Source organism: Diabrotica undecimpunctata, chromosome 1 (genome assembly GCF_040954645.1).
Source record: "Diabrotica undecimpunctata isolate CICGRU chromosome 1, icDiaUnde3, whole genome shotgun sequence".
NCBI lineage: Eukaryota > Metazoa > Arthropoda > Insecta > Coleoptera > Chrysomelidae > Diabrotica > Diabrotica undecimpunctata.
The window spans coordinates 185,304,927-185,366,420 of NC_092803.1; the positions used below are offsets into that span (position 1 = coordinate 185,304,927).

Below are 61,494 nucleotides of genomic sequence, written 5' to 3' on the forward strand. Positions count from 1 at the left end.
TACTCGTTACCGCGTTACTCTATGTAAAAAAAAAGCTTCAAAAATCCTTTATTTTTTAAACTCCATTCAGAAAGCAGTAACTTTTATGCGATTCTGTATGTTATAATATTGCGTTGTAAAAACCTTGCTCTAATAGTTGCTAGGATCAGATTCGTCTCAATTAACAATACTAAGATCAAATAAATGAACATCAAATAAATAAGAATTTGTAAGAAGTCATCGTCAACCTCAACTGAAAAGATGGCACCTAAGGAAAAAGGAATGAAGATAATAAATATACAATAAAAAACTGTTAAATATGATACATAACGCTTTCACTTCAGCGAACTGGGGTCTCATCGTAGACAAGATTGTCTAACTTAAAACACAGAGGAAACCATTGATCAGGGTACGCAGCGCGTACAGGACCGTATCAACCATCAAGTAGTGGACGGTGCATATTCTGGCTAATGAGAGGGTTCGGATACACTAAAGGGACAATGGAGCTTTATGTATGAGTGTAAACACAGACATATCAACTACTACTTTACCCAATTTATGACGGGGCATCGATCTTTCTGGTCTTATACATATAGAATAAAGAAGACTGAGGACGATCTGTGTCCGAGTGTGGAGTGGTGGATGACGCGCATCATGTGGTATTCCTATGCCTTGCATACCATGTGGGGCGAACCTTGCTGCAGCTGGGCCTGGGGTCACCTCTAGGCGAACCACATGAACTAATGAATACAGCAATTAGAAACAAAAGAATTTTGACTTGATCATCGGTTTTGTGACAGAAACCATAAAACACAAGGAAGAGAAAGAGAGGAGACTGCAACAAAGGTGAACTGTTTATTTTAATGTGTAATAGTGGGGTGAACCACTATTCAGCTTTCACTACTGACGCTGAAATCTTAAATGAATTCTCAAAGAACTTGACTACATTACAGAAATCAATTTTTTAATGGACTGGTGTAAATGAAGTGACAAATGGACCACCCCCCGGGGGTGGAATATGAATGTCTGAAGCTGCTTGTACCTGTTGTCTGATATTTCTCGTTAAGTTCAAGATAATTGAAATAATGGCACGGTCGCTCCTTCCTGCCTATCGCTCTGCACAAAGATGGTTACCTTACAAACCAAGTCCAGTGCAGACGTGGATGGGGTGGCACGACTGGGATGCTATGGCAATCACGGAGTCGACAGATTAGAGTTACGATCAAAGCTGACAGGTCAGATGGTAATGCTCGCTAAGAACGGTCCCAGGCCTGTTGGTTGGAGAAAGAGGGGGTGTTTTAGTTGGTAGGCGGTCAGCTACAGGGAGGTGTAGTCATCCAAATCTAACACACCTGGGACACCTTCCCATAGGTCTTTTTTAAAGATTCTCACCACCTAAAAAAAATATATGATACATAAATTCTAAACTGCAATACTCCTCTGAAACTGTTTATTTCCAGTTCTATCATTAGTAAAGAAATATTTTTATCTTTTTAGGTATTTATTTATATTAACATAATCTATACAAAAATTTCAATAGTCTATTTAGGTGCAAAATGTCCTCCATATTTTCTGCTTCGTTTTACTCTCTCAATGTCCACATCTGGGTATTGTTCTTTAAGGGCTTCCATGTCCAAATCTGGATATCTATTAAGTAGTCCTAAGACATGATTGAAATCTCTCCTAAAAAAGAAAAAAAATTAAATTCATTTGTTCATTCATGTTAAACAAGCTTTTTACATATTAAGCAAAGAGTTATTAAGATATCCAAGAAAATATAAGTAGTTAAAGAAAGTTTTCATCATCTTTTCATTTGTTTATGCCTTTTATTTTTCTTGAAAAAGATGTCTTAGTGTCTCAAAACTTCTAATAAGTTTGACCTGATCTAAGAAAGAAACGTATTGCACTTAAGGGTCCATAGATTTTTCTCTGTTTCTTGTGTTCTATCCATTTTTTTACAGAAAAGCCTTTGAGCTTTTGTCTTTGAGAGTGTTTAAACTTAATGGATAGACTGCCTTTGGCATCTCCCTTTAACAGACCTTCTGCTCATATTATTATGTTATTCATCTCTTCATCATCTAGACTAGACTATTAAAAAAGTAATACATATGTTCATATTGGTACAAACTGGGGTCAACTTGGGACAAACAGATCTTCTTTTTCTTCACTTATACCATTCCCTTCTATTTAAATAAATATCCTAGAGTCTTAAAACTTGGTACATAAAGTCATGATATAAGAAAGAACCCTGTTAAATTTGGAGTATAAGATATTTTTTCTTTTCCTCATATTTGTAGGCTTTTTCTTTTTTCCAAGTCCCACAGTTTTCACAGTATAAGAAAAAGTCTTGAAACTTAATACATGGGTTCCCCTTTTTTCTTGAAAGCCATTTGTTATAACTGGTCATACTGCAGCCAATTCACCTGTTGTACATCTTTCATTTCCGTAACCTTCTAGTTCAGGTTTTAGTATTAACTACTACTTACATAGCCTGGACCAATGATTTTACATACCCCTCAACACACAGTTGCCCTGTTTAATTTGGAATGTGAAAATATGATACAAACACAAGGTGGGAAACACTATGAGGAAATATGGTCAATCAAAATATACTTAATCTAGGATACCAAATAATGATTTTAAAACTTACGCAGCCTTCTTTCGTTTGTTAAGATACAATTTTTCCCTATATTTAAGAAGAAAGTCTTCAACATCTTTATCATATTTATATTTATAGAATTTATGGGATTCTTTCCACTTTGTGTTCATGTGTTTGGGCATGACATGCTCAGTCATTTTGTAATAATATTTAAGTCCAAATACTCCAGTTACAAGTTTACCCGGCCTTTCACCTGTCTCACCAGTCTCTAGCTGATGATATGCTTTGTTTCTTTCTCTAACTACACTCTCAAGGTTTTCCATAGAATCAGCTACTTTATCAATTCTTTCTGGAGTAGGAAATAGCTTGGAGTTGTCATTACATTCTTGTTCCATTGTTATTAACATGTTTCTTTCCTTCAGTAGTACATACCTAAAACACAATAAACATTATATCCTACACCTTGGATTATTTGGGTTAAGAATATTTTGGCTTACATAAATTTAAGGAAAAGGAATAAATTTATTAAGCATAATGTTCAATAAATTTTATATATTATTTAACCAATTTACCAGAGTTTGTGTAAATCTTCATTTGATTTCAGCCTCAACTCGTCTTTTGTCCAAGATCTACCACATTTTACCTCATCAGCTCCCCAATTTTTCTTGTCATCAAAAAATTCCATTAGGTCTCTTTTAACTGTAGTTACAGTGAAATTCCTAAAAGGTGAAATTTGACATATTAAAAATATCAAATAAGATTTATTAAATCATGAATAACACAGTGTGAAAACTTCTCTGTCCCATTGATAAAGTTGAATATTATTAACTAACTAATTAATGAATTTCTCTTTTTAATAAATTTATAATTTGTTTTTAATTAATGCCGAAATAAATATGTATTTGAACAATAACAATACCTTAAACTTATGCTTTAAAAATAAAATTTTCTTACCTTGTACATGGCGTATTTACAAAGTGTGATGTATGATTTAACTTAAGTTTATTAAGTAGACCAGCCAATCTCGCTATTTTATTTAAATTATCCATTTTCTAAGTATTTATTTCATTAAAAAAGGAACAATTATTAATATTTCTAATTTACTTTTTGCTTTAATCTTATAGAAATTGACACATATTGTAGGTTATGTAGCGTATGTAGTCTTCTTGTTTGTTTTTAACATATCTCTGGTTTTAACCATCCAGTAATAAAAAAGAGGTTTTACCTTTATCTGACTTTATTCAGATACAACTATTATTTTATTATTTTTACTTGTCCACTTTATTCAGATAACAATATTCCTATGAATAAAAAAATATTTTATATTTTTATCAAAATTTAAACACAAGTAATTTATTTTTTAAACTAAAATGTAAATAAAAGTGTTTAAAAGAAGTACAAAAATTCCAGCCATACATTTAAAATTATTTGTATTTTGTTTTGTATGTTTATATGAAGAGTCAACAAATTGTCTTTTTGAATAAATATATACAATTTAATATCATAAGTTTTGTCACTGACGCGATATTGTCAAGTAAAAAATATATCTTTACATAATCTTAAGGAACCGTTAAGAAAAGGATGAATATCAATAATAATTGTTCCTGTATATATCCCACACCATCTTCGACTTTACTAAATAAAATAATATGTCTGCTAGAATACCAAGTGACCCAAAACGATATACCAAGAGTTTGTGCAATGATATCCTGTTATCTGGAAAATTCTAAACAAGGATTTGTATCCTTCATTATTTTTATATTTTCGGATCTTACTCTACAATTGTTGTATATATTTTCAAAAATTGAGATTAGGAAATCCTTACTTAGCATTTCCTATACTCCTTTTCATATTTCTACGTCAAATATTTGCATATCAAATCATAAAAAATCAGTTACAGGTTTTTTCAAACAATTCTATATTTAATATATTTTATTTTTATTTGCGTCTTTGCACTGGACTTACATACCGTGTTAAGAATACATTCAAGTACCTATACCTCTTTTTTTCCAGAGAAAAAATCCGTCTTTATCAAATTTTGTAGATTAAATAAACTAAGAACAAATCAACCTGCTAAGACTAGACATAGGGGACAAGGTTAACAGAATTTGGAGAAATAAAAGGGAAAAATGTTCCGTATTACCATGTACTAAACACTCGGTTAGTAAAGAAAAAATTAATAATGTCTGCTATACACGATAAAATTACATTGTTCTGTATGAATTACAGTGTATATTTATTAGGTAAAATCCTTCAATCTTTGTATCGTTTATCATTCTTGACAAATATCTATAGCTTGTTGTGGATTTACCAAACATAATGACTTTACTGGAAATCTTAAGTGACGGATTTGATACAGAACCACTATTCAGAAAAATCTTAGCGGATGTTTTACAAATTTGTAAAATTCCTATACTACTTACTCGAAGTTCTGATATACTAAGATATTCCATAGATTTACAAGAGTACTTTTCAGTTTTAGGTAAGTTGTCCCTTTACTGATGTTTATTGGTTATAGGGGAAAATCGGGTAAAATGGTTCCCTTGGGTAAAATGGTCCCCCAACATATTTCTCATAAGTTTCATAAAACCGCCGTTTAGCTTTCTTTATTATATTCAGTACTACTAGTGCCACTTATTACGAAGCTGTGAAGATGTGCGAAGCATTATAGGCTAGTTTTAATACAGCCTATAAAAATAAATCTAATATTGCTAATTTTATGCTTACAAAAGTTGTGTTTTTAGGCGTTTTAATTAAAATAGGTAGATTCTTTTTAATGTAGTTTAAAAACGCAATTTTTGTTTATTTCATATATGTTGGAATTTCTCTAATTATCAGAGGTTACTCATGTAAATTAGTTTTTATATTTAATCAGATTTTGAGGTGAAATGGTCCCTCCATGTTGAGGCAAAATGACTCCGGGGGCCATTTTACCTTTGCTTAGCCTACCAAATAGGGATGGGAAAAACCTACCGGTTTTAACCGAAAACCGGTTTTTTTACTTCGCAATAAGCGGTTTTATCGGTTGTTTTTTTGTCCCGGTTATAACCGGTTTTTTATTTTTAAAGTTAAAACCGGTTATTAGGTTTTTACGGTGATTAGGATTAGGTTAGGTATTATTTTGGATCCCAATTATAATTATTATTCTTAAGTAATTATTCCAAACAAAACTATAATTCAAATTTTATTTTATTTTATAAATACAGAAGCAAACTGAAAGTGCAAACTTGTAACCTATTGGATTAAAAGAACCAAAAACCGGTTTTTGGAAAAACTGGTTTTTTTGGCCGGTTAATAACCGCCAGGTTAAACCGTAAGCATAAAAAAACCGGTATAACCGAAAACCGGTGTTTTGTCAAAAACCGCCATCCCTACTACCAAATAAAGTTTTGAGTTAGACAAGAATATTTTTTAGAATAAACACATGTAGGTATATCATCTTTACAGAAATAATGGTTGCTGCTCTTAAGTAGTTAAAAAAAGGGCCGAAAATCATAATGAGTTGGTAAGTGAACCAAGTGTAGACTACTTTATTCTTAAGGAAGATGTCAGAACATTATCGGTACTATCTTTTAGGTAAACGATTATTCGAAAAGCTTTGGTCGATTCACTACGACATTGCCCAAAAAATTGGAGACTTACTTAAAGGAATATGTTTTAGAGATGGAAGACCGACTATTCGGCATGGCGAAGAAAAACATTTGTGAAATAGCCTACGAGCTTGCGCAGAGGAATGGTAATAAACACAGGTTTTCTGGAAACAAAAAGTCAGCTGGAACTGCTTGGTTTAAAGATTTTCTAAAGATACATTCAGAGATTTCTTTTGGAACTCCTGAGGCTACCTCCGCCACCAGAGCGAGAGGCTTTAATGTTTTTCCCTTTTAGATGAAATACAAAATAAAAATAACATCAATCCTATGAGAATATATAATATGGATGAGTCTGGTATCCAGACGGTCCCTAGCAGGTTGCCCAAAATTTTAGCACATAATGGGCAGAAACAGGTTTGCTTCTTAACAAGCGCTGAAAGGTAATACAATGTCACTATTGTTCTCTGTGTAAATTCTGCGGGTCAATTCATTTCTCCAGCAATAATATTCCCTCGCAAACAAAGGAATGAATCAAGACGTCGCATATGGAACACTTTCTCTTTACAACTAATCTGGATACATAAGATCTGACATCTCCATTCTGTTCTTAAATCATTTTCAACAACATACACAGTGCTCAGTTGATGATATGGTTCTAATGGCGTAATTTAATGAGGAAGTTATTTTATCGCTTAAAACAAACCCTGTAAAAGTCGTAACTTTGTACAATAGAGCTAGCTTGTTTGTAAAATCGGATCGAACAGCTGTCACACTTAACAACGGACTCCATCTGTCCTTTTAATCAGAAGATATTCCCAGATTATAAATTTAAACTATTGTGTACCACTGATCGACCTTGGAAAATGAAATCGTTATTCCTATTCATGAACCAATAACTACTTCCCCACAAAGAGATACTTCTTCGCTTCCAAGTTCTTTACTTACAAGGAAAAGAAAAAATCGTAATACATATTGTTACGTAAAAATATGAGTCATATTAAAAACCTGTAAACATGTTGTTTATTCACTAATATGTTCTGGATTCTACGACCCTTCGACTAGGTGGCAGAAATTCCAAGTAATAAAAACCGGTCCATTCGAAGGTTCCGGAAATAGGTTGAATGAAAAACCAGCCCGTGTATTCGAGGCAAAACAGGTCAACATCCAAGGGGTTCGAGAAACAGCTGTTTTCGTATAAATATGACGGAGCTTTCATTGTGGAAACAGTTAATATCTGAGGATTCGCACCCCGTTTTAAATTGTAACGCACGAATTATAATAAATTATAAAATAAATTAGTACAAATAAAGACTTTAATAAATTTGTAAGTGTTATAACTAGAACCTTTAATAAATAAATAATAAATAAATTAGAATTAATAAAAACATTACAATATTCATGAAACGAGTGTGAGGAATGGGAAGTAAATGGTCGATCTTCGGATGATGTCACCTTTTTAGGAACGGTCGGGGGGGATTATCAGAAAATAAAACATTATCCACTGCATCTTCAAATCCGGAAGCCATTGTTTCAAACGATAAAGTTGACATTACAAGCTCGGAATGAAATTCCATCATCTTGTGTAGAAAGATACTTGTGTAACTCCATATGATATATATCTACTACCTCAGACACCTCCTTTGACAAGGAGTTCAAGACCTTCGCAAGGATCAACTTGATCAAAGGAATACGGTTTTCATCTCTACACCAATTTATCTTTAAATAAAAGAAAAACAAAAAAACACAAAAGTCAACTTCAAACGTCAAGAAAAATAGAGAAAATAAAAGATTTAATGATGATAACGACGACGCAGCTGCATATTTTGCTCGGAATTATTCAGTACATCGCAGGCGAAGGAGGTTTGGATTAATGGTGCCATCTATTATATGCGGGTGTAACTGGAAAGCAGAAATTGTATGTACATTTGCAATTTTTGTAAATAGCAATGTTTTTTACTTTTTCTGTACAAAAGAACTGTCATTTTACCTCATGGACAAGGTCATTTTACCCTAACCATGGTGGAAAACGTTCCGTTTAGAGCTTTTCAAAAATAATGTTATTTTTCTTTTAATGGCATATTTAAATATAATTTTTTCACAGAAATATGTTCTGCTATAACCCTCTTATTGTTTGATTCAATTTTACTTAATTATTTCATTTTTTATTATTTTATCCTAAAAAATATTACAGAGACCATTTTACCTCACTCTTCCCTACAATTTTAAAGTTAAAGGTTCGTCTCTATTTTTCTATATCTAAAAAAATCAACTTAAATAACATCCTCTGAGGCAAAACCATGTTTTTCTGTAGTATTTAGATATTATAGTACCTATTAAGTTAAAGTAAATTATTAGAGTTGGTTCTGTGTTTAAATTAATATCCTAATATTATTTATCAATTTAGGGTACGTTTTACTTAGAGTCCAGTGTGCCGAATACCAAAAACTTGTCTTAAATATTCTAATATCTTTATTACAAGAACAAACTGAAGAATGGAAAAATCAAGTGACTCTTGAGAAGCGACAAGAAGCGGCGATGTCTGGCAGATTTCCACAAATTTTAGCTCAACTGCTTTTTATTGCCGATGATGATCTATTTCCTAAACTTTTGGAGCTGACGTTTAAATTGTTGGTCGAAAACTTAGAATCATGTAAGTTATACATTTTAATGTTTTTGTATATTAAGCTATTTATTAAATTTGGAATGTTTTTGTGAAGGAAATTTGGAAGCAAAGTGCCACAGCTTAGGTTATGAATGATTTCAATATAAGTATATTTTATACTAGGAAAATAATGTCATGGTAAACTATAAGTATATACTATACTAACTATCTTGTTCTATATCTATCTAAAACTGCAGTTTAATACTAAAAGAATCTAAAGCTACCATTTATGAATGGTGGTCGTCGGTGTGTTTTGAACACCGCTGATTACTATGTTGCTTCCATTTGTTCCGGTCTACCCCGGGACGTGAACCAGCCCCGGTCTCCCCTAACGAATTTATTTTTCCTCTCTCATATATTTATCGAAAATTTTAGTTATGGATATCGTGACGGATATGGATAAGAATATACAATTATCATCCTGTGTTATATCCAGACCAGTTGTTTTATTTGTTATGTGTTCCAGTTCTTCACAATTAAGCTCCTTTCCCTATCTTAAGGGTTTATTTTTCTATTTTTCTTTGCTATCTATCCATCCTGTGGCTCCACAGCCCTGGCATCTCTAAGCAAACCTATCCTTTTGTTACAGTCTGTAGCTTTTCTCCTTCACGATCGACTACCTAGGAGATTTCTGGCGTCATCATCCACATCATCCTCCCATCGCTTTCTCGGTCTTCCAATAGGTATCTTCCCATGCATTCTAGCATTCAATTGCAATTTTTTTGGAAGCCTGTTGTCTTCCATCCTAAATACATGGCAAATATATATCATATATTTCATAATTTTATCTGATTCGCTACCTGTATCTCATTTATAGGGCCTATCTTCTTTGCTTCTTTTATTTTACTTAGAAATAATCTACGAGTTAGTTTATATTTTGTAAAACTCTTCTTTTTGTAGATAATATGTTCTTTTTCCAATCCAATAGCTACCAAATTTTTCTCCAAGTTTCTCAAAAAAAACTTCTAGTTGTCTTAATTTTACTAGCCCTTTATTTCAAATGATTGATTATAGTTTATTTATTAGGCAAGTTAATGCTACCAGAAGATGTTATAAATTCTCTTCTAATCAGAATTGAAGACAACTGGAGAAACCGCTATCCAGATGCTCCAGTTTCAGAGCCCCACTCGGATCTTTTCCTCGGATTTTCGGAACCTCCTTCATTTTCAAATCTTACTTTAATCACTTCTATCGTCAATCTGATAGGAATATATTTAAACTCAAATAAAGACATGTTGCAGAATGTCCCTGTTATCTCCAGACTTGCGTTATGGTAAGTTTAATATTTATTTAATCGTTTTTTTTTAACCACCACCACCATTTCTCTACCATATATTTATGGATGTGTTACATATATTAAAAGTAGTATAGAAGATGTCCACTTAGTGAATACCAGTTCTGAAAAAATGACATACACAGCATAACCACATAAGTTGAAGAGCTATCAGTAAAAAATCTGTATAAACCCCCTCAAGTAAAATGGACTGAAGAAGTACTATCGTTATTTAAAGATCCATGTAGGTAAATATTTGTTCTGAAATCTACGTAGGCGACTTAAGGGATTACAGATCTTACATTTTCAAAAAATCGATTTATGTTTTTTTTATTCCATATGAAAGTGTAGTACATCAAGAGTATTCACACCAAATTTGAAGTAAATTCGAGCAATATTACCGGAGTTATAGAGATTTGAATACCGCGATGTCGGTACGTGCGCTCTCAGTATAAAAAGTTCAAACGCCTTTTTCTCGAAACTTAATTTTTTCGTGCGGTAGACATGATTTCTCGAGAACGAATCGACCGATTTTGTTGAAACTTTGCACTGTTTATCTTTATAGTATTGTTTGGTGATTGAACGAAGAAATTGAAAAAAAAATGGTTTAAAATTTTGAAATAAGTTTGAAAGAATTTTCTTCTCATATTTTTTAGCATTTTTCCGGTTCTCATCGTTTTTAAAACATTTTTTCCGTATAAAACAAGAACGAATCGACCGATTGAAAATCCCTTTGAAGGAATTTTCGGTTGAAAGAAGCAGCGTTTGGAGTTTTTAAACTGAGAGCGCACGTACCGACCGCGCGTTATTCATATCTCTATAACTTCGGTAATATTGCTCGAATTGACTTCAAATTTTGGCGTAAACACTCTTGAAGTACTATACTTTCAAAAATCAAGATGCTGCTTCAGGGCAGATCTTCCTTTGAACTTAGTCATTCATTCGTCGATAGACTGAAGGAAACTCTCAGTCCTCGCCTTCATAAAAGTTTGTTTCAAACAAGAAACTACTTCATCGATGTAGTATGTTTTTGATGTATTACCATTTCTTTCAGCATTAATATAGTAGAACTTAAATAGCAGAAATAAACAGAGATCTCTTGAATTAGCATTTTTATGAGGGAATACTGTGACCAGTAGTGTGAGATTAATGGTACTTTATTGTAACACATAACTATAGTACAACCAATCACTGTCATCATTTTGTACATATCTGTTTTTCGTGTTTAATTTTATATTTCTGTTTTTTGGAAGTGCTGCTATTCTTTGGTTTGCACAGGGAGCAATATGCATAGATAAACTACGTTGAAATAATTTTAGAAAAATATCAACAGGACGAGAACCTTTATTAATATTTAATATTATTATCCCATTTCTCTGGGTAGTAATTTATTTTTTCGGACAAAAGTTTGTATTTGGTATATTTCATTGTGCAGTCAATTCATTCCTTTCAGACTCATCTTCAGATATTTCTGCGTTATCAGAACTTTCTTCGTCGGAAGCAATGATGTTTACATCCACACGGTCAGAAGTATTCTGAGGTACTTCATCAGTCACCAGGTACATAATCAGACTCTGAGGCAGCATAAGGTTCTTCCTCGGATTCATTTTCAGAAATATTTGAGATGTTTTCAATTTCTTCTTGAAGCTTCTTTTGTGTTAGAAAACGTCTAAGTGCCATAGTAAGTATGCAACCAAACAATAGGAATGGGATAAATACGACGCGGTATAAACTACTACTGGGACATTAGAGTCCCGTTAAAATCGATGAAAACAATATCAAAAATAAATAATATCTATTATAATATCAATATCACACTATCCTGTGTTTGTATTATTAAAAATTGCATTATTTACGAGTTGTTGATGCACGTGTTTAGTTAACATCAATTTATAGGTTATAGTTACAGACGTGATATGTAGGTTGCATACTACTACGTACTGAGTAAGGAATGTCTAAAAATACGGATGCGTTTAAATAACATGGGCTTTGGGGACAAACAGATGCTAGCAGATTTTTCGAAATCTACTTTGACATATATGTCCCCACAGTAATGAAAGGGTTAAAGTTAAATTGTGGCTTATTCTCAATAAAAATATTAACATGTATTAGGATTCCACAAGAAAATAGCTTCAGAACAATATTAAGAATATTGAATATTTAGTGGTTCTAACAATATAATGTTTATATTCTTTGGTGTTGATAAAAGCCTCAACCTCAACCAGAGTGCCACAGAGTTATGACATGACAAGTCAGTTTATTGTCATCATCGCGACCATAAATTTTTCTGCCTGAGGCTTTTATGTGAATACCAAATTGTACCACTTTTCTAAATAAAATATGAAGATCGGAAACATACGCAAAAAATGTATTTATCCCTATCATTCAAACTCCTCGAAGATATATGCGTAGGAACAAGATCCATAGACCAGGTAATGGCCTATAAATACCTAGGTCATGAGATTCGCATAGGAAAAGATAACCAAACCGTTGAGCTTCTCCGTCGTATAAGACTGACTTGGGCAGCCTTCGGCAAACTGAACCATATTTTCAAATCGTCTGATATACCAATATGCCTTAAAAGAAAAACGTTTAATCGGTGTGTTTTGCCAGTGTTAACTAATGGTTCGGAAATTTTGACCATGACAAGGAGAACAGTTCAAAAGATTCGCGTGTGTCAAAGGGCGATGGAGCGTGCTATGTTGGGCGTTTCACTACGAGACAAGATTCCAAATCGCCAGCTACGACAAAGAACAGGAGTGGCTGATGCAGTAGAGAGAGAGAGTAGCAACACTGAAATGGAACTGGGCAGGTCACGTGGCTCGAATGACAGATAATAGATGGACAAAGCAGATACTGGAATGGAAACCAAGAGATGATGCCTACCGAAGCAGAGGTCGTCCACCAACACGTTGGACTGACGATTTAAAACGTTGTCATAGGAATTGGATGCAAGAGGCACAAGATCGAAATAGATGGAAAATTATGAGGGAGATCTATGTCCAGCAGTGGATAAGCGAAGATTGAATGATGATGATGATGATTCAAACTCCTTATCTTATCATGTTGTTTACTTCGATGAAATCCATTACTTCTTCTTCTATTTTTGTTTCTATTACGTTATTTTGATATAGGTAATGGATTTTGACAAGAGCTATGACCTTGTAAATAACAGGTAAACCTGTGTCTCCGATTGTGTTTAGTTTTCCTTTTAAACTAACAAAAACAACTTCGTTTTATGTACTATTTTTAATAATTTATCTGATATTTAATTCTTAATACCTTTACTGGTATGAAGAAGAATACTTAATGTGTTTGTATATATTTTAGGAATGTAAGATACGTTTATGTCTATGTCACAATAAAACAGAAAAATCCTTCTGCCAGAAATTTCCTTTTGACTGCTGTAATTTGGATACTGGAACTTTTTCCAAATATAGATTTCGTTCCCAGTGGCTTAGCGCAAGGTAAGATACAAATATTGTACTATTAATACCATTTATAATTATTTAAAAAATAAACAAAGATCTTAAAAAGTTCGTCCACAATATTATAGTAACTAACTTATGCAGTAGAATGGAGAGTCGGCTATTGGTGCGCACCTAAGGCCAAGTCAGGTTATTGCAATTCAGTTTCCAACTTTTTTGAAGACTTACTTCAAGAACTTAGGTATATTGGCAGCGACTGCATTCAATAAATGGTTAAACAGTAGAACAGTGAAAGACAAAATTTCCAATTAATTCAAAGCTCATAATTGCCCGACCTATTGGGCTAAGGGTGTGCATATATCTTTCTGGACTATTTTCTTTTCTACACATGACATTAGCCCATTGACAACATATCGAACACTTGTACCATACCTGGTCTTTTTTGCTACCATCACCATATAATACACATAAGTCATTTTCATCTGATACGAGATCGTCCAACTCATGATTATCGCATAGTTCACTTTCTGAAACATCTTCGGAGCTGCTGTCTTCATAAATCTTCCTTTTTGCTCCTTTTTCTCATTTGGTGGTTTTCTCTTTGCAACTTTGTCCATTGTGTCGCATGTTTAAACAGTATTGCCTTTTCTTTTTTCAATTTCCATCTCAAGTTTTTCTCTGCTAGGCATTTCTGTTAATATTTTTTTTGTTTTTCCGGCAAGTCTTTTTTATTTTGGGTGATTTTGGAAGTGGAGACTTTCCAAAATGCTGCTGCTGGATGTACTTGGAACTGCAGAATCATTATCTTTTGTACTAGAGACTTGAGTTTGGTTGTCGCTGGAAGAGGTGGACAGAAGCGGTTCATCATTAAAAACAACAGGTGAATGGCCCAACGCGCACGATTAGCCGACTCTCCTCTACCCGCTGATAATGTCGATGATGCGATAAAGTAATTTAGTAACTTCAGGTAGCTAGTAGAAAAGGTCGGCTTAAGGAATTTTATATAACGTATTTTTATGTTTATTTGATAATATTAATTTTAAATGAATAGATTATTAAGTGAAAAAATTAATAAAGAAACTGATGGGGTGGTAGAATTAATTCATTATTATAGCTCTTTGAGCGACTCGTTATTCAATTTGTCAAAATTTTAAAAGTAGATATATAAATTTTTGTAATATTTTAATTATTATTTAATTCTTAAATAATAATTTTTGTTATGTTAAATTAATTAAATATCTATACTGTAATTGTAAGGTAAGATTTATTAAGAAAAATTATTTAAAGCTTTATGTTAGAAGTAAAGGAGTTATACCGTTTCTGTCCCATTTTATTAATTTCAAACTCATTTTTTAAACGTTTTTGGTGGGGGTAGAATAGTTTATCGGATCGTGGCGTATGATATATCATTGGAAAGCTGAGGGGTAGCAAATAAGTTGAGATAGAAAAATACATATGATGGCATTGCCAAAAGGGCATTACATCATGTCTCCGTTGTTATTGGTCCGATTGGAGCGTGTGATACGTTAAATAAAAGGGGAGAATATAACGATTATATTAAGATAGAACAACTAACAAAGTGACTACCAAAAGGATACTACACAGTATCTTCATTATGAATGAATATATAGTTACATACGAGATATCATAGGACGATATGCATGGAAATATAGCATAATTTTGTTACAGATTTGCTGAATACTACTTTTCAAGAAGTGTCAACGCTCGCCAACAATCTGCTAGTTTTGAAATGTACTCTTTCTGAAGATGATTTCGTCTATTTACAGTTGTTTATATATCTCGTTCCACTATACCTGAAATACAGAGGGGGAAAACTGGTAAATATGTTTTCTTATTGTTATATATTTATATATTTTCTTCGGTTAATTCGAAAGAGATAACAAAAATTACAGCGACAAGCTGCAAAAATGTAATGGGTATTATGAATAGTATTATTCAAGATATTTTTTTCGTAAATTGATATGTTTCTTCTTTACATATTTATGTTTCTACAGAATATGAGTGACTATAGAAAAAAACATGACATACATTTATTTTAAAACTATGGACACAAATCGTTTTTCTCTTAAATGATCTGTCGATGCAGTTACTTTTGAATATTTTTTAGATTTTAGAAAGAAGCAGGATTATTTATAGGTTGTTAAAAATCATCAGCTCTCCTACAGAAAAAATACCTAATCCTAGGGAACATGCTTGCGTTATCAAAGTCATCAGTTATAAAATGTTAAACGCTTTAGTGCCCCATTTAGAAGACGAATTTATCGAAAATTGTGGCCCTCCTATGTAAGTCAAATTGTATTAGTAGGATATACTTTGATTGTAATAAAATTTTAAGACGAGCCCTTTTTACGTGTGCGAAGGAGTACCTATCTAGGCTTTTTATAAAGCAATTTTTTCTGTAGACTGAGGATAGGCTCGTTGTCTTAATTCTTAACCTAGAATCAAAATTTACTTCCGTCTTTTTTAACGTTTGTACATCGATAGTAAGATCTTTTTTAAGTTTTCTGTACAAAAAATTAGAAAACATTTGAAAATTAAAATAACAAATTATGGTCAGTTTTGACATTTTGTATAACGGAAACTCCTTCGTTTGATATATAAATGGAGTCTTTCGCTGTGAGTGTATTGCTGTGAGTATAAAAATGTGAAAATTTTTAAAATGTTTTACTAATAACACTATTTATCGCACTTTAATATAATAGTCGAAGTGATAATTCCAAAAATCCAACATTGTATTTATATGAAATTATATTTATATGAAATTATGAAAATAACAATAAATATCATTTAATAGTTAATTTAATTATTATATAAACTAAATAAGATGTTTAAAAATAACAAGTTATATTATGTTTGCTCCTAACGCCACCTGGTAACGTATTAACAAAGGATACGTTGTGTACTTCTGACAGAGCTGCAAAATTCAGACGAATTATTAAATTAACAATAAAATAGAAATAGATATCATTTTAACGTAAATTTAATTATTATATAAACTAAATAAGATATTTCAAAATACTAATTGTATTTATATGAAATTTATGCAGATGGATTAAATATTATTTCCGTCAACCGTCCATTTATGATCAATTTTAACACCCTCAAAATCATTGATTAATGACCCCTATTAATGAATGATTTTCTATTAATGAACGATTTTATTATAGGCAACACAACATACATTGCTTGCATAAATTAATTAAACGCTCTGTGATTGGCAGTGACCTGTGGTGTAGGCAACCAAACATATACCTATTTATATTACCACTAAAAAATTAATTTAAAATGAAGTAGCCGCTGTTAGTACTATCTGTCATTGTATGTCATTATTTACTTTATTGTTTAAAATTCTGTGTATTTGAAAAATCAAAGGATGGATATTGATGAAGAGTTTAATTTAACTCCACCAGAATTTAACTTCTTCTATCACATAATTTACAGAGGTCCAAGAAGACTTAAATATAAATTTGTCAAAATGCTATACAGCAGATAATCATTTATCAATACCCTCCTTTAATTTCAGTAATTGTACTATTTCGAATATTAATGTTTACTACTTATAATAAAACTACCACTAAGGAAACTTTGACTAAAGTCAATTAAAGTTAAAAAAATTGTTGTTTATCGTTAAGTAAATAAATATTTAAACTAAGATATCTTTATTTCTAAAAAGTACGGTCGACGGAAAAGTTTTGTAACGAACTCGTGAATTAAAATGGCGATTAACAATCTCAAACATTAACGCGCTCGCTTCGCTCACGCGTTAAAATATCTCAATTGTTAATCGCCCTTATTAATACACTTGTTGGTTAAATAAATATTAATAATTTGATGAGATTTATGACTTTTAAATTTTGACAATCGTTGATAATCGAATCTTTTATTGACTGCTTAGCATAAATATATGATGACTAGAAACGAATTGATCGAGAGTAGTGAATCGATGTAAAGAACTGTTATTTTGTGACGCTACTCGATCTGAAATGTCAGCATATTCTAGTCTAAGTAACAGATCTAATTAGATTTTATACTACTGCGTTAGCTTTTTTGTTTTCTGGCCAGGATATAAACCATGGATCCATTAGATCAGTGGTTCCCAAACTTTTTTGAAACTACGGAACCCCTTTTTAACAAAAAAAAAACAATAGTTGGTGACCCACTGGTTTTATTATAACCAGTTCGTTCGCTATATAATAACGTTGACAGATCAATGGGAAGATCTAGTAAGTCGTCTAAGATTTCGTTCAGTTGTTTAATAGAGAAAAATGTTTTTAGTTGCGCCATCTATGATCCAATTACACAATTTCTGTCTTCTTACATTTTTCTTCTGAATTGAACCAAAAGAAGGCGCTACATTATTGCCTATTTTTTTTTGGAATTGTTAATTTGATTTTATATAAGCAGCGAAACGTGATTAAACAACAAACGTTGCGTTCTCCCGCTGTAATAAAGTGATGCATCAGTTATTTGTAATACGTTTGTTTTTTCATCTTTACCTCCTTATAAAAGTTTCTTTTTTTTTTTGGAAATCATTTCACAACCCCTCAGCTTTTTAACGCGATATAATAATGTGACGACCCAGGGGATCGTCACCCACATTTTGGGTAGGAATAAAAATACCACAAAAGTAGGACGGTTCAAAATATTTAATCTTTATTTTTAGCTTATTAAAAAACATTAGAGATAAAGTGAATACAGAAAGTGGACTGATTCTGCTTTCCAAATGTCTGGATACGTTAAGACAAATATTGCAATATGATCCCAGAAAATTTGTTCGACATTCCGTGTTATTCAATCATGGCGATGATATTATAATAGGTAAGTTTACTAAGTATACAGACATTATCTTGTTAATTGTGTGGTGTGTATGTGTGTGCGTGAGAGAGAGAGTTCTTGTTTTTGAATTGGATGCGAGAGGATCTGTTCCATTGTAATTATAAAAATTTGTAAAATGTGGTTACTTTTAAGGCAACGTAGATATATGTTTATGGACGCGGAACAGATTATTAGTCCATGCTGTGAATAAAAAATTCTTTGGTTTAAATTTGTATATGTGTCGCTGATTACATTTTGTGTACCTTTATGAACAAGGTTTGCTTATTTTATTTTTAATTGAGCGTTTATTGATTGTTTTTTTCTTTTAAACAACCGTGGCGACCTGATATTTGAGACTCGTGTAATACACTTAAACTAGGTCGAGTTTTCATTCTTTGTTTAATGTGAAATGTATACATTAACTATGTCGAATTATTAGTACTTTATTCAATTTGGAATATATAATAATTATTAAAATAATTATTACTCTTTTCTAGGCTAACTACCCCTTATTTTTTCTTCTTTATTTCCTTGCTATGTTTACATTACAATTAATTTACTTTATTATTATATGTCTTAAGATATTTTTCACATTTGTATTACGTTTATAACACGTCATAATAGGAAGAAGAAGCACAGACCGTCCGCGAATTAGTTGGTTAGATGGAGTTGAGACCGACTTAGGGATACTAGAGATCAGAAGATGGCAAGTTCTTCTTAACGTGCCCCATCCCTAAGGACATTGGCGATCATCATGGCAAATTTGACTCTATCTGCAGCCGTTCTGAAAAGTTCTATTGACGTTTTCCCACTCCATTGTCTCCGATTCTTCAGCCAGGACGTGCGTCTTCTCCCTGGTCCTCGTTTGCCTTCCACCTTCGCTTGTATGACCAGCCGCATCAATTCGTATTTCTCGTTTCTTAGTATGTGACCAAAGTAGCTCATTTTTCTTTTCTTAATAGTGTTGAGTATTTCTTTATCTTTTTTCATTCTTCGTAGCGTTTCTGCATTTGTTATGTGTTGTGTCCAAGATATTTTCCACATTATTCGATAACACCATATTTCAAAGTTAATGAGTTTTTTCTCTATCGCCTCTGTAATTGTCCAGGCCTCAACTCCATACAACAGGACAGAGAACACGTAGCATCTCAATACTCTAGTTCTAATTTCGATGTTGAGTTTTCCATTGTATAATATTGCTTTCATCTTATTAAAAGCACTTCTAGCTATCTCAATACGCCGTTTTATTTCCGTACTTCTATCCTATTCTTCAATTATTTCGCAACCTAAGTACTGATATCTGTGCACCCTGCCGTTTTTTCGTGATTCTTTACTATATTTTTTTTTTCATGGTGTAAAACTTTTCGCTTTTCCGTAAATGGATTGTCTTTTCACGCATTAGTGTCTGCAGTGTTGTTGTCAATGATGCTTTGTTTTCTTCATCAGTGCAGTTAGCAATTTTATCCGTCGTAATTGCAATGTTAGCTTTGAAAGTGTCGCAAGAGCTACATGTATCTTTACGTGGGTAGCCGAATGATATGTTGAAATTACTCACAAATATCTCATGAAATGTAGTGTAGCCTATTTTATTATTATTGTGTGATTCATTAAACATTCGATGAAATTTGGCTGTATTAAGTTCTGCATGTAAATATATTTTACTAGTACCATGCAAAGAATAATGAGATTTCCTACCTTTCAGGGACTGTATAAAGCTCATTACCATTGTTCTTGTTTTATCGCTCAACTTATTATGTCTGTTTTTATGACCGCCCCGTCCATCTTCTTTAGCATCGCCAAATTCAAGTAAATTTTTCTTTATGGTTTGAACACGGCGATTAGTGATGCCGTGTAAAGACAAAAATGCTTTATAGTAAACAACAGTATCTTGTAACGAGCCACTCACATTTACCCGAACTCTATAGCTATAAGAAGATTGATTAAAACTTGCTTCAGCTTCAGGGTTTTGGCTTCTCCGTCTACCAACAGGTATAACCGTGACAAGACCTGTTAAATATTTGTTTTGAGCATTGTAGTCCCCTAACTCATTGTACAAACGAAACCATGCATGGGTTCTTTCCAAGAAAAGCTAAAATATGGCGCCAATATCTACATTCCGACCAAAAATGGAGTCTGATCGTTCTTTCCCGTGGCCCTTCAATTGTAAGGATAATTTATTCACGGCCTGTGACGGTGATTATTCCTTTTTGTATTATCGTATTGATGATAGTATATTCCGTTGGATAATATAATTGTTGCTTTATATAATCACCTTTGTAATTATTTTCAACTTTAAATAAATATTTTTTGTAGTACGAGTCACATCGTATATTTTAATTTTGTAGAAATTTTTTCATATTTTTTTCTTTAATTTCAAATATATTCTACTTGCTTATTTTCTTCATATTACGTAATATACATACTTAAGTTGAAGGGGAGAAACCGGTTTATTCTAGACTGATCGTATATACCCAGACCTCCTTTCTGATATCCTCATATGTTTTATAGAGGTCATCGCATGTACAGAAAGCAACACAATGATATGTTTCTATAAATTAGTCTGAAATATTTTTAATATTGTTACAGAACTAAGTCAAACATTATTGGAATGGGAAATATTTACCGAGAGAGCCCAAGTTTGTTTACAGGAAATCTTTCCAATATTATCAATACTCTTCAGGAACAATGAAGCGATTACTAGGGTGCATAGTTTAACATTAGTAGAAATCTCCATTCGGTATTTACAAAGAATATTCAAACCAAAGCCGAATGAACCAGTCTATGACAATAAAATCATGATATCACTGATAGATTTTATATGGGAAGTGATAGTAAAAAACGAACAATTGAGTGATATGTTTTACAAACGAGATGGGGTCTATCTTATGCTGGATGTGCTCCAGGTATTTTCTTTATTTAACTATTCTAACCTTATTTTTGCTGCTAATCTCTTAATATGTTGTTTAAAAAAGTGTCTTAAACTAATTTTGATTCATAATAAACTCTTTCATACGTTCAGATATTTTACATTTTTGTGTAGGGGAAAACCAGGATCATTCGGCACATTTTGACTTTGGTGATCACAATCTAAAATATAGCTAATGATGATTTGTTCCACTTTTATGTGGAATTCATAGTGGAATGAAAGAAAAATTCACTAATTTTATAAAAGAAATCAATTTTTAGATTTTCTTATATAATTGCCAAATGACAACCGCCGGTGGGGAACATTCCTCTACGATGTGGAAATGATTCGACCCTTGTCTGGTTTGTTAAAAGTTGCTTATTTGATACAAAAAAAACACACTAAAACAAGTAAAAGAGGTTTTTTATTACCATTACGTTAAACACCAAACACCACCTCCAGTCAAGACCTAAAAAAAAAGTTTTGATATAGAACAATTATAATAATAATCATATACCACAAACCTGCGATATTGTTACGATTCCCATATGTTGGCACCTTACATGGCAGTATGAAATTGCATAATCAAAGACAAGACTTCGCATTTGCTTGTAGTTTAGCTCATAATTTAAGTTAGAGCATTTTTTTATCTATGATACAAGTTGTTCTTTTTAAACTGTTGTAAATATTTGTCTTGATGTATATTTGCTTGAAAACGACACATCTTCTTCACTTACCAGGTCAGAATCATCCCAGGCAGCCAGGATTTCTTCTTTAGAAGAACTTTTATACGTGATTATAATGTTTGTTGTGTAGTTTCACACAGTATTCTGGAGCAGCTTTATACTCACTAGGGCTTTTAAATAAAACTGCTTTAATAGCCAGGTTTATTCTCTCTTCACTTATGTCACAAAACAAACAAAATTAATATTTTTACATGGGAAACACTCGGCTAGTAGCCGAATGTTGCCCGTACAAACCAGCTGAATGTTCATCACCTGCACTTTAGATTCATTCTGTGCTGTAAAATTTACGAGAAAACTATTTGAGGTTATGTTTTACTATAATAATACAGATAAAATACTAGCCTAAAACTTATTACACAAATCAAAGATCTATAACAAAAACAGTGCTTACGAAATAAATCTATATAAAAACTTACCTTGAAGGCAGTATTTTACACTTTACTCGGAAAAAAAAACAATAAAAATCGTGGGAACGCCACAAGGACAACTAGTTCGCTAAACTAATGATTAACGATGTACTTCCAACCGTTTATACCAAAACTGGCGCCCATAGATTTTCCAATAGAGCGCCCAATAGAATTCAGAATTATAAATTCAGAATATCACTTTCCACTAAGAATGTTTACTAAATAATCTATTTTTGATACAAGTCTTATACTGATTTGAAATTATATTGCAGCACAAGATGACGTGTAAAATACTAACTTCTGTTTATCGCTACTTAATTTTTTTTTATAGGAATTCCCGGCTCCGATCAAGATAATCACTTTAGGAGCGCTGGTAGATTTATGCGATTTTGGTAAAGGTAAATGTATTCCCTATTTAATAACGTGGAGAGGATCGAATGGAATGACACTCCTTCCCTTGTTAATGGAAATATTTAGACTGGGAAATAAGTATTTGGACGTAAAAACGGGACGTCGTGGAGAAATAGCAGGTAAAAATGTATTGAATGGTAAAAAGGTTCATTTTAAAACTTGCTTTAGTTTTCATTTATCAGTGATATCGTTTTTCATACCTGAATGTTTCTATTTTGTATTGGCTGTCTCAAATACTGACAAAAATTTATACGGTTGGGTAAAAGCATTGGGAATTGTTGTCAGTTTATCTGTAACAATTTCTTTTTTTCTTCTTCTCCCTCTGCAGTTCATTTGTTAAAATGGCATCAACTTTTAAATTTGCTCCAACTTAACTTCAAAAAATCACGTATTCTCTGAGGAAAATTTGTTCGATTCTTTTCGATTTTTTCGTTCTGCGATTTTCGATTTTTAATTTACAATTTTCGTTTTTTGATTTTCGATTTTTGGTTTTCGATTTTCGAAACGAAACGGAACAGAGCAAATGGAGCTTCTTCTTCTTTGAGTGCCTCTCCTATCGGAGATTGGATATCATTAGGGCGATTCTAATTTTATTTACTGCTGTTTTGAATAATTCGTTAGTGGTACAGCCAAACCACTCTCTTAAATTTCTCATCCAGGACATTCTTCTACGGCCTAGATTTCTGCGTCCTTGGATTTTTCCTTTTATTATATTTTGTAGGAATGTGTACTTTTGTCCTCTCATCAGGTGGCCAAAGTATTCAAGTTTTCTCTTTTTTATATTCAGTATAACTTCTGGATCGTTATTTATTCTGCGTATTACCCCTTCATTTGTAATTTTATCCACCCAACTTATTTTTAGTATACGGCGGTAGCACCACATCTCAACGCTTTCAAGATTTTTAACATTCTTCTGTTTAAGAGTCCATGCCTCAACACCGTAAAGCAAAGTACTGAATACATAGCATTTAACCATTCTAGTTCGTAGCTGAATTCTAATATCATGATTACAAAATATTTTTTTCATTTTTATAAAGGTAGACCTGGCAATTTCAATACGTCTTTTTATCTCGTGATTTTGGTCAACTTTTGATTGATGAGGGTTCATTGATGAGGGTTCCCAAGTAGTTGTATTCGTTTACTTTTTCGAGTTGGGTACCGTTTATTGCGATACTAGTGTCATGTATTGGATTCTTACTGAAAGTCATATATTTGGTTTTTTTGACGTTCATCCTTATGCCGTAGTTATTACATATCTCATTCACACTTTCAACTAGATGTTGTAGATCTTCCGCTGTTCTTGCCATTATCACAGTATCGTCAGCATATCGAATGTTATTGATAACTTCCCCATTGACTATTATACCTTCGTTTGCATGTGAGAGAGCTTCTTGGCATATTTGTTCGCTGTAGATATTAAACAAGAGCGGTGACAAATGGAGCTAAACGGAGCGACAGGGAACTAAACGGAGAGGATCGGAACCACATCGAACTGAAAAAAATCGAACTGAACGAAACGGAATCGAATCTAGGTACACGGAATCAAATTCAACCGGACAGAACCGAACTAAAACTAAACAAAGCGGTACAGAGTGAAATCTAACCGAGAGGAACAAAGACGAACGGAATGATACGTAGCGAAACAGAACTAGATCCAATCGTCTAGAGATGTTCGTCTTCACTGCCTCTTGCAAAAATTCCTTTACGGGGTAGAACGTTTTATCCAACAAATATTTTTTAAGTCGTTTTAGAAATTATTGTTGACTATAAAATTTTTTAATGACGACGGTAAGTTATTGTAAAGAGGGAACAGCATAGTAAATCTAATGTATTAAATTTCGTTAAATTGAATTCTTTAAATGTAGGTATCTATCTTGGGTTATACCAACCTATTTTAGTCCAGTTACAGTGGCATTTTCCCTTTAAATTTTTTATAACTGCACCGATTTATCTGAAATTTTTACAGTGGGTATCAAATTACTCAAAAAATATAAGTTATATGGTTCCGATATGTGCTTCTACCCCTGGGGTGGTTGGCACCCCATCTAGGGGGTTGAACTTTTTACACTCAAAATAACCCCGCGAATTGATAGAGAATCAAATTTTAAACAAAAAATGTCATATAAATTTTTTTCGCTAAATCAATACTTTTTGAGTTATACGCACTTGAAAAAGTAAACTTTCGCAAAAAAAAAACATGTTATCCAATGATTTTGTACGAATAACTCAAAAACAAAGCGTTTTATTGAAAAATCTATAATGAACAAAAATAAAGCTTATAAAAAAACAAAGAGATTGTTTTTTTATTAAGTTTTATAAGTAGAATACTAAGCGATTTATAATTGTTTGAAGATGACTTTTTATTTTTGGGATACTATACTCGATGCATTTAACATCAGATATTGGAAAATGGACATCTTTTTTGATAAAAACTCATACAACACTTTTTAAAGAGCTAGAAAAAACCTTTAAAATGAGCTATGTTAAAAGCCATTTCGATTAAAACAAAGCGAAATACGAAGGAAAGAATTTGAATTACTCTAGCGTTTAAAAAAAAAACGAGCAGTATAAGTAACACTATTTCGATCAGAATTGAAATTAAACGTATATCTTCTACGTGAAAAGATACGTGAAAAATGGTTCTATATCAAAATGTAGTTTTTTTCTTAACGCAAATTTTGCTGACACACCTGTAATCAGCACTTTGGCCCTTTACTATTTAAAAAGAAAGAATTTTAACATATTTTAATCTACTTAGTCTTTAAAATTCTTAGCCTTTTGAAATTACCTTCAAAATATTTTTTAATGGACACTGTAGCTTAAAAATTAACTGAGTTATTTTAAAAAATTTTTGGACCATGTTATTTATATTTTGGAATATAATATATATATATATATATATATATATATATATATATATATATATATATATATATATATATATGTATATATTATATGTTATGTATATAATACATACATACATACCTACATATATATACATATATATATATATATATATATATATATATATATATATATATATATATATATATATGTATATATATATATATATATATATATATATATGTTATGTATATAATATAGGCACCCACAGACCATACAGAGTATGTATGGTTTGTGTAGGCACCGCTAAACTGAACATCTGCTTCAGAGAACTAACGAACACAGAGAAGCGACACTATTTTGAAGTTGCGTGGGCAAGCCGCCAATGAGTGCCAATGACAGGAGTACTTCAGATTTCGAAGACATTTTAGAAGCTGGGAGATACTGTATAATTTTGCTGTATGGCCTTGCCAAAGACACCCACATGAACAAAATGAATAAGGTCGAAAATTATTCATCATTACTTGAACAAATGCGATACGAATCCTTTATTAAAGCTACAACTAAAAATAGTGCACTTAAATTATCATCTCTTGTACCAACTGTAAGTGTCCTGGATGAGCATATCAAAAGAGTTTATTTACAAACTCAGATATGGCTTGGAAACAAAGAGATTGATATAACGGATTGGGGGTGGTTCAAGAGTGATGATATTTTACAACCAATAAAAATGAAAAGTTCCCTGCACCAGAAGAACTATTGAAAATGATTTTTTGCAATTGCAAAAAGGGTTGCGGCTCAGCGTGTGGCTGTCGTAGAGTAGGTAAATTTTGCAATGCTACGTGTGGAACATGCTCTGGCGACAATTGTCAAAACTGTCCTGCAATAGACGAAGAGGTGGAGTTAGAACACGACGAGAATGACGTTTCAGACAATGAATAATTTGATATATTGTAAATAATTTTTATTTTTGTAAATATATTTTGAATACTTTCTAATGTAAAGTATTTTCATGCATAATTTTTTACAATAAAAACATCATGAGTATACTTAATTTTTTTATTTAGACGTTTACCAAAGGGGAATTTGTTTCGTGAGCATAGAGGTGGTTTTTAAGGGTTGAAAATAAGCAAACAATCAAAAAATATTTTATTGATAAGAAAGGAATTTTTGAATATAAATGTACATTAAAAACTTTTGAAGTTGTTTAAAAAGATTTTTTTATATATTTTAACATAGGGGGTAGTTTTTAAGGGTTGAAGTATTGCAATCAACCAAAATTATTTTATATAAGCAGAGAATTACATTGTAGATGATATAAATGCACTACAAAAGCGTTTGAACCTGTTAAACGATTTATTACAATTATTTTTATTAAAAGGGGTGGTTTTTAAGATTATTTAAGGGTTGAGAATGTACACAATATCCATTATTATAATTGACAATATTTCAATTACCTAATTTAACACGATTTAAATCCATAAAATGCTTTAATATAAATTTTTTTCATTATTTTCAATAAGGGGTGCTTTCACCCCTTAAAAATAAAAAGCTCACCTAGCGCATATATAACTTTTGAAGAGGGAGCTAAGATAAGCCTAATTCCAAATTTTTAGCAAAATCGATTCAGTTATAAAAAATTTAGAGGTATTGACCTCTTTTCCTTCACAGTGACTGGAGTATTTACAGACAAATTTCAATTGTCACTGCGGAAATAATCTAGAGAATTCCTTTTGTATACGAACGATTTCAAAAATTATTGTAACAGTATTTTCACTCTTTTGAGTTTATTTTCGACATTATTTTTGTACCACTTTGACCTTTTCCAGTGTGAATTAGTATTATTTCTTATACTACTTTGTACTTTCACCTTTCAATCTGAAATAGTTTGGACGATAATATATTGGTATTTGAATGTGATTTTTATAGATGAAAAACATCCCCTGATGGGCAAAGATCAGTATATTGCCACGTTCACAGAAAATAAGCTAGACGCTAGCCCAGCAATGACGGATATGTTTGCCAGCTGCAGACCTAAAATATATGCCCTTCTAACTTTAATTCAAGACAGATACAAAGATATTTTGGACGTTGCTAATGAAGCCTACAAAACGTGGGATGATAATTTGCAAGCAAAAGATAAGGTTTGTGATATAAACTCGTTTTCATCGTTCTTGGCGTGTGCCTGAAATAAGCTACTGCGGAATTTTTAATATTCGTCTCTCTCTGATACACAGATGCGTAATTCAATTATGCGAGTCACATTCGTCATGGTAAAGTACGATGAGAAGGGAATGAAGAGACCACTCACGTCTCCCAGTATTGTAGCAATAACACCGATGCGTTTGGCCGATACGGTGTCGGTGATAAGTTCGGCCTCTTTACGAATACAGATAGCTGGCAGTGACGTGTTTTTTTTTAACATGTTACCCTGATCTGTGCAGGTTTGAAGTAGCTGATGAAATAGTTTTTATAAGTAAACAGTTTTTAATTAATTAATAGTTTGAGCTCTTACTGTGTGGAATTCCATTACATAAAATAATACTCTCGACACCTTAAAAATTCCAGTTTATTATAAATTAACTCTCTCTCTTCCGATACCCATTGCAATAATGACTTGTGGCATTGTTCTTGAATGAGCTGGCTAATAGGTTTATAATTGTAGCAATTACCATTGATATTTTATGTTGTTTTAGTCGATTTTAGTCAGTCATTGTTGGAATTTAATAAAAAAAATGCCGGGAAAGACGATAACAGGAGAAATGCGACAATGTGTAGTTCATTTATTGGAGTATTTTAAAAAAGAAAAAGAAAACAACGGACCTTGGCTTTCGTTATCATCGGTACATGAACGAGTAGCGGACGCTTTGAAAATCAGTCTTCACACAGTGACAAGAATAAAGAGTGAATACAAGACAGGGGCAGCTCTTACTACACCAGTAGAGTCACGTAATGTACAAAAAAATACTAATGATATCAGCGATACTATAAAAGGAGATATTAGAAATGTACTGTATGGCATGAAAGCAAAAGGAGAGCACGTTACAATTAAAGTTCTAAATACACAATTAAGAAACAAGCATCTCTATGACGGTTCTGATACAAGTTTGTGGCGTCTTATGAAAAATTGTGGGTTTTCATACAAACTAGAAAACAGTAGACGAGTGCTATGTGAGAAACCATGTATTGTCTCCAAACGACTGTATTTTTTGAGGCATTATATGAGAAATTTTTTAAGTCCAAGCCCACTTCAGTTCGTTTCTTTAGATGAAACATGGATATTCCTAAAAGGGGCATATAAACGTACTTGGCAAGATGACTGTGTGAAAAGCATCAGAAAAGGACACGAAAATACAGGTAAACGCTTTGTTGTTTTACATGCCGGAAGTAGGCAAGGATTTGTTAAAGATGCTGGATTACTGTTTTCTACGATATCGAAGAGTGCAGACTATCATGATTCTATGGATAGTCTATGGAAGAGTCTTTTAAAAAGTGGGTCTCCGAAAAGCTGATACCAATGTTGGAGGAACCATCTCTTTGGTTACTTTGGTTAATTATTATGGATAATGCCTCATACCATAGCTCTTTAATAGAAAAGTTACCGAATTCCAGTTGAAAAAAATCGGACTTACAAGAATGGTTACGAGCAAAAAAAATAATTTTTGACGACGATTCGGGCAAGACAGAGCTATTGAGTCTTTGTCGCCAGAATAAACCACAAAATACCAGGTACGTTATAGACGAGCTACTCCAAGAACATGGGCATCAGGTTTTGAGATTGCCTCCATATCACTGTCAATATAATCCGATTGAGTTGGTCTGGGGCATTTCTAAACAATACTATGATCGTCACATTGGAGAACATGGACGTGGAGAGGAAACAGTGAAAAAAGTTTGGGGCGATGCATTAGTTGAGGCAACACCTGCAGTGTGGGCGAGTTGTGTTAACTATACTGAAAAATTAATTCAGGACGACTGGGCAAAAATGGTCACATATGATGAAAATGAAAGTAGGATTATCATCGATTTGGCGGAAGATTCCAATGATGAAGACAGTTCCAGTGAAGACGCTGACTGATTAGCTAATTAATCAAGGTCAGTAAGTTGTAACAGTACAGAATTCGCTACAGTGCTTAAAACTTAAAAAATCTGTATCATTTTTTAATTAAAGTGGGTTAAATAATCAACACTTTTTTGGGTATATTTCAAAATTCTTTTAAAATGTACTTTTCGTTATATCCTGTCCTATTGTACTGCAAGCTAGAAAAATACTTCTTCGCAATTTATACGTATATTCCATTATTAGAAATTTAAAGAAAAATAATTTATAATTTTCTTTTATAACTATTATTTCGTTTGACATGCTACATTTTGCTCCGCCACTGGAGGAGGTAAACGAATCGAGCTTAGACAAGGAAAGACAGATGAAACAACTTATTGTAAGTGTTTTTACACGCACACGCCAAGAACGATGAAAACGATTATACATGATTTTTATAAATGTACAGTGAGGGTCACAATTATGGAATCAATTCATTTTTTCGAGAATTTTTTTTTTGCAGGTTACTTTACTACTAGCTGAAAACTTTCTAGGCCTAAAGTTGGGTGAAATGTGGGAGGAGTTAAAACTAAAATTTGAATTAATGAAATTTGAGCCACTACCAATAGATGCGTATATTATAAATTCTTTAGTTGAAAGGACTCACCAATGGGGAGCACAATTGAAAGAAGTTCAGATCGATATATTAAAACACGAACTAGCCGACGTAAGAACTCACAATTTTACTTGTTTTGGATTTTTTTTATTTTACGAAATTACAGTAATATCGTCTCAAATCTACAAGTATTCTATTATAAATGATATACATATTGTTCCACATTGATTGTTGTACTTGTATAAAGTTCTCTTTTCTTAATTAGTAACAAAAATTTATTTTCATAGTCTTCAAAGTTATGATATTATATGAACATAATATCGTCAGAAATTTTTAACTGAGTGACAAAAAATTCTTCTTCTTCTTCCTTGAGTTTTCCCTTGTGAGGGATTGCTGTTCGTTACTCTTCTTCGCCACTCATTTTTGTCCATTGTGTCTTCTTCAGTTAAACCTTTCTCTCTCAAGTCCTCTGCCACACAGTCCTTTCACCTTCTCCTCGGTTTTCATTTATCTCTCTTTCTTTCAACTTGGAGAAAAGTGCCGGTGTTTGAGATGGAATTAGGTATAATTCCGAGTGCTTTTAATCTTCTACTAACTTATACCGCCTATATTCTCTGAGGTTGTTGAGTGGACTGTATTATTTTGTGTATTGTCAAATGTCTTCTTAAGGTACCCGAAGCATATATATGCCGGTTTGTTATATTCTAATGGTTTCTCTTGCACTTAGCAATAGAATAAAAACATAAAATACTTGGGAATGCTTGGGAATGTCTTCGGATCGTAGGCTTACATGGAGGAAACACTTTTTTACCCAGCAGCAACAGTTGGGTCTTACACTCAGCAAACCATGTTGATTAATAAGCCGGAAGTCAAAATTGTCAATCGACAACAAAGTTTTAATATACTCGTATAAAGCAATTCTAAAACCCATCTTGAGTTATGGAATTCCCAACGATATGGACAGAGATTAACAGACCATTGCAATAATCTGGCTCAAACGAAATGGGACAACCAGTCGGATAAAGGCTTAAGAAAAGGCGCCAGCCTATTAACTATAAAATAATCGCAGAAACATAATAGAGTTAGAGGTGTAATTAAACCTTAAGGCATATATGATACTGTTCCAGTGCCAAGAATATTATTAGAAATTGTCAATGATAATTTCCTTCAAGCCACGCGTTAAATACTTTACATTAACTCATTAACCATTAACTCATTGTAACTACTACTACTACTATCGGTTCACAGCGTTCTCCGACGCCTTCCGACTCCTAACCGCCATTCTTCTCTATTTAACCATAGGCCTGGAGGGATTTCTCTTTCCTCTAGTTCTTTTTCAATTCCCTCTCTCCAGCTTCTGCTTGGCCTTCCTCTTTTTCTTCTTCCTTGTGGTGTCCACGTCAAAATCTGTTTCGGAATCCTGTCATCTCGCATTCTCTGTACATAGCCGCACCATATTAACTGTTTTGTTTTTATGTCCTCAACTATTGTATGCTTGACTCCCATCATTTCTCGTATTCTCTCATTTGGTATCCGATCTCTTCTTGATTTGCCTGCTGCTCTTCTCCAGAAGTCCATTTCTGTTGCTAGTAACAGTTTCTCTGTTCTTTGTGTCATTGGCCAAACTTCACTGCCATATGTGATTACACTTTTAAGTATGGTATTGTATATGAGTTGCTTGTTCGCTTTAGACATTGTTTGGTCCCACAGAATACCATTCATCACGGATATGGCTTTTCTATCCTGTATGTTTCTGTCTTTTATAGCAGCATCGAGTGTTCCATCTTAAGTTATCTTCATACCCAGGTACTTGTATTCATCACAGTGTCTAATTTCTACCCCAACGTCTAATATAATGGACTGCTTTGTCCCTCCAATACACATGGTTTCAGTTTTCTTAATATTGACTTCGAGACCCCATTTGTTATATTCTTCTATTAGCTTCCGAGTCATGTAACTCAAGTCGTCATGATCCTGAGCAATCAGTATTTGGTCATCAGCGAAACATAAGGTGTACAGTGTAGTCTCGTCATTGAGAGGGATTCCCATGCCATTACATTTTCTTTTCCACAGCTTGAGTGCTTGTTCCAGATAAATTTTGAAAAGAGTAGGCGAAATACAGCAACCCTGCTTAAGTCCTTTCGTGACCTTAAATCCCTCAGATATCCTTGATCCAGTCTTAATTTTTGCAGTCGTTCCATTATACAGACTTTGGACTGCTTTGATAAGACTTAATATATGATATAACTTACTACTCGTTGTAACTATATTATATATTATAGAATAATATTTAGCAGCAGTTTCCCAGGTATTTGAATGATATTATTCCTTGTACTGTTAACATGACTAATGACTAATCTGGTGCTAAATCGAAATATTGCTGTTGATGGAAGGGATATTGTGCAGACTACATCGTATAACTACCTACGACATGAAATTCGGTTGGGCAGAGATAACTAGACATGTGAGCTCCACGTCGCATAGGATTAGCCTGGGCAGCGTTTGGTAAATTAAACTATGTATTTAAATCGGATCTACCCGTATGCCTCAGAAGGAAAATCTTTGACCAATGTGTGTTACCTATGCTCACTTATGGAGCGGAAACATTAACACTCACAAAAAAGGCAGTTAATCAGATTCGCGTGACTCAGATGGTTATGGAGCGCCAGATGTTGGGTGTCTCTCTAAGAAACCGAATCCCAAATGAAGAAATACGTCGTAGAACAAAAACAACAGACGCTATCGAAATAATCGCGTCGTTAAAATGGAATTGGACAGGCTACGTTGCCAGATTATCAGACAACCGATGGACAAAACGTATTGTCGAGTGGAGACCAAGGCAAGAAGCAATACGGAGCAGAGGACGCCCACCAACTAGATGGCCTGACGACCTGAAGCGTGTGCAATAACTGGATGCAAGGCGCACAAGAGAGAGACAGATGGAAAGAGCTGAGGGAGACTTGTCCAGCAGTGGACGCATAGAGGTTGATGATGATGATGATGACTATAAACATTTTCGTACAATACAAGGCTTAAGCTAATTATTGATGTCTTTTTCGTTCTAAAATATAGATGTATCAACATGACGATCATGCTGGAATGAAATGTTTGCTCCAGAGTAGTAGTGACCTTTTTTTTTAAACGTTTGTTGGCAAATATGTTTTTTTATCGGCTGGTGCTCTCCATGTATATCTTCAGGTCTGTTTGGCAATTTATATCAGATTTTAGTTATAAGCATGTCGCATTCCAAACAGAAATTCATTTTGCCTGGAAAAAGATTTTTTGTTCCTCAATACCCTTTTCATGTAAATATTTTATGAAAATACATACGTAATATTCTTTTTCAGAATCTCTTGGATGAATTAAACACCTATCAACAACTAAAAGACGCCCGCATATCCGAAGCTCTAGAAAGCATGAAAGAAGCGAAATACCTGGCCAGATGTACTGAACGTATATTCCGAATTGCTCAGACTTACAAGCAAGCAGCACAAGCTGATAGATCCGTCGAAGAAATAGCACACGGACCACTACTTCATAAAACATTTTTATGTAATTCACGTGTTACTGTAAGTATCTCATTTAAGAGTTTATATTCTTCTTTATTAATCTTGATTTTAATGATTCTACTAACGGATGTTTACTATACATGTAAACATTCATAAACAAAGTAAACAATGAGTATACAACATCATTAAGCAGAGACCTGTGTATAGTAGTGAGCGTTTACGGAGGCTTATTTTAATCATATATGTCACTTTTCACATAAAATCTCATTTAATATGTCATTTTACTTGATTATTGATATTTAAGCATGGCACCAATTTTTCTGTGTCGTCGTATGATCTACACTGACCGGCAAAAAAAGTGGCCACCTTATAAATTTCCGAAAATAAAAATTCATTTGAAGTTTTATGCATTGTTTCATATTGTATACTCAACATCTCTCATTTTTAAAACAAAAAATGGCCATTACTGCTTGATTCCTTAGCATAATTTATTTAATTAGAAGGCTACGAACGGAAAAAATGTTTAATAAAATCTTGAGGAATACTTTTATGTCTTGCAGTTCTGCAAGACTTTCTGGCTGGCCTGGCTAACTTCTTACCCAACGATGAAGTTCATCCCAAAGATGTTCGATGATATTCAGATCAGGGCTGCATGCTGGCCATTCTAGAGTATTAATTCCTACTTCCCTCAAGTAATTTGTCACGATTCTTGCAGTATGCCGCCGTGCATTATCATGCATAAAGACGAAATATTCTCTAATAAATGGACCAAATGAAACTACTGCTTCGTCAAAACATCCTCTATATACCGGTGAGCATTCAGGGGGTCATTGATGAAAATAAGTTGATTTGTAGCTTCAAATGAGATTCCAGCCCAAACCATGACACCACCACCGCGAAACTTTCTTCTCTGAGACATACAATCTTGGCATATCTTTTATTTCTCCATCTCCCTCTCGGCCATCGCCAGACTTCAAACAGACCCGCGATTGCTCAGTACAAAGAATTCGGCTCAAATCCTGTATATCCCAGTGTTGATGTTGTCGAGCAAAAGTTAATCGATTCTCACAGTGTCTGGGTTGTAATTCGGGAACAATTCGTCTTCTAACTGTTTTTTCACTAACATTAACATTTTGAACCTCCTGCAGACGGTTTTTTCTAGCAATTGAAAACTATCATCTCTTTGCGGGTAACTCTTCTACGACCGGAACCAGGTCGACATGAGTATATACCAGTGCTCTCCGTACTGTAGTTCTCAGAATACCTAACTATCAATTTGACTTGTTCCGTCTTGTAGCAATGCAATAATTTGAGCAACATCTACTGTAGATGTTACACTTAGTCGAAATCCACGTTTGAAAAGCTAAATTACTGTTTAACTAAATGTTTTCAACTTAGAAGATAATCTTTTAGAAGATAAACACACTGTTATGTTTAGTTTTTCTATGTCATCATTTTCTATTTGTTAAACTTTCTCACGTGACACCTCAAATGTCGCAAATGGACCAATAGAGATAAAGATATGCGTATAATGCACTTATTGCATGCTGCTATCTTTTCTTTTCTATATCATTTTATTCTATTAATTAAATCATTTTGCACGGCTCTTAATGATGAATTTAACTGATTTACAACATTAACAAGCATTAGTTGAGTGGTGGATGTTTGATGTAAATCATATGTTAAGCAGTGGACGTTAATGACTTAACGAAAGTGCTGTGTTATTCATGCCTATAACGCTTTTAAAAATAATATTACATAAACTCCATCCCTAATAATGTTGTTTAATCCTATTCCTAATAACATTGTTTAACTCCCATTAAGAAGAAGCTGACATGTCACATAAGACAACGAAAAGAAGAAGACGAAACGCCACGAGACGAACAAAAGAGGAAGACGAAGCACTGCGAGACGAAAAGAAGAAAAAGACTTGACAGACAAATGGTTATGGGTTTACTTTCTGTTCAAAAGATTTGGCTTATGGTCTTTATGGCATGCCGCCGTGCACTTTCTAGGTCATCGTATTCTATTCGTTAAATCCTGTCATATGACATATCGCACGTTCCTGTATGTTAAGTTGTTTAGGCACTATAAGCTTACGGTCCTTTTGACAATTCACCCTCTGACCACAACCCTTTATTATTTACTTCTTGAGTTACCCTCTTTCCAACGACCACTCATAGGGGCCACGATCCAACTAGCCGTTCTACCTTGACCTGACAACCTGTGCGCTGGTAGTCTGACTCATATTACAAACACACCTACATGGATATCATATATCATATCACTATAATTAGCAAAATATGTTTTAGCCTGTCTTTAAGCAATTAGTGACAATAACTGACGAAAAAGTTGTCAGAGAAGATTCCAGCCAACTTGTATCTCCAAAGGAGTCCGCACATTTGATGAATTATGACGAAAAATCTGCTTCTATAATGGTTCTACCTCAAAAACAATTTAGCTTTTATTAAAATTTTTAACAAATATTTAATTATACTCATATTTTTAACAATGTTGTTTTAATTGATTCGTTAATAAAGTCAGTAGAAAAAGAAATATATAAGAAAGAATTCACGGTTGAAAGATCTTTCTTGAATACAGTTTTGATATTATTATGTTAGTATAAACAAAATAAAATATCGAGAATAAAATTCCTCGTAATACTTAGTAACATCCTATAACAAATGTGGTGTTCTTTACCTTTTAGTAGGCAAGTAAACTTTTTTATCATGGGCCAATGATACATAGAAATTGTAGATCAGGGTTCCCTGGTCTACAACGTTCTAGCAACTGCGTACCACCTGAAGATTTTTTGGTTCGCTTCCTGCACAAGGATTTTTTTCTTAAAGGGTTTTTTTTATAATTAGCTGTGAATCATTTTCTCTCTGAAGACTCATGTTAAGCATGTCCCTTCTATCAAAATGTAAATATTGACAACTATTTTTCATCACAGAACAATTTTTTCATGTTAGTATTGTTTTCAGTTAGAAGCATTAAAACTTCATTTCGAAGAGGAGGGTAAAAATGTTTTCCAGATAATCATCTCACTTATGTATAATAATAATAATGTTTATTTAGGAAGCTTACATAGATTACAAGAGACAAAAAACATACTAAATACTAAATAAACATAAAAACTCACTGAAGTAGAGCTACTATAAAAGTAGCACCCCTTTTGAGTGAGACTTAAAAATATATATTCAAACAAAGCAATATTTAACAATTGTATAAATATAAATAGTAAGTTAAATAATATGCGTACTTACATTAAATACATTAATTTTAATTTTAATATAGCATGTGACACAACTGTGAGTACAGAAATGTAAGTACATAATATTAATTGCAGTAAAGTCAAGAAATGTTGTAGTTTGTAATCAAAGTTTATTTAGATTTAGTATTTAGTACTATTCTCCATTAATCAGTTCTTCATAGAATTGTGGTGTTTTGTTTTCAATCCATTGTTTAATTTCATATTTATATCTATATTTTTTATAATTTTTACTTTGCTTTAAATTCTCTGGTAGACAATTGTATAATTTGGGCCATATGTAACCACATATCTCTGGACTATCGATTTATTACATTTAGGTAAAATTGCATTATTCCTTGAATATCTAGTTTGATGGGCATGATTGTTAAAGTTTAATATTATCTTTTTTTCATGTATATGTATAAGGGATTTCTAACAGAATAATTTACGTACCTATGTACAGTTAAAAATTGACTTTCATTATATAACATCTCGCTAGAATATCTTAAATCTTCCCATAAATAATTCTAATTAGCCACAATTGCTTGAGAATTCCATCGTAAATGTTTATCAATTATTATACCTAGCCTAGATATTTAATCTCGTATTTGTATGAAATTTCATTTTTTGCACTGACTTTTAATGAGCCATGATTTGGGAGGTTACTTACATACGATGTAAATGGCATAGGGAAGAGTCGCCTAAAACGGGGTCGCAGGGTATTATGGGGACATTCAAAATTTCAGTAATAGAATGGGGAATTGACCGCCGAACGACGCGTGGGTGTTCTTAGTTGCTTACTAACCAGTTTGCAGTAAGTAGTTGAGGTGTAAGCTTATGTTTGTTTTGTGTACAGTCGATCCAAGATCTTTTATGATTTGTTTACGATTTCAACCTGCACTGTTGGTTGGTGTTAGCAAGGTACATTGAAATAATCAATTTCGGTAAGTAGACCTTGGTTTCCGCTGTCTTTAAGCTACATTTTCACATAATACTCATTTAAATTATCCCCACTCCTATTCAATATTTATTCCGAAGAAATATTTAATAAATGTATGGAAAATGCAAATGAGGGCATAAAAATAAACGGCGAGTTAACAAACAATATAAGATATGCCGACGACACGGTGATCCTTGCCAGTACCATAGACGAATTACAGCAGGTAATGGAAAGAGTTTATTTAGTTAGTGAGGAATACGGCCTGAGCCTCAACTTCAAGAAGACAAAGTGGATGCTGATAAGCAGGAAGCAACAGCCTGCTCGACAGTTACGGATAAGTAACATACTAATTGACCATGTAGAATCTTATGTGTACCTTGGCACCAACGTAAATGTAAAATGGGAACAGGCCACAGAAATTAAGGCGAGAATAGAACGAGCTAGAGCAGCATTTAGCAATATGAAAAAGCTCCTCATAAGCAGGGATTTGTCTCTTCCCCTAAAACTACGACTAGTTAAATGCTACATTTTTCCGATCTTACTGTATGGTGTGGAGGCCTGGACGCTGACGGAGACGCTCACGAGAAAACTAGAAGCATTCGAAATGTGGGTGTACCGACGCATTCTTCGTATATCCTGGACCGAACATGTCACCAACACAGAGGTAATCCAAAGAATCGGAAAGGAGAAAGAAATCGTGAATACAATTAAACAAAGAAAGCTTGAATATCTAGGCCACATATTGAGACACGATAAGTACCGTCTACTGCAATTGATTGTCCAGGGAAAAATAGACAGTAAGCGAGGGCCAGGCAGGAGAAGACACTCGTGGCTCCAAAATCTGAGGAAGTGGTTCGGGCTCACATCGGTCGAACTATTCAGAAGCGCCGCAAATAAGATCAGAATTGCCATGTTAATAGCCAACGTTCGCAACGGACAGGGCACTTGAAGAAGAAGAAGACTCATTTAAAAATCTTAGCATTTTAGCTTCGGGACGGTAAGGGTAGCTCAAAACGGAGACGTCCCCAATTTAACCTATGGAATATTTTAATGCCGATTAAGTAATTTTACTAGGTACCTAGGTAGAACTGCTTTTGACAAATTATTTAAATATAAAGGTATTATTGAAAAAAGTCTGAGTCTATACAAAAATTACTAGGGTAAGCATTTATGCATTGAATTATCTAAATTATTATGTTTTTTTAAGATTTTAACATGGGTCTCGTTATACAAGAAAAAGCGACAGACGAAGTTGATCCAAGGAAAGTATGATGGCCGCCATTCGACAAATGTTAGAAGACAACATGGGTTACAGAAAAGCATCGAAGCTGTACGCCATTCCACAAACTACTTTGGAGCGCAAAGTAAAAGAAGCTCGAGAAAAAGGACTGAGTTCGAAAGAAGCTGCAGAAAAAAGATTGGGTAGATTTAAGACTGTGTTTTCCGAAGCGCAAGGAAATGAACTTGTGGATTATATTTTATATTTAGAAGAAATATTGTTTGGCCTTAGCTTAACAGATTTAAGAAAACTAGCTTTCGATTTAGCCGTTAAAAATCACATTCCACACGTGTTTAATGAAGATAAGAAAATGGCTGGTAAACATTGGCTTTATGGCTTTCTAAGGCGGCAACCCCAATTAGCATTACGTAATCCTGAAAAAAATTCACTGGCAAGAGCAAAAGATTTTAATAGAGCAGCAGCAAAGAAATTTTTTGATTTGCTTGAATCTTTATATACGCAAAACAATTTATCACCCAATGATATCTACAACGTAGATGACACCGGCATTATGAGTGCACGTAACAAGCCTTCCAGAATCCTTGCTCTGCGTGGTAAAAAGTAAGTGGGTTGTTTGTCCTCGGCAGAATGAGGTGTACTGGTGACCTTATAAACCTGTATGAATGCTGCAGGGTATTTTACGCCAGGGATGTTTGTATTTCTCCGTGTGGATGTTGTCTATCGCCCATCGGACGCGTCCCCAGGTGGTGGATAGGAGAACGCCCTAACCAGTCCTAGGACTGGCGGGTAGGTGGGAAATAAAATACCACCCGTGAACCAAAACAGACTGGCATGGCAACCCAACAGAGTCCCTGGCCCTCCAGGTTGGGGGTTAGGCTAGAGGCTAACAACCTCTTCCTGTAAAAATCATATGTTACGGAACCTCAAGGACTATTAGCCGGACGGAACTTACGACGACGACACTGCAAACGAAAAATGGAATTAAGATTAGGAACATGGAACACCCGAACCCTGTACCGAGCTGGAGCACTCGCATCTCTACTAGACATAGTGAACATGTACAGAGTAGATGTTTTGGCACTGCAGGAAATGCGATGGACGGGAACAGGCATTCTTGATAAGAGAACCCACTCCATATATTACAGCTGCAATGAAAACCAACACATAGATGGAGTGGGATTTATAGTAAACCAAAGAACAAAAGGCCTAGTTATTGATTTTAAAGCCTACAGTCAAAGAATGTGCTATTTACGCTTAAAAGGTAAATTCTTTAATTACAGTTTAATTAATGCACGTGCCCCGACCGACGACAAACTAGAAGACATTAAAGAACAGTTTTTCGAAGACCTAGAACAAGCCTACAGAAGATGCCCCAAAAATAGGACGGGAGCATGTTTTTATGCCGACTATAGGAAGGCATAGCCTACACAACATCAGTAGCGATAATGGATTACGACTGATAAACTTAGCAGCAGCACTGAACATGACCGTCGCTAGCACCTATTTTGAACACAAGAATATACACAAGGTAACCTGGACCTCCCCTGATTTAAGAACAACTAGTCAGATTGATCACATCTTAATAGATTCAAGACACGGAACGGACATAATAAACTGCAGAAGTTATAGAGGCGCAAACATAGACTCAGACCATTGTTTAGTGATCTCAACACTAAGGGCTAGAATTTCAAACTCCAACAAAGAAAAAGAAATAAATAGAAAGAAATGGAATGTACAGAAGCTGAGAGATGCAACTGTTGCAAAACAGTACTGGGAAAATGTTACCAATAGGTTAAGGAATCAAAGTCTAGGCGAAGAAGACCAGAGAGATATAGACTCATTCTGGAACAGGATAAGGGAAGATACTGAGTCAGCAGCACAAGATGAAATAGGAACAGAAACTTGTACCCGAAAAAATCACTGGTTTGACGATGAATGCAAAGACGCAACACAGAAAAAAAATGAAGCCTATGCAAAAATGCTTACCCGCCGAACTAGAACAAGTATAGAGAATTACCAGACAAAGAGAAGAAAAGAAAATACACAGAATGAAGAAACGAAACCACTTAAAAAAGGAACTTCAATATATAGAAAACCTCAACAGAGAGAAAGAATTCAGAACATTCTATAAGAAAGTTAACATCAACAGAAAAGAATTTAAGCAAACACAAATCAATGTAGAAGTTGAAATGGCGATCTCTTAACAACAAGAACAGACGTACTAAACCGATGGACGGAATATTTTAACCAGATACTTAATATAGAGGAAGAAGAAAACCCGGAAGAGGAAAGCTGCGAGGTAAGCGGAGCAGACGAGAGGGAGGAGGATCCACCAACGATCCTGGAAGTTAAAGACGCTGTAAACAAACTAGCCAGAAACAAATCACCCGGAATAGATAATCTCCCAGCGGAATTATAAAAGAAGGTGGCCACGATATCATAATAGCCCTACAGCAGCTTATAAAAGAAATATGGATACAGAAGTCCCTTCCCAATGATTGGAATATTGGAATACTTTGCACCATACACAAAAAGGGTGATATCTTTGAATGCTCTAACTATCGAGGAATTACGCTCCTAAATGCAGCGTATAAAATATTCTCCAATATACTATGCCATCGTATGACACCATATGCAGAGCGAATAATAGGACAATACCAGGCTGGTTTCAGAGGTGGTAAATCAACAATTCATCAGATTTCAACCCTAAGACAAATTCTAGAGAAAACACTGGAATACGGTGTAGACACGCACCACATATTTATAGACTACAAGGCAGCCTACGACTCTGTAAATAGAAGAGAATTGTTTAGAGCAATGATAGACCTAGGAGTACCAAATCAGTTGGTAAGTTTAACCAAACTAACCCTTGAAAAAGTTGAATGCAAAGTACGAATCCAGGGGGAACTCTCTGAACCTTTTAAAACAAATAACGGGCTGCGTCAGGGAGACCCACTCCCCTGTATACCATTCAATCTAGCTCTGGAAAAAGTAATAATACGTCACAAATCACAACTACCGGTTCAATATATAACAAATCTGTGCAAATCTTAGCATATGCTGATGATATCAATATTGTTGGGAGAACGGAAAACGCAGCACGAGAGGCGTACATTAGAGAGCATTACGAGAGCATTAAAGGAAGCGGCTACAAAAATGGGTTTAATAATAAACACCAACAAAACAAAATACATGAAAATAGGTACGCAACCACAAACACTACGGCCACTTGTTATAGAAAATGACGTCATCGAAGCAGTTAACGAATTTGTATACCTGGGAACGCTCGTCAATACTGAAAATGACACTACCGCAGAGATAAACCGCAGAATTTGCACGGCTAATAGATGCTATTTTGGGCTTAATCTCCTTTTTAAATCAACAGTTATATCAAGAAATACAAAAGTAAAACTCTACAAAACAATAATACGCCCAGTCCTAATATATGGTTCAGAAACCTGGACTTTAACAAAAAGCAATGAAAACAGGTTAGGATGTTTCGAAAAAAAAATACTAAGGCGAATCTAGGAGCGGTAAATGAAAATGGTGTCTGGAGAAGACGATACAACTTCGAACTCTATAGGATATACCAGGAACCAGATATCGTAAAACACATAAAGATAGGACGTCTGAGGTGGGTAGGCCATGTAATGCGGATGGAGCAAACCGACCCAGCTAGAAAAACGCTCCTTGATAGACCTATTTTTCAAAGAAGAAGAGGAAGACCCAGAACAAGATTCCTAGATAACATCGATGAAGACATGAGAAATATGGAAATACGTGCTTGGCGGAGGAAGGCGATGGATAGGGACGACTGGAGAAAAATTCTTGGGGAGGCTAGGACCCACACAGGGTTGTAAAGCCAAAATGAATGAATGGATGTTTGTATTTCCCCGTGAGAAAGCAAATCCGCTCTTAATGGATGGTGCCCCAATCGAGTCATCTGCAGTGTATTATGTGACTGGCTGGATTACCAAAGAAAACTTTATTGTATGGTTTAAAAAGTTTATAGAGTTTTCTAATACCGGACCTCAAAAACCAGTGCTGCTTATTCTTGATGGTCACAGTTCCCATACCAAAAGTTTAGAACTCCTTCATCTTGCTCGGGAAAATAACGTTATATTATTATGTTTTCCACCACACACCACAGATCGATTACAACCGCTCGATGTATCATTTATGGCACCACTTGCACAAGAGGTTAAAAAATGGTTGCTTAATCACCCTGGCAGGGGTGATACAATTTATCAAATTGGACAACTAGTCAATGATGCCTTTTCAAGAGCAGCTAATGTTCAAACCGCATTGAAGGGATTTGAAAAGACAGGAATATATCCTTTCAATAGAGATGTATTCCCTGATTACCTGTTTGCCCCGTCAGATACCACAGAACAACCAAACCACAATTCTGACCAGCAGACATCATGCGCCACTACTACCAACACCACAAACAATAGAACAGAACGTTCTACTTTTTCAAGTGGAACTGTGCCTTGTAACGACATTTCTCCTGAGCTCTCTACTTCAACAAGCTGCATATAAAGTTAGCCCTGCTAATTTTAGCGTAAAATTAGCATAATCAATAAATTGTTTCTTGGCGTCAAACTTCGACAATAAATTAGCAATCAATTCCTTGCGGTTTGCTTTTTGGCCGATATCTCGGTTTTCCGGAGATGTGTTTTGAGCTGGGGGATAATGAGGTAGCTTTTGGGGATTGGTTAATATACCAATCAACAGCAATTAATTAGCAATAAAATATGCCGACAAGATGGGCTCTGTACCCCTTTTCCTTGCCGAGACTATGCTAGCTTTACATAAAGTTAGCATACCCACTGTTTCTCGGAAACGACTACAGCAATAATTGTTTTCTTTCCATAATAAATTAGCAATAAATTATAGTGTTGCTCTGAATTCAGCTTTATAAAATGGATATGCTAACTTTAAATAGTCCCTAGTTTGGATGATAACGTTCATTACACACTGTATTATTTTTATTTCTAATAATAAAACAATTATGATTAATGAAAATGATTTATTTATAAATAAGTAAATACATACTTACAATCGTAGAGGAAAATTACATTTACTTATTATTATTATAAAGAAATAATGTACCGTTTATTGGACATGGTAATAAATTGCTGAATAATATAATCTATTAATATTAATGTAAACAAATATCCCTTTGCTCGGCACACTTCAAATGAAGATGACAAGTGGAAATCATGAAAGCAGCTAGTTACAAATTATCCTTACATAAATTAAAATTTATAATAGAATAATGTGGAGTATCCCACACGTTTTTTTTAATATATATTGTTATGGATCAGTTTATCGATCAGAAATAGAATAAAGAATTTTTTTATTATTTTAATATACCGCGGGCATATAAGTTAAAATACAACCCTGTACTTATTTGTAATAGTTAGAATAAAAGAAGACATTGTTCCGTGACGGAACAGTTTTTTATTGAAAGACTGAGTGAATAGTGAAAGGACAATGGAACCCGTATAATTTTATAGATTTAAGAATAAACTTGTAATTGTATTTTGCGGTGGGCATTTTTCGAAAGTAAATAAGAATTAGATTTAGATATGAGACAACAAGAATTTGGAAACTTATTTCTGTTGAAAAATGCAAAATTGTTAATGGTTTCTGAAAAGTAATTTGAGTGAAAGTAGGTTATTTGTTTTAAATATTATGTTGGAAATTTTCTAAATTTAAAATAAGTGGGAAAGATGAATGCTTATGATTGGTTAAAAAGGAATGATGGAGAATGAGAGAGTTGAGAAGTTTGTCTGGGGAGATTGAAAAGTATTATTATGTTACCGGCAGACCAGAAGAGAGGACTTGTTTTCGTGTAGTCAATCGGAGTACCAGTGTTTTCGTTTGTTAGTGAAAAAGGTGGAAGCTGAGAGCAGATCAAAATCGAGAAGATTAATACCTCTTTTGAGTCTGCATAGTCCACGAGATATAATTGAGAAAGAAAGGAGAATTTGTGAATAAAGAGTACCGTTCAAAAGAGGCTTGGGCTTGTGTTTTCGGAGGAGTAGTTTGCTGGTATGCGGTTTGGATCGATGCTGAGAACGGGAAAGATTTGATGGTAGCCGGACATAATCAATCAAGGAAGGAACTGTGGTTTGATCGAGAGGAGACATCATTGGTGTAAAAAAATAAAGGTCAGTCAAATAATTTGAATGAAAGAAAACTTTAAGATATTCTAAAGATAAAATCAAATATAAGCATACGAACTAAGATTCCAAGTTTTAAAGAGTTATTTTTTTTTGTGAATAAATTATATTTTATATGGTCATTTTTTTTGTAGATATTATTATAAAACAGATCAATAGATAGTTTGTAATTAAAATTAAATTTAGAGTATAGGAGTTTGTTGGGAAAGATAATTGCCCATAAAAGATATTTATTAATATTCATCGTATTGCTTATTGAAAATAAATAATAATTTGTGTGCATATTTATGTTGTTTTAATGTTAGTTCCGTTTCCTGTTCTATCCCGATTATGAGCAACTAGGAGATACTGAACCCACTAGAAGAGATATATAAAGTAAACTGATTAAAGTAAAATTAAAAAGGCACCCTGAGAATTTTTAATAGTAATTGATTTGTATGACTCTGCATAAATTAGGGAATTAATTAATTAAATAAATGGATTAATTAAATTAGTGTTAATTAATAATAAAACATCATAAAGCAGATCACAACAATATATGGCATTACATTTAATTATGAAAATATAAGCTTGAGAATATATCCTAATAACCAAAACATCGCTTTATTCAATTCAATGTCAAATAAAGAAAACGTGAGTAAACATTCAACAAACCCCTTACACGACCCTGTAGAATCAGCAGAAATGATGTATCATAGTTTTCTTATTTAAAAACAACTTTTGGTATTACTATAATACTATTAGTATTTTAAAACGTGACACCGTCTCTGGTTTGCGCCGAAGAACTAACCCGGGTTACGATGTACTGTTAAGTTAATCAAAAAAGAAAGAAAAAGTTCAATCTTGATTTTTCCGAAGTGAAACATGGATACTCGGTTGGTCAAGAGGAGATTTTTAATCTAATGGACCAGGGAAGAATCTTTAAAAGTACTGCATTAAATATTTATATCCATAATAAAATAAAGCGAGATAAAGGATTGTTATTGCCAGAACGTACCGAAATGGAAACTTCCGATAAAAAACTTTCGAAAAATCGAGAAGATTTTAAAGAAGGCGAATTATTTTAATCAACAAAGAAGCAGAACCTTTGTTATCATTTGGGAGATGAATTCAAGCATTTATTGAAATTAGTCCTATACGGAAATGTCTCTTTCGTAGACGTTAATCACATTGAAATGTTAAAGAATAAAAGTGCTTCTAGAAGATCTAGTTCTACTTAATTAAGAAGTGGACGACGCAGCACGGACTGAAAATTGCGGCAGAAAAAACCGAAGCCATCATTCTGAAGGGGAAAAGGAACAGGCAACGTGTTGAATTACAATGTGCGGAAGCATGTCTAACACCTAAGAAACACGTAAAGTACCTAGAAGTAACATTGCACCAGAATGGAAAATGGGGGGAGCACGTACAGGAGGTGGCCCGGAAGGCTGCGAATAGTGCGGCTGCGTTGGGGAGGGTGATGCCCAACATTGGAGGACCCAAATCCGAAAGGAGAGGGTCTTACACCGTGTTGTACAGTCGATCGTCCTCTACGCGGCACCAGTCTGGAGCGGGGCGGTAGAGATAACGGCCTATAGGAGGCTCATGACACGAGTGCAGCCTTGCGGACTGCGGCAGCCTTGTGGACCATCACTGGATGTGTTCCGTTGCATGTTTTGGCGGTGGAAAGAAAAGAGCCCCAAACCTTACTGTGGCCGAGAGAAGACAGGAAAGGGAACGGCCAATTGAAAGATGGCAAGAAGAATGGAACAACACGGAGGATATGGCAAAGTGAACGAAAACGCTGATCCCGAACATAAGAGATTGGGTGGACTGTGGCCACAGGCGACTGGATTATTTCCTGATGCAGGTACTCACAGGACACGGGTGTTTTAGGGCCTACCTCTCTAGGTTCGGAAAGGCTGACACAGATGAATGCCTATACTGTGGACACTCGGACACTGTGACACATACGATGTTAGAGTGCAACAGATGGATAGCAGAAAGGAACATAATGGAAAGAGAGACATATGTGAATTTTGTTACAGTGAGGAAACGATTGAGAGAATAATTGAAAATAAAGCAGATCGGACAAGCGTACACCACCATATCCGTGCAGTGATCAAGAAAAAAGAAATGGAAGAAAGACAGCTGGTCCAACGGCAAAGATAAGAGGGAAAGATGCTGGAAGTTGAAGCTAGAAAAGTGGGTCAGACTGTATGAGTTAGACTGCGTGGGTCAAACTGTGGGGAAGGAGGAAATGCCCGTTTGGGAGTGATGCCGTACTAGGAGCGATGAGGGTCTTCTACGCGCTACCTGGAACGAGACAGAGAGCCTCCTTGCTGATGAATGAAATGTGGATGTGGATGAATGGAAAATAAATGAATGGTAGTGCTTCGGAAGTGATGCCGGACTTACAGCGGCCATTCCGCTTCCGGATCGCTGGATGACAGATGAGGGTCTGGTTTAGCAGGTAGGCATCAAGCGTAGACTTGGCGACGAGATGGCACTTTAAACTACCTGGGGAACTATCGCCGGGAGTACAACGAACGAATCCTGCACTAAGGTCAGCCAGGTGGCGTCCTGGACTGAGATGTCTTTTGAAGATTCCAGACCTCCCTCTATAAAGACGAAGTTCTATTTAATTGAGTTAGACCCATTTTCACTACTTTAAGCATCGTAGATAAAATAAAGATCAGAGACATAATAACACTGGATGTTTTGTAGATGGCTACCTTCGCAATTGAATAAAATATCCATGTGACGTAAGAAGACATAATGGGAGACGATATGGAGAAATGTAATTAAGAAAGCCGACCACTCAAAGAGATAATCACAAAGATAATGATGACTATCAGTGCCAAGCCAGTCTTTATTATACTGAATATTTCTAGACGATGAAACATATAAGACACGCTAGACTCAACGTGTTAAGAATATACCATATTATTTGAAATTATATTATTTCAATAGCTACGAAAACACAAAACTGGGCAATTCTCACATATAACCATATTAAAATATATGTATTTATAGAGTTAAGTAAAATACTGTTAATCTTCAAGAATAACTTTTTGTTAAACCTTTCTATAGTTACGTTTTAAGTTAATCACCAGGAGAATATAATCTTAATTAAAATGTAGACATTTACTTTATTACATATTACACAGTTCAAGTATAATAAATTGTCTTCTGAGTTTTTGTCATCAAATAATTTTTGAGTGACACATTATAGTTTTCAATATTTGTGATTGTTGGTTGAGATTCTTGAAGAACATGTTCTAAAAGATATCTTTCAAATATGACTGTTAGGGGGCGCAACAATATATATGTATTTGCTTTGTATAAATATATTTGTTGTAATTTTAAATACGTTTTTTTTATATATATAAAGGTTCTGTAAAATTTATTCTATATAGAAAGTCTTTGACGAAAAAGAAGAGGCATAAACAAACTAGAATGTTCTAAACGTCATCGCCTACAAGAATTTTTCGATATTAAAAGATTATTACGTGTGGCGTACCCTCAGACGCCGATACATGTTCTGGAACAAATCGGTATACAGGCACTCATGATGGAGTAGATGGAGCACTAATCTCAGCCCAGGAGTATGAAGTAGCAAAAAGTATTTCTATATCTCACCCAAAATTAAAAGCAATAAGATTTTGAGGAAATGAGACTACCGCAGATAACCAACAATTTATTTTATCCCAAATTTTAGCGTACTGCAAAATTTTCAACAAACAAAACCAAAAATAAAAATAGAAGGTGTTTTAAGGAAAGAAGAATCAAAGAATGAGGTCAGAAGGTCAGCGAGACCTTAACAGTATACCTTCGACGTAGTACGGGCCTGTTTGGGTTGGAAATGCCAGCACTATAAAAGATTTAAAAAAAGAAAATGTAACCGAAGAAGTAAGTCTTCAGATGGCCACAGTTAAACAGGAAGAATATAATGGAAGATAAATCAGACTTCCCTGGAAAGACGAGAATGGCTTAAAAATGGAGTAAGACTGTATCTCGGGAGAAGCTCCCTTTTTACTGGTCTATTACATCTGAAGTGGGAATGTCCCGATGGAGCACGTATAGTTCAACAATTGGTACTGCCAAAATCACACATTAAAAGGGTATTGCTAGAGCTCCATAGCAGCCTTCCTGGACGAGACCAGGTTTATTGACCACAAACAAGCAAGCAATTGAAGTAAACCCAGCCTGTGAGACATGTTCACCCTCAAGAATTAGGTTCGGGTGTAACAATTCATTGGAGCGAGGTGTATTAACTCGAGTTAAAAACAGGAATCACTCCATCGCGCTCCAATGCTCCAGACCATCCCTTTCCCCCCTAATAACACTCTGATGCGCGATAGGGGCACAACTATCAGCCAAATGCTCTTCATGTGGGAGTCCTGGGTAATAGAACTCCAACATGGTTCCCTAACCGAATAAAATTCTGGACTCGCCGGTTTTTTTAAGAGTTTGGCATAGGCCGTTCTTAATGTTTTTTGCGCTACTGCCTCAAAAATTAAAATAGCTATAATGATTGCCAACCTCCGTAGCGGAGATGGCACCTGAAGAAGAAGAAGAAGAATGTTTTTTGTTTTAATTTGTTTTTGTAGGATGTCTTGATGAGGGTCCTGTAGATGCTGTTTGATCCTCACCCCTTGGAGCCACACAGTGCGGCGATTTGCAGTGTTTGTCGACTTTTAGCTACGAACTGTCCTCTGTTTATATTTGTATATTTGCTCTTCACTCTAGGGTATACTCTTCTCTCTAGGGTATTATTTTCTCTCTAGTAGTTTACCTTGTTTTGATTACTTGTTTTGGTTTCTCTCACCCTTTTTTTGTTTAGTTTGTCCTCACTTTTCTATGGCCCCTTAATTTATTCCACTATTTGTTGTTTAGGCCTTTTGTGTTTCCAACGGTGGAAAGCGTCGTATCTCATGATCTCTCACAGTATGGAACTAGGGTGGTTTTCCAGTTCTGCAAATTTTATCCTGGCTCTTTCCTTCATTATATCCGTCACCCGGACCTGTTGTAGGTCCCTGTATCTAAACGTTCTGCTACGTATCTAGGAATGATGACTGCTTCTCTTAAGCAGTTGTTGTTAACTGCTTGGATCTTCTTTTTTGCGGTTTATCGACCACGTGACTGACGTGACATTCTTATAGGTCGTTTAGATGACGTGGTCGATAATGCCGGTAAATTAGAAAGATATGCAGAGATTGTTTTGCGTCAGTTTTCTGTCGCACTGGGGGAACGGGCTGGTATTCCAACGTTCATTCTATCTTGTACTATATATATATATATATATATATATATATATATATATATATATATATATATATATATATATGCCATCGTCAGATCCTCGATAGGCTACCACTCTAATTATATTCTTTATTTTATTTGACTTTTATTCGTAATATCGTGACATTATCTGGCATTTATATAATATAATTTATGTACAAAACGTGACATATTATGTCAAACGTCACAAATATTAGGTACATTCTTCTTCAGTGCCTTATCCAGTCCGGATGTTGGTGATCATCAAGGCTATCATGGTTTTGTTGACTGCTCTGCGAAACAGCTCCGCTGAGGTCATCCCAAACCATTGTCGGAGATTTTTCAACCACGAGATACGACGGCGTCCCGGTCCTCTTCTGCCAAATACTTTACCCTGCATAACAAGTTGAAGAATTCGATATTTTTCTTCGTTCCGCATCACGTGGCCGAGGTACTCAAGCTTACGTTGTTTAATTAAATTAAGCACTTCTTTTTCTTTTGTCATGCGCTGTAGGACCTCAACGTTGGTGACATGGTCCACATAGATATATATTAGGTACATACAATATCATTATTATACGATCGGTAGAGCAGGTCCAATGCTTACCGACACTGGCGCCAGTAATTGAGTGTTTAAATAGTTCTGTCATGAAGTTAGAGTTGTTATAGTTTATTCCACGAATATACGACTGTTTTGGATTATTGCGATAACGAATATTTTACTGTGCAAGTAGAAGTATGAAAGCAAATTGGTCTAATTATTATTCCAATAAAAAGGATCTACTGTTAGTACATCTGAACTAAAATTATTTCAGTTAATAGATATTCAGATAGACGCAAAATTTATTGTGAAATTTAATCCGAAATAACAAAAATTTATACGCAAACGCTCCTACAAATAAATACAATGACGTCTATGAAGCCAAATGTGTTCATCAGACATTTGGGTTGGTTTTCGGTAAAATGTAAACACCAAAGAGGCGTGCCGGGTTTCTTTGATATTACACTATTTTATTACTTTATTAGTTACTACAACTGTAATAAAAAGAAATATACTATTTTTAATATAAATGAAAAGAAATTGACAGAACGATGGTTAGAAACCAGAAAAAGAATCTAATATTTCACTTTGTTAGTTTTAAATATTTGTTTGCTTTGAGTGGATGTACTCTTAAAAGTTCCGAAAGTAACGGGTATAACATACCGGCTATTGATAGTTAAAGTACCGAGTCGTTACAGATATTAAAAAGTAACGAAAATTTACATAGAGTTTCATATATCGCCGACTGATTTTAGTTTTAAAAACCGTCAGTATAGAGGTGTCCGGTGAAGAGAGGTGTCCGTTAAGAAAGAGTTTAGTGTAGTGTATTTGTTTATTGAAGACAAAAATGCCGAGACGTGTTTTAGATGTAGACAACTTTATATTTAATGTACTTTCTTATTTTACTGCTGAGAAAACCAACGGGGGCCCTTTGCGACCAGTTGAGTCCGTACATAAACGTGTGTGTGATGCACTACAACTACTATTCTATCAACTATCAACTCTATATTTATATCATGACTTCATATTTAAATCTAAGGTTTATATCTGTCATAACAGTATTTTAAAAATGGGGAGAATTTACTATTGTACAATTCAGCACATTGGACCAGTTAAATCGATACCTTAAACCCGAATTTAAAACAGTCATAAATTCGTGGAATGGAGTATACAAGTATTGTAATATTGTTAAGTAGAGAGTATTTTAAATGCTTAAACAATTAAAGACTTAAGCACTTATGCTTTTAAAATATGTACATATTTAAAATTACAGCAAATATTGTCAAATTTACCTAAAACATTCATTTATATTTTTTACCCTGTACACTGCCTACCATAAGTCATATTTGAAACTCCAAAATAACTTCTATAAACTTATTTGTGTCGACTTCAATATGAGATATTTTCCAGTTGTAGTCCCCAATATATAGCCGCTAGCCAACATTGTTGGGACATCCTGTTTTTCTCTGTGGGATCTTATTCTTTTACATCATACTTACGTTTATTAATAATGTCCACATTAACCGATTTTACTTTACTAAACATCCATTATTTATGAAAATACTTTTAAGAATTGTATTATTAAATATCGAAATTAAACCATAAGGCCATTTTTGTACAAAAATAAAAAAGTTAGACATATTTTTATACCTTACAATTATCAATTTATGTTTCTTATCCAGAACAATTTATACTCAATTTTATTATATCAGTCAGATTGTCAATTTTAGTACATTACTATTTAAAGTTATAGGTATGACTCTAAACATTGTATACAGTACTTAAATTTTTCTGTTTGACATATCAAATCAGTAAAGATACATATTGGTAACACAGAAAGTTTTCTGTTTCTTTTCTTTTCTGCAATTTTCTTTGCGATTCAATATCTTATATTTTGTACTCTAATGGCTCCTCTACACATCGGCACACGACATCTACGTATGCATCTGGAGATGTGTAGATGGGGTAATTTGATCATTTGTTGTTTATATATCACGTCGGCGGATGCATCTGCAAGATATCCAATTGTTGTCGATTTTTTTAGCACAGATCAAAAGGTTTCGGTGCGGACGTCCGACACCTTTCCACACATCTGACTTATGACTTCTTCTTTTCCGATAATTTTTGAAGTTATACTTCTATACGCGCGCTCCACGTTGGAAATTTGTATGGGAGTGAATCTGTGAAATCATTACATATGTAAGATAATGAGTAAGAGAGAGACAGAAGATATATTTTCTCTCTCTTCCTCTCTCGAATATAAAAATGTTCAAAAGGTAAAAGAAATAATAAGTTAGACTTACTCACAATCAATTTAATTTAACTAATCGGACGACCGGTTTCGCTTTCTATAATATGCAAAGCATCTTCAGGTCACGATACAAAGTTAAAATGCTGAAAATAATAATCCCATATTAGGGTGTTGTCTAATAAAGATAAAACATAGGTAGGTGATATAAATTATATAAATTACAGTAATTATGCCAATATTACATGTCTGTGGTTTTATAAATGAATAAAATGTTTAAGCAGACAAGCTAAGACCCACAAATTGGTAACATAGTCTATTAAACTGTAATGAATTAATAAATAAACAAATAAATAAACATTACTTACATGCCGGTACTCTATTAATTGATGGTTGAAAAAACATGGTTCAAACTATCTTGTATTGTTGATTGGAGAAATTACAATAGTTGACCTGAATTCTCCAATCAACAATACAAGATAGTTTGAACCATGTTTTTTCAACCATCAATTAATAGAGTACCGGCATGTAAGTAATGTTTATTTATTTGTTTATTTATTAATTCATTACAGTTTATTGATGTTTATTTACAGACATGTAATATTGGCATAATTACTGTAATTTATATAATTTATATCACCTACCTATGTTTTATCTTTATTAGACAACACCCTAATATGGGATTATTATTTTCAGCATTTTAACTTTGTATCGTGACCTGAAGATACTTTGCATATTATAGAAAGCGAAACCGGTCGTCCGATTAGTTAAATTAAATTGATTGTGAGTAAGTCTAACTTATTATTTCTTTTACCTTTTGAAATGGACTCACACAAGCAACACATTCATGATTATAAAAATGTTCCTTTTGTATATATAATTTAATATTATATATATTATATAAAGATATATATACATCTAATATTATACATATAATAAAATATTTATTAATATTATTATTTATGTGATATGTTTTGTATTATTTATTAAATATTCATAATTATATAAGTGTTTTGTATTTCAAAATAATAATGTCAATAAATCACTGTATGATCCAGAACTGTCAATTTTGAAATAAATTTGTGTCATGTCCTCGGTAGTCAGTATCCCCGCCTTTCACGCGGGAGACCGGGGTTCGATTCCCAGTCGGGGAGGACTTTTTTATTAATATTATTACATTATTGTCATTTTTAAATACTTATGGATATTACATTTTAATTTGTATTGTATTATTATATGGAATTATGTTGCACTGTATTGTAGTGTATTTTTTTATGTATATTATTGTCATTTTTAAATACTTATGAATATTGCAGTTTAATTTGTATTGTATTATTATATTAATAACAAAATAAACAATGAATTTTACTGCAGAGTATGTTTAAAAAAAATTTTGCATTCAACTGCTTTCATACATATATGAAAATAAAAATATACATTTTCATCAAAATATTGATTCAATCCTTCATTGTTAGTAAGTTGTTATTAATTCTGTTTCTCTTTCTGCTATGTCTTACCTATAGTATTACATATGTAATGATTGTGCAGATTGACTCCCAAATATATTTGTAACAGCGAATGCGTGTATAGAAGTGTAACTTCCACCGGCAGTCCCACTGGACTGCCACACCCGTTTTTTTTTTTAATGATTCTATTCCGATGTACACTCAAGTAGTAGTTGAACGTTCCAAATAGGCATATAGCTGCGGCAGGTATGGTCTCAACATCAACATCCATTTTTTTAATGCTCGCGTAGATATTGCATCTTCCATGAATTAACAAAGACTGAATGATTTACAGATGTGTCCAGATGTGTGGTCAGCTTGTGATTATACATCTGCAAATGCGTCCTCAGACGCGTCTGCCAATATGTAGTGGAGGCATAAGACAAAGCTAAGTGATACGCCGACTCTGCCATCAAGAAGGAACCGTGGTTATTTTACTTCTACTTTGTCAAGCGAAGATGCAATTAATTGTTGTTTTTTGCTTATATCTTTAATTCTCATTATAAATTATACTAAGTGATACCTGGTAATACTGAATTGATTACAATTAATTTCTAGGAATGTTTGTTTTAGTTAGGACAAAAAAATAAATTTTTCAAGCATATCCATGAAGTGTTTTTTGTGAAAACATTGATGCTTTCGCAACTATCAACACAATGATTTTTTAAAGGTAAGGACCATCTATAGTAGATTATGGTCAGAGTCAATTGAATCCATCATTTCAAAAAGGGCCCAAGTCCATTAATTAAAACTTCCATTCTTTTTCATTAAAAACAGGTTAAGTCCAGATCGTGTGCCATTTTCAAGCAGACTTAAATTTTTGTTTGCTTTTTCTGTTGGCTTGTAGAAAATGAAGATGTGCCCTTTTCACAAAAAAACATAACATTCAACAACACTTCAATACATAAAATGGCACCAAAAAGTGATATTTAAGTGTAATATAGGCCCCTTTCAAAAAAACAACTTCAATTGGACCGCGTTATGTAATAACGGATTAAGCGCCAAAAATTTAAAAACGAGATAATAGTGCCATCTAGCAGATAAGGTGTAAATCTATGTATAAAAATATGTTTTTTGTAAAAAAGTACAAAATAAAGCGGTTTTTTAAGAACTTGTATTAAGCGACATTGGTTATTTTATTAGAAAAAATCTCACATTACGATTTGTAATATCGAATTAAAAGCCAAGTTGATTTTACAGAAATTAAAACTCTTACAACAAAAATTGGAATATCAAATCAAGCGCCAATATTAGTACATAATCCATTGTCAAAAACAAAAATCCTTATCTTCTAAGTGTAACAACGATTCAAGAGCCACAAATAGTCGGTTAATTCTTTATTACAAAACACAACATATTTATTGTCTAGCTTTCAAGAGATCGAATTACGCGACATCGTTTGTCGAATAATTCGTTATTTTAAAACAAAGTTCAAGCACTTAATGGATCATTGGGCATTGTGCATCAGTCGTCAACCAACTAGCGATAATAGTGTTGTCATTTTTTGCCAGGTTACACGTCCATAATAAAATTAAATTAGATTTATTTTATTATTCTATCAAAATTATTAATCTAAGCCTAATGAATAAAAGTTCTAGAAGTTACAAACTGATGTGTACAGCTATAGAAAATGGTGCAGTTTCTTTTTCCTTAGAAAAAAATGAAAATTTATTACCAGAGCCGAAAGTACGTATTATATAATAACATTTATACAGTGAGTCCATTTAATATATCTTCTTCTTTAAGTGCCGTCTCCTAATCGGAGGTTGAATATCATCATCACTATCTTTACTCTATCTACTGCTGCTTTGAAGAGTTCTATAGAACTAGGTACATTTGAACCAGTCCCTTAAATTCTTCAACCAGGACACTATTCTTCTTCCTATGCTCCTTCCTCCTCTTATCTTTCCCTGTGTCTTGGCAGTTCACATCGTTGTCCCCTTATTAACAAATAAGGGAACAGCGAAACAAATTAATAGTTTAAATGGTAAAAAAAGAAGACTTCAAAGGAGTTTGTGATATTTTAAAACATATTGTAAATAAAAAGAAAAATATAAATGGGAATTCCATTAACTGACTTCAAACTAAAGAAATACTTCTCATGGAAGAAAATCCGTTTAAAATATATTTCAGCAAAAACCACGGCGGAAATTTGCAAGAAGTAGAAATAAGTAAAAGAAGCAAAAGAAATGCAACCAGGACTACAGAATTTTTATATTCCTCCAAACTGCAAATTTTGTGGCCTAATGGGAAACCTGTCTCTATTCCAAAGGTTAATGACATAATGTTGTTAATGGAGCTTATTCCATTGGATGCCAAACAATTCTACGAAAATATCGTAGGGAATGAAGGCATTCAAGATGCTATTGACAGCTTTAATGGATCATTAGACTTTGATATTGAAGACCTATCATAGTATTTTCTGTAAAAGATATAACTTTTTATATGTATACTGCTAAGAATTTAATAAAACATTATAACACGTATTTTTCATTTTGAAACATCAGATTAAGCGCCAAATATGTCTTTTAATCCGATATTTCGATCTTAAATCATACATATCTTAAAAAATCATTAACGAATTAAGCGACATTTGATCGAATAACTTTTAAAATATAAATTATTTTTAAAAAATTTAAAAAACATGTTAGTGTTTTTTATATTTGCAAAACTCTATCAAAATATAAAACTTGTCAATACTATAATTTAGAAATAGCACGAAGAACAAATTTAAAATCTTTAAACCCATTTTTCTCAAAACTATATTTTGGCACTTAATCTGCTATTACATAACGTGGCCCAATTATAAGAAAAAACATTTCTTTCGGCCCTGATCTACACCCATTGCCAATTATACAGGTTAAACTAGAAGATCTAAACACCCTTTTTGTTAAAGTTAAAATAAAAATAACTACAAATTTAAAAAATTGCTAATTTACTTTTAATGCATCCTTGATTGTAATAAAATTTTAAAATTTGTACTGACAGATGTTTCAATATGTCAAAAGTTGATTATTTCTTATAAAAACCGCACACATCTAACTAAAAAAATAGAAAACCACAAAATCCCTACTTTGTCTAAAATGCCATATGTACCTATAGATATTTAGGTGATAACAGTTATTGCCCTAAAATATGAAAATACTGTATTAAAATACACAAAAGATAATATTTTGTATTATTATTGTATATATTAAAAGATTAATAAGAAAAATAATTTTATGGGTATTCAGATTTCATGACAGATTCTGTTTTTGGAATAAACCTTTCCTATGTTATTATAATAGTCAAACACTAAAATTCATTTTTCAACATCCATTTCAAAAATTGGTTCATTTGTTTGAGTATGAATAAATATCATAAACTCAAAACTTACAGCAACTACAGTATTGCCATTTTATACTCCATACTTACTGGCTCTGGAAAAGTATATACAGAGATGCCTGACAGAAAAATTCAAGTCATGTTTGAAGATATCAGTAAAAACTATTTGTTAAACAAATCAAAACAATCTATATTGTGTTAGAGAACACTCTTTAACTCAATATTTATCTAAATATCTAGCTAGCCAGCAAATGCTACAGGAAAAAATTAAAGACTCATAAATACCCCCACATTATTGGTAGAAGTTTAGGTAGATATATAATCTGATGTCAACTGATTGTACTTTCCTTCATCTTTGGCATTTTTATCCAACGGTTGCAAGCCGGGCACTGGGGATTCTTTACGTGTTACAGGAAAGCAACACCACAGTATGAATGCCACAAATGCTACTAAGGTACCCACAAGAAGAATTACATCTTCCACTGACTAAAAATAACCCATAATTAGATGATAGAAATAGAGTAAATAAAAATAAATATATATCGGTATATTCCCAAATTAATTAAATTATGTATTACAGGTTTTAAAATTGCATACCGATTCTCCTAATAACACACTATTGAATAAATACAAAAAGTCTTCAAATGGACTGATCATTACAAATGTAGCTGGCTCCATCAGGTTGACTTTTTTTATTTACATCTTTACAATTGTTTTAAGGGATATTAAAGATACAAACTTATTTTGTTGTTATTATTTATTGATATCCGGAAAAATTGTTGAATTATCAGCTGGTTTTGTTTTGGTTAAGCTGTCAGTTGTCACTTACTTCAACATCTCCTGTCATGTGCACGTCTTGCAGAGTCGGCTTTAAAGTTTTTTTTAAATTATACAAAGAAATCGAACTAATAATTTTTCGCTAAAATTAAATGTAGGTATTTGTTATTTATCCATTCAGTGCCAAATATGAGTTATCTCGTAGTTAAAAATCTGTACCAAGGCACCAACTACGAGATAATTCGTACCGTATACCTAACTGAAATGTAGATACGATTTTACTCGTAAATTTTACATACAAATAGATGGTGGCTGGCTTGTAAGACAAGAACGAAAAATTTGCACTAATATTGGGATTATTGGGACAGATTATTTATTAATAAAAAAATGCAAATTTTGAATGAAAATAAAATACAGAAAATACGTTTTTTATATATTGTGGAAATTCTTAGAATACTCTTCGACTCACAGTTTTTCTTCAGATGCTACGCATTAATATCGACCATCGTCGTTTTTTGTTTCTTGTGCCAACTCTGCATGGCTTTACTGGCCTTTCTTTTTTCCCTGTTGGTGGTAAAGCTGCTAAATAAGGAAATGTTCCACATTTTTTCTCTTTTTTTGCTTGTTGTCTCCAAGCAACCCTCTATGAACTTTTCTCTAAATTGCAGGTAAGTAAGTTCACCTCTTTTCAATTTTTGAACTACATCTTTAGGTTTATACTATCTGATGTTTCTTATATTCATAAGTTTTCTTTTCAGACAGCCTAACCGTTCATGTGTCCTACATAGGCCTAATCTAAATAGTCTTCCATTAGGTATTAGGTTAGGTTAGGCTCGAGTTGATAATATTCAAATATATTGAGCCTTATTCTAGTCAATCCTGTGCAGTTGCACAGAACGTTTTCTACCGTCTCGTCTTCAGTCTGGCAAAATATGCAATTAGCACTTTTTGCCAGTCCGATTTTATTATCCTAATATAAAATATTATGTAGAGTTAAAAATCCAGCAAGTAAACATACCACAGATACTAATCGATATTATTTCCACCATAGAAATTTTAAATATAATTAAAACAAGAAAATTGGAATATCTCGGGCATATTACACGTGGAGAGAAATACACCTTGCTCCAACTGATTATGCAGGGAAAGATCCACGGAAAGAGAAGAATAGGGAGGCGTAGAATGTCATGGCTGCGCAACTTGAGAGAGTGGTGCGGATGTACATTAAATGAACTTTTCAGAGCAGCCGTCTCAAAAGTCCGAATAGCTATGATGATTGCCGACCTCCGCCGTGGAGATGGCACTTGAAGAAGAAGATTACTTCCACTAAAAACTATCTATGAAAATCACTTCCACTAAATCACATACATCAAACCATTTTCGTTAAAAACCACCTCCACGAAAAATCATTTCCACTACAATCTGCTTTAAAAACAGCTTCAACTAAATACAATTTCCAGTAAACTACTTTCCCTTTCCCTTCAGTAGGTATAGGACCCCGCTGTCCAGACTTTGTCAGATGCGCCAATGTCGGTAAGCATTGGATCTGCATTCCGACCGCCTTAAATCTTATTTAATTACCACTAAACCTCTTATACTAAAAACTATCGCACTAAAAATTACTCAAATTTAACCCAACTCAACCTAGGTCAAAAAATCACGAAAAATTAATTTTCAAATTTGAATTTTGCGCAAATTGTATGCACAATAAGCCAATTGGCTGCAGCACGACCGGTTACAATAACAAACGGCTTTCGAAAATAAAATCAAACCACCTGTAAGTGCTCATTCCGTACCAATGTCTGGAAGGAGTTCTCCACTCCTAAGGAGAACATAACTACCCCGTTAGGTCTGTAAAAGCAGAGATCTTAATGTGATCAGTGAGGTAGTAAAGACCTCTAACGAGAACCCATCCGTCATTATTCTTAATAACATAAAAAACTTTTCCGTGGCAGTCCGAAATGTTGGACTTAGAGTTAACAACATGACTCGCTCCGTCAAAAGCCACAAGAAACAAGTAAGGTCTCGTTGTTGGGTTTTAGAGCAGATTACCATGCAGAAAGCCGATAGGGTCTCTACCGGCGAGCTTACCGCGAAACCTATGGGTTTTCTGGGATTTTAAGATTTTTCCATACATTTTACTTAGTGTATTGCTCGCTGCGATTCGTCGATAGTTTCCAAATTTATTTGTCTTCTTTTTTAAATATACTTGAGAGATAGCTTTTTCTCATTCTGATGATATTTCCCTTTTCTCGAGACATGGTTAAAACAGTATTGTCAGCTGTTCGTAAAAATTGTTACTTCCATGTTTTAATAGTCCCTCGATCTTTTGAGCCAAGACCTCGTTCTTCGTTCTTCAAGAATTTACA

General features: G+C 33.7%; 5 protein-coding genes across 6 annotated transcripts; 3 read left to right on the forward strand and 2 right to left on the reverse strand.

Moving 5' to 3' along the window:
- Positions 1 to 1,461: 1,461 nt before the first annotated feature.
- Positions 1,462 to 3,744, reverse strand: mRpL47 (mitochondrial ribosomal protein L47). The gene is made up of 4 exons (XM_072532447.1): positions 3,533 to 3,744; positions 3,151 to 3,297; positions 2,630 to 3,010; positions 1,462 to 1,662 (listed from the first exon to the last, which is right to left on the reverse strand). The coding sequence occupies exons 1-4, from the start codon at positions 3,625 to 3,627 to the stop codon at positions 1,521 to 1,523; spliced, it is 765 nt and encodes a 254-aa protein (XP_072388548.1). The 5' UTR covers positions 3,628 to 3,744; the 3' UTR covers positions 1,462 to 1,520.
- Positions 3,745 to 4,057: 313 nt separating this feature from the next.
- On the forward strand, positions 4,058 to 36,323 carry LOC140441615 (cilia- and flagella-associated protein 69-like). Of its 2 annotated transcripts, XM_072532459.1 has the most exons (14): positions 4,059 to 4,318; positions 4,874 to 5,060; positions 8,573 to 8,818; positions 9,857 to 10,103; positions 13,434 to 13,570; positions 15,221 to 15,369; positions 15,660 to 15,835; positions 18,216 to 18,370; positions 20,954 to 21,270; positions 22,757 to 22,955; positions 27,610 to 27,824; positions 30,243 to 30,446; positions 33,683 to 33,904; positions 36,157 to 36,323. In XM_072532459.1, exons 1-14 carry the CDS (start codon positions 4,160 to 4,162, stop codon positions 36,313 to 36,315), a joined length of 2,772 nt encoding a protein of 923 aa, XP_072388560.1. In that variant the 5' UTR covers positions 4,059 to 4,159; the 3' UTR covers positions 36,316 to 36,323. The 2 variants fall into 2 exon arrangements, with proteins under 2 accessions (XP_072388568.1, XP_072388560.1); XM_072532467.1 differs by lacking the exon at positions 30,243 to 30,446 and having other exon boundaries at positions 4,058 to 4,318.
- Positions 36,324 to 39,308: 2,985 nt separating this feature from the next.
- LOC140436634 (uncharacterized) lies at positions 39,309 to 39,881 on the forward strand. The gene has a single exon (XM_072525630.1). It carries the CDS (start codon positions 39,309 to 39,311, stop codon positions 39,879 to 39,881), a length of 573 nt encoding a protein of 190 aa, XP_072381731.1.
- A 3,263-nt stretch (positions 39,882 to 43,144) lies between these two features.
- Positions 43,145 to 43,819, forward strand: LOC140436642 (uncharacterized). The gene has a single exon (XM_072525642.1). It carries the CDS (start codon positions 43,145 to 43,147, stop codon positions 43,817 to 43,819), a length of 675 nt encoding a protein of 224 aa, XP_072381743.1.
- Positions 43,820 to 54,332: 10,513 nt separating this feature from the next.
- Positions 54,333 to 59,154, reverse strand: LOC140432700 (uncharacterized). The gene is made up of 2 exons (XM_072520764.1): positions 58,946 to 59,154; positions 54,333 to 58,834 (listed from the first exon to the last, which is right to left on the reverse strand). Exons 1-2 carry the CDS (start codon positions 59,024 to 59,026, stop codon positions 58,655 to 58,657), a joined length of 261 nt encoding a protein of 86 aa, XP_072376865.1. The 5' UTR covers positions 59,027 to 59,154; the 3' UTR covers positions 54,333 to 58,654.
- Positions 59,155 to 61,494: the final 2,340 nt, after the last annotated feature.

Bases quoted from the DNA above. Each gene is read 5' to 3' on its own strand.
- LOC140441615 (XM_072532459.1), top strand. From the start codon at position 4,160: ATGAATATCAATAATAATTGTTCCTGTATATATCCCACACCATCTTCG. The intron at 22,956-27,609 runs GTAAAAATGTAT...TGATTTTTATAG, and splicing joins ACGTCGTGGAGAAATAGCAG to ATGAAAAACATCCCCTGATG. The intron at 27,825-30,242 runs GTTTGTGATATA...TTTTTTTTGCAG, and splicing joins ATTTGCAAGCAAAAGATAAG to GTTACTTTACTACTAGCTGA.
- LOC140436634 (XM_072525630.1), top strand. From the start codon at position 39,309: ATGGCCGCCATTCGACAAATGTTAGAAGACAACATGGGTTACAGAAAA.
- LOC140436642 (XM_072525642.1), top strand. From the start codon at position 43,145: ATGAATGAATGGATGTTTGTATTTCCCCGTGAGAAAGCAAATCCGCTC.
- LOC140432700 (XM_072520764.1), bottom strand. From the start codon at position 59,026: ATGGAGCCAGCTACATTTGTAATGATCAGTCCATTTGAAGACTTTTTG. The intron at 58,835-58,945 runs GTATGCAATTTT...GGTTATTTTTAG, and splicing joins GTGTGTTATTAGGAGAATCG to TCAGTGGAAGATGTAATTCT.
- mRpL47 (XM_072532447.1), bottom strand. From the start codon at position 3,627: ATGGATAATTTAAATAAAATAGCGAGATTGGCTGGTCTACTTAATAAA. The intron at 3,298-3,532 runs GTAAGAAAATTT...TTCACCTTTTAG, and splicing joins GTAAATACGCCATGTACAAG to GAATTTCACTGTAACTACAG. The intron at 1,663-2,629 runs GTAAGTTTTAAA...TTTCTTTTTTAG, and splicing joins AACAAACGAAAGAAGGCTGC to GAGAGATTTCAATCATGTCT.